Here is a 72089-nt window from a genome sequence, read left to right on the forward strand (position 1 = left end):
GCATGCTGGTTTCGTCTGCGAGTCATTACATAGACTTGCTGTAAAGAGGTCTACTCTTGGCAAAAAACAGTGCCTCATTTTGTTTAGGCGTTGATTATCATAATGAATGCGGCGGAGGTTGAGGGAGTACGCTTGAAGGTACGCTTTTACGCCGTTGATCTCCATAACACCGTAAGTACGCAAACCGATGTCACAGAAAACACCCGATGCATCGTTGTGTGTTCTCCGTCATCGCTTGTTTGCTGTACGCCTACTAATTCTTCATTTCTTCTTCAAGTGTTGTATCCTCCTTTGTCCTTGTTCTCTTGTGCTTCACTTACAGTATGTTGTTCCATCAGCTGTAATGCGCATTTGCAAAACCAATACGTTTGATAAGACGCAGTGGTTATCATAATTTCACTACACATGTATTAAGCTGGCACATATGGTTCAGATACAGATACCTGTATGCGGACTTGCACGATGTTGATGCGGAGATTAGGATAATTATGACACCCGTAAGGAAGAGGCAGCTGACGGCCGTAAGCTGTTGCGTTGTTGCCGCCAAACTACCCGGCCTGGTAGTGCTGTAAAGATGCTGTATAGAAGTGACACGCGGTTACAGGGAAATTATTATACTTAGCAGCCGACCGTACGTTTTGTAGCTTCGGTCTTCTTTCTTGTGCGTTTGTGCTGCCTTTATTAATGAGCCATTTCTTGACTATGTAACCGCGTTTGTGTGGATGCGTAGACGTGTGCTTTTTGTTGTACTTGTAAAATGCAAATAAAATATTTTCAGGCTTAGTGAATCTTTGGTGTCGTGTGCATTTATTCCAGTCGAGGCGATCGTGCCACCTGGAAACCGCATTCTGTCGGTAGCCCTACACGAAATGCAACAGCTGGAGCGCTGCGGCACACCTCGGGGTAACGGCGGCGTAATAAACGAAAAACCGCTCGGGATGCCCTTAAAAGTCAGTTCAGAGTGTGCCTTAACTCGATATGACTCAGCGCTACATGTATTCTGCTGCGCCTCGATCGTGCTCCCGCCAGTTTGGTTGCTGTGTGGCAAGCGTAGCGCCTACATATATATGCAGGCGCTACGTTTGCCACACAGCAACTAAACTGGCTGGAGCACGATCGAGGCGCAGCAGCCAGAACCCAGTAATGCCACAGTACACCTGGTAAAGCGGCCGTACTGTACAAAACCCCGTTTCCGTTTCCTGTTGTACAGCGCCACCTGTGATCGCATACTTTAGTTCACGACGCCACCGCTACGCTTATTTCCGTAGCACTGTGGAAGGTACAGTTTCCCCTTCTTTAATTTTGTATAGGTGTTCTGTGGTACGCACTTGTCGATGGGCGGCATTCAGCGGTGGCGCTGCAGCGCTCCCGGAGTGAACGGACGCATTTTATATGCGATTAGTGATTTCCCTCATTCCCTCATTTTACCGGCCACTTACTTTCACATTTTTTTGCCGCGAACTTGCTACCACCGCTTCGGACTCGGTGTTGCGCTTTCCATACCAAGGTCGCTATCTTGTACACGTTCGAAAAGCCGACGTTCGATTTCGCCTCGCGCGATTGTCTAGGCTGCGCCGATATCGTGGCCTCGGCCAAACTAGTCCAATCGCGTGAGGCGAAATCGAACGTTGGCTTTTCGAACGTGTACAAGATATCGGCCCAAGGCAAGCAGGTTTTCATGTTTCTTCGACCTTTTTCATTCGGCCAAGCCTGCTGCGGCAGCTAAGCCAAAGAGCTGCCGCGACCTCGACGCGTTCGCGCGCAGCTGCGGTGGCGACGCCGCACCCTGCCGCGCCCAACGCCGTATCGACGATGCCTTACACCGTAGAAGGCACCGATATCACCGCCCAGGAGTTATCCGACGGCACATGGACGGCGTTCGAGATGCAACGCCGCTACCGACGCCCATCTCCGCCTGAACAACAACCTGCAGGCGCCCAGACGCCGGCCACTACGCTGTCTGCCCCGAATGCGCGGCAACGCGGCCGCCCTCCACCGCCGACCAGGAAGCGTCCCCTTCCCCGCCTGCCCTCGGATGACATCAAGATAGTCCTTCGCCCGCAGGGCCCGCTCAACCTCCACCCGTCGGCCCCGCCCGATTGGCTGTTGCCATTTACGCAGCCGCCAACGTCGACCAATGCCTGGCAGTTACTGCCGACCAGGATAGAATACACCCTACTAACAACACAGTGACTGTGAGCACGCCTGACAGTGCTCGTGCAGTGTCTTACGCCAAGGTCCGCACCATCACCATCGACACCACAGAAATCCCGGTCGCCGCCTATGCCCCAGCCCCAGGCAACTCCGTGCGGGGGATTCTGTACCGGGCTTACAGCTATGAAAGCGACGCCGAAATCTTCACCGAGCTTCGGGCTCGCAACCCCGACATCCCTATCGTTGCTGCGCGGCGTATGGGCCAGACACGACACTTTGTCGTCACCTTCGCCAACACCAAGCTGCCCCGATACACGCGGTATTTGGGCTTCACTTTCGAGGTCTTCCCTTACAAGGGGCACCCGGCGACTTGTTTCAACTGTTGCAAGCTAAGTAACAGAGCCGATGTGTGCCCCAAACCGCGCCAGCCCACTTGCCGCCGCTACGGCGTGGCCCATCAACCTCAACTAGTCAGCCAAGCATGGGCACCAACCAGCCCAAGTGCAATAAGCACAAGGCACCTCCCCCCTCCTCTACCTCTGACCTTGATGCAAAATTCGAAGCCTTTGACGCCCGCTTATCTAAAATAGAGGACGTCCTGAAACGGCTGACCCCCACTATCGACGAGCTCATCGAAGGCTGCACCAACATGGCAGCCAATATTCACACCCTAGCCACACGTCTCGACCGCCTCACGGGCCCTCCGCAAACTGACGCCCTCACAACACCAAAGCCCACTGAGTCGCCTGGCCGGTCTCTCTCGACCGAGAGTGCAGCCGCATGCGCGTCTGCTGGCGGTATTATCAAAACCGACATAGCGTTTCCGCAGCGTCCCGAACCCTACAGGAAACGCGATGGCTAGCGCGCCCATCACAGTATGGCAGTGGAACTGAAGGGGCTTCAATGCAAAGCGGAGAGCCTTGGAGCATACCCTGCAGGCCCAGCCATTTTCACCCCACATTATAACACTCCAAGAAATACACCGACACCAAACTCGCCAGCTATACCGCTTACAACCAACCGGTGGCGCGGAATCTCCACCTGAGCCCCGCCATCCTTGTACACCGGAACCTCACCACCAATCAACTCGATCATGACTACCCCAAAGTCCCACACACTTTCTTGCAGGTCCTTTCAAACAGCCGAACCGAATCCTCGCTAAACATGCTGAACGTGTACAGCCTCCCAAGTGACAAGAGCACTAATGTCGCCGCTCTTCTCGGCGTGTGCGAACGCGCGGAATGAGATGCTACATCATGCGAACGCAGTACAAGCAATCACTCCGGCTTGGATGATTGTGATGCTCCTTTTGGTCATGAATTCTCTGCTGTTAATAGCAAGCTTGACCAACTGAGAGTTACGGTTGAAGCACTCACAACTAAAGTGGTGGAACTACTTCAATTTAAGGACACAGTTGAAAAGATGGCCGAAACTGTTACTGAATATCAAAAGTCCATTGAGTTCCTTTCTAATAAATATGAATCTGTAAAGTCTAGCCTGGAAGCTAACCAAACAGAGTTAACTCAGCTACATGCCCGAGTGGAATCACTTTCTGAGACTGTTGACGCTCCAAGCTGAGCTACTGGATAAATCAAGGTGCGCAGTTAATGATCTTGAACAGTACAGCATGCGACGCAACTTTGAAATACATGGCCTCCGAACCAACCCTAATGAGAATTTGGTTTCTTTCATGGGAGATCTAGCTCAAAAACGTGATTTTGCGGAATTGGAAGCGAATACTATTGCTTCAATACATCGAATGCCGAACAGAGACAGCTCGACTCCCCCTATCCTTGTGCAGATGCGTGACGTGGCGTCTAAAGAAAAATGGCTTGCGCTACGGACAAAGCTTCGCAATTTGCCTACGGATGAGTCTCATCCTCGGTTGTGTTTGAATGAAAATTTGACAAGGACAAACAAGGAGCTTTTCCGATTGGCCAGGTCCAAGGGAAAAGAAAAACAGTACAAATTTGTGTGGACACGTAACGGCAGAGTTCTGACCAAGAAATCGGACGAAGTGAAGTCTGTCATCCGCATTGAGAAGATGTCTGGCCTAGATAAGATCTGCTAAGCATGAGCAATCTTGAATTCCTTGCGTGTGCAACATTTTTTGAAGCAACAAAATATTTCACAAGTGACGCGCAACTTGCATTTCGCGGAACGCACGTTAATAACCGTAGTATCCGAAAGCCCTGGGATGAATTCATGGCCGTAACTTCACCTTTTCTTTCTACATTTGACGTATTTGTACTGACGGAAATTAACATTTCAGCTGATATTTTAACCAGTACGCAATACCGGGTTACCAAGCAATTTCATGTACACGACATGCAAAAAAAGGGGGCGGCGTCGCAGTTTTTGTGAGAGACAGTTGGACTATTACAGAGCTAAATTTTGACTTCCAGCAAGCAGAAGTTGTAGCTTTGCGTATAAGCACGCCAGCTCTCTCTTTGATACTCTTTGCAGTATACCGACCCCCCTGCTTTAATGGCAGGCTCTTTTTGGCCGAACTTAACACCGCCCTCTCAGCTCACTCGCATGAAGACTATATCTGTGTAATAGGCGATATTAACATAGATACCTTTCGCCCTTATATGGCTCTGGTCGCAGGTTATCTTGATCTGTTATCAAAATGGGGACTGCAAACAACTATCCAGAAAGCAACGCGAGAAGAATTTCTGGCGGGGCAACTGGTCGTCTCTTGCATCGACCATATAAATATAAGAGCTCCGAATTTCGCCCTACAATCTGCTATTGTTGAAGCAAAACTGTCAGACCATTACTTTGTTTGTTGCTCTTTAGCCCGGAAATCGAACCCTCCAACAGCGGATCGCGGCAAAAAAGAAATATCCATCTGTGATCCCAAAATCTTCTACAGACTGGCATCGGAATACGATTGGGAACTGTTCTTGGAAAAAGTGTCCCCGATAGACACTTATGATAAACTTGTTGAACTAGTACAAGCGTTTAAGAAAGTGGCTACTCGCGTGGTTGAAATCAGGCAGCGCAATAAAGAAATCTTGTGGATTACCTCCAAAATACTATCAGCTACAAAAGAAAAACATTTGCTCTGGGCCCAGTCGGAAAGGGCACCTGCTTCTATCCTGCTACGGTCAAAAATTAAGGTTGCGAGAAATAAAGTGAATGCAATGATTCGTCAGGCTAAACGAGTACATTTCCGTGACAAGTTTCAGAAAGCAGGCTCAGATACTAGAAAAACCTGGTCTTTGATTAATAAACTAAGAGTGTCAAAAGGCGTGGCAATGATGGAAAAGATTTCGTGTCGTATTTTGGCACTGATGAAGAAAACATAGCTAATGAATTCAACAAGTTTTTCTCGCAAGTTTCGGGTAGTGCGCAACAGCATCCCTTATTTTGTACTCTTAAGAACAGCACAGTCGAATCGGCACACCTACCTTTGCTAAGTCAGGATGATTTAAGTTCAATTATTTTCGGTCTTAAACGCAATAGATCTATGGGAATAGATGGCATTTCAGTAGATGATCTGCGAGCCTTGTTCGACATACTAAAAGGCGTGTTGCTATCGCGGTTCAACAGCATTATCTCAAGTGGCATGATCCCGGCGAACATGAAAGCGGCAATTATTACCCCAATTCATAAAGGTGGTGCACATAATAGGTATGAGAATTATAGTCCTATTTCAGGCTTGCCCTGTTTGACTGAAATATTAGAAAAAACATCTGCTGTTTACAATGACAAGTTTCTTAGATAAGCACAAAACCCTGTCACCGGGTCAGTATGGTTTCGTACAAGGTAAAGGGACGGAAATGCTTTTGGAGGACTTTTCTGACATGTTAAATCGTTCTTTTGAATGTAACCAAGTGGTGTGTGCACTGTTTCTGAATGTCAACAAGGCTTTTGACAGCGTTTGTAACACTGTGTTATTGTGTAAACTGTCCCGGTTAGGCTTCCGTGGAGTGTTTCTTTCGCTTTTGGAAAATTTTTTGCAGCAGTGAACGCAATACGTCTCGATTGGGCGGGCAAAGAGCGCTTCTTTGCTAATAAAAGCTGGCGATCCTCAAGGTTCGATAATTAGTCCCCTGTTATTCAGCATCAACGTGAACGACCTTGTAGACGCCGTGCCTGTAAGCCTGTATCAGTACGCTGACGATACTGTCCTCGCATCCCAGTCGCCGAACTACTCTGACTCCCTTTCTTCTCTTCAAGCTGCAGCAACTATTGCTATGGACTGGTTCTCGCACAACCTAATCAAAGTAAGCAGCTCTAAGACTCAACTTATATGCTTTCACAGCCCCATGAATAAAGGGGATTTAAACCAGCAGCTGCTCTTGCACGGATCTCATTGTTCTCAATGTCAATGTCTACCCCTGAGCTATAAAACTACGGTGAAACACCTAGGATTATACTTTGACAGTGCTCTTTCTTGGAATGACCACTTATCGCACGTTCGTAAAAAGCTCCCAACCGTCTCTTGTGTGCTTTACAACATTAGATACTGCATGCCGCTTTCAATACGCAAAGTTATTGTAAACGCTCTCGGTTATAGCGTACTGCCTTATGTCATAACGATCTATGGTCCCTGTGCAGTTCGTTGGAAGAACAGGATCAATTCTCTCCTACGATCTTTGTTAAAAAATATTGGCTATGATTTAGGCCTGCGCCCCAATTCTGATGTTTTTAAGGTATTTTCGCTACCTGATTTTGATCGCCTTTTGATGGAAACGATTCTCCTGAAACATTTTTGGTTTAGTGACTATAAGATTCCGTATGTTCCCACACGGTCTCTTTGACCGAAGGAAGCTTTTTGTATTGCCCGAAGGTTTACAAGATATGGAAAGCGAGTAAGAGATTTTTACGTTCCATTTTACTTCAATAGGTTGCCTCCAAGTGTTCGCCGGGCAAAAACTAAATACAAAATAAAAAAGATGCTGCGATACACTACTTAGTGAGTGTACGACGTTGTACACACATGCTTCACCACTTGTCAAATGAATCCTGTGAATTCACTGGTTACTGCAGTATTTGTTGCACTGATCTGAGTATTGTCATGCTATTTTGTTTTCCTTCCTCGCTCTTTATTCTGATGCGTTGTTATATGTAACTTGGGCTCTGTGTCTATTTTTATTTTGCCACTGTAGTAATTTGATGTTCCGTAATTTTTAATGTGCGTTCATGCCTGTGTGTATATCTGCATGGTTCCGCTGCCTGTCGGGCTCTGCCACTCAAACCCAATGAGGCTTTGGCAGACCGGATGTTTGTACTTTTTTAATACTTGGCGCAATAAAGTATTATTATTATTATTACTATTATTATTATTATTATTATTACTTACAGTGGGTGACTGTAACACAGCACAAGCCAAGTGGAGTTACCCCGGCAAAGCCTTAAGTAGCAAAGGAGCCAAGGTTTGGGACACTGGCTCTGAAGCTCCTCCTCGACCCCGAACGGCCAACCCGTTTCGGTAACAGCATCACGAAAGACAGCTGCCCCGAACTAACTTTCGCCCGCAACATCCCAGATGCGCGCTGGAAAAATCTCGGTATGAACATTGGTAGCGATCACTATGTTCTCAGCACTTATTTTACAGCCACACACATCAAGGGCCCACACCGCACATTCAAACACACCAACTGCGACGCTTTCCGGTACGTACGAGCTCAGCGTCCGCAAAGCTCCTTAGAAAACCTCGACACATGGACAGATACTCTGCTCCGCGACGCAGCCAACGCCACCTCCACAGTCACCCAGGAGGAGCGTGGCCCCATCCCAGATGCTAAACTCATGCATATGTGGGAGGCCCAGCGCAGCCTCCAAGCTCGTTGGCTTCGACGAAAGCACAACCGCTCTCTCAAGCTTCGCTTCGCTCACCTCGAACGAGAGATCGAAGCCTACACTACCAAACTTAGTCAGGAACAATGGCATCAGACTTGCGACCGGGGATGTCCGACAGTTGGGATGTAAGAACACATGGTTTCTGCTCAAGCACTTGCTTGAACCTACCCACGCCAAGTCTGCACCACACAAGAATCTCATACGTGTGATACTCGAGTTTCCAGGCACGAACCAGAAACTCCTCGTTACCTTGAAAGACAAATACATCAACAGCATCACCGACATTCCCACCCCCTTAAATTACAAAAGCTCCCAGAACCCAGACATGGACAGAGACATCATGGCGTCGGATGTCCGCGCCGCTCTCAACCACATCAAGACTACCGCGGCCACCGGCGATGACCGTATCACCAACAAAAGGCTACGCAACCTCGACGCTCAGTCGGTCGCACCACTGGCATGAAGCTCGCCTTCCAGACTCCTGTAAGCGTGCCAAGGTAATCCTCATACCCAAACCCGGCACACGACTCGATCTGGGCAACCTCCGGCCCATCTCGCTCAGGTCTTGCCTGGGGAAAGTTATGGAGCACGTAGTTCCAAACAGGCTCCACACAGACAAGGAGGATCTCCACCCCCCAACCATGTTTGGGTTCCGGGCTGGACTCTCTACCCAGGACATCATGTGGCAGATACAATACAACATACTCGACCCGGGTCCCATCCGGGCGACACGCACCATTCTCGGCCTCGACGTCAGTAAAGCGTTCGACAACGTGCCGCGTGCTTATATACTCACCAACCTCTCGCCGATGAATGTAGGCACTCTCACCTACAACTATATTGCCAACTTTCTCCAAACCGCACTGCTGAACTCCCCATTGGAGACCTCTGCAGTGACAAGTTCCTATGGGCATCCGGGGAACACAACAGGGAGCTGTTTTGTTCCAGTTCCTATTCAACATTACTATGCGAGACCTTCCCACACTTCTCGACACCATACCCGACATCAAGCACTCAGTATACGCCGACGATATCACCCTCTGGACAAACTCTGGCTCGGACGGGCAGGTACAAGATTCGCTTCAACAGACAATCGACACCGCCCACACTTACGTGCAGGCAAACGGTCTCGTTTGCTCGTTTACCAAATCTGAACTGTTAGTTATACGAGATAGACGTGTTTGCCGACCCGTCCCCGACCCTCAAGAGTCGATCACGCTCCGCATTGCCACCATACCCGTCGTACAGACCGTCCGCGTGTTAGGCATGCTGGTGCAGAGGCGTCGATTCTAGGAACGCTACAAAAGAGATGCTGGTAGAATTCGCAGCAAAGAATAACCTGAGAACAATGAACACCTTTTTCAAGAAGCGTAGCAACAGAAAGTGGACCCGGAAAGACCCTAATGGTGAAACAAGAAACGAAATTGATTTTATACTTTCTGCCGATCCCAGCATAGTGCAGGATGTAGAAGTGATAGGTAGGGTAAAGTGCAGTGATCATGGATTAGTGAGGGCTAGGATTCACCTCAATTTGAAGAAAGAGTAAAATTGGTCAAGAAGAAACAGATCAACCTAGAGGCAGTAAGGGTAAAAGCAGACAAATTCAGGCTGGTGCTTTCAAACAAGTATGCAGCCTTAGAACAGAGAGGTGAAGATGATATAGAGGCAATGAATGAAACCGTAACTAGGCTGGCTTCAGAGGCAGCAATTGAATTAGGAGGCAAGACCCCAAAGCCACCAGTAGGCAAGCCCTCCCAAGTAACAAAGGACCTGATGAAGAAACGACAAAGAATGAATGTGTCCAACTCAAGACATAAGATAGAATTTGCAGAGCTGTGAAAACTGATCAACAAGGCGAAAATAAGTGATATTTGAAGTTATAACGTGCGAAAGACTGAAGAAGCCGTAAGAAATGGACGATGCCTGAAATAAGTGAGAACTAAACTTGGCAAACCAAGATGTATGTACTGAAAGATAAGCAGGGTAATAGTAATATCATCAGAAAATAAGTTGGCAATTAAACGGAAGCGCTGACGTGGGGCCATTATCTAGGACATATCAGTGTCGGAACAGAGTTAAAGAACAGAACAAAGCAAGAACACAAACGAGAAAGTGACGTTAATAAGTTAATATTTTCAATTATTTGCTTGGATAATGTCATAGGTGGTGTAGGTAAGGTCCACCCTTACGGGTTACTAACGTGAACAGGCCGCATAGCGCTGCATATATATGTACCCTACAATAAAAAAAGTTTCTGTTACGCCTTCCCGGTGAATTCCGCTCATGTGCAAAGCCATGTACACGGCTATAAAGCTGAGTGCAAGGAGGCAGTCAGTCTCAGCTTGGCATTTACAACAAGAATTAAGAGCTCCCGTTCAGTGCTTAATGCAACGGGCAAACCGCGCACCTTTGAGATAGTAAAGATGAACAACGCGTGTCATGAGGGCGACATTTATTGCATAAATGAGCCGTTTGTATTCAGTGCATATAAATAAAGAAGCGATCAACACTCTGAAAATTGACGATGAAATATTGTGCCAGCTCAGAAGAGACACAAGCTCAGAAGTGTGTTGATGACGTCCACTGGAGGATCCCTTTTCGAATGAACGAGTCGAATCGTGCCAGCGAGTTCGACTAAGCGGCGTCGCCCTGAGAAATGCTGCCCTGTGTTCTTCTGTGTCAGGGTAGAACGACGCCCGTGCACCACTTGTGATCCCCAGGCAGCAGGACCCAGTCGACCACGTGGATGACGCCGTTGGAGGCTGGAATGTCAGCGCGGTACAGCGGAGAGTTGTTGGCCTCGTACAGCCTCCCTGGGAAACAGCGGGAGCTGGTTGAAGCGCGCTGCTCTTCGGCTCAACATAACGATCGTTGTACCGCTAGGGTACTAAATTATGGCCACGCCTGAGCCCCAAATAATAAGGGTGCTTTATGCCCTCCCTTAAGAAAGGGTGCATGCCGATATCGATAAAGGATCACATGCTTGATGCTTTCTGCGTTTTTTCTGCATTCATTGTTACACTAAAACATATACACACATTCCAACCAAAATACACGGGACATGAAAACACGGCACACACATGGGCACCCGAACAGACTAACAGAACCCTTACACAATAGTGAAAGCATGTAAGCGCCACTCAAATACAGGCATGTGTGTAAACGATTCGCCCAGGAACACAGCTGGACCTTTCACTTTCCGAACCTTTTCTTGGGCTCGTCAAACGCCAACTAGGAGACGCGCCTCAGCTTCGGGGCAAGTCGTGGTGGAGCCCCGGTGGAGCCGTCCTCCGTATCCTTCCACGATGGCGCTCGCGAGACAACACGCATGTCCAACCGGTCTGAACGACGCGCTACCCAACTATCGCCACAGTATACTACGCCATCATTCATTTAATAAAGCGAATGACTTTCTAGAAGCGTTCGGCGCTAACATTGACAATCACCGTCCATAGCATCCGCGCAATTTCTTCGGGCGCCCCATTTTATAAATATTTTGCAACAGAATAAATATTGTAATGCGTTCTCACGAAGCGGAGTCTGGCAAATAAGATCGCTCTTCGTCCCATTCGTCATGCAAACTGCGGTGCGCAACGCACTGCATGTAACGCAAAGGTCACGTGGACGCCACTTATTCCGGTTTATCCGTATAGAAATCGCTAAACCTAGCCAAAATCAAAAGTTCTCCCTCAACAAACGGTCGATTGACTAAAAAAGTGTACATGCTACCACGGCGAGCCCCAGTGCTCTAGCTGTGACCTTCAAACGTGTTGAAAGAAACTGCGGTTATTCCTTCGCGAACTTGCATAGGCCACAACTCCAGTGGCCGTGCGAGCTTCAAGCTGAGACGAGCCCCAATTAGCGACGACGGCTGACATGAGCTTCGATCGGCGACGCAAAGGGAGAAGCGACGCTGCCCATCCGCCAGGTGGCGACACTGCTGACAGTCGAATGCACCAGTTTGGGGTATGCATCGCCGACGTTGCAGCCACCGTGGCGCCCCTGCTCGTTTCGAGCGGCTTGTTGTTCCACACAACTTGGAAAAGCTCGGCGCATACGCCGCACGAGAAAGAAGGTCGACAGTTGAGGTGATTCTAGATGTGCAAGAAGAAGCACTGCAGTACGCAGAGGTCAGCACAAAGTGCGCAGGGTGCGGCACATCTGCAGCCGACGACCCTCAAGTGCACTTTGGACGCAGTGGAATTTTGTAATATTTTTAAATATATAAAGTAGCCTGAACAGTTTCAACAATGCTTCTCTGACCTTTAAAAAAGTAATAATTGGCCATGACGTTTCAACAATTAAAACTAATAGTTGTGTGACGGCGTTACTGCCTAATCATGTGCAGTTTAGATGGCGGAAGTTCGAAGAAGCCGCACGACAGCGGATCTTTATAGCGACTTCCCTGCTGCGTACAGATGAGTAATATTTCGCTCAGGTGTTGGCGGCAACATAGCCTCGCGTCTAGTATGGTACACTTACCAAGCTGAGAAACTGTTGCAGGGTTCCCTTAATGTTATGTCGCTCCGATGAATGTAAAATCATTCCGACACTACTGAAGGCGCATTGCCCAAATAGGATAATAGCATTAGCAATGAGAAAGTACACACGCTTGGCCGGCAACAGAGCAGCACGGCGAGGCGTAGCTCTTGCCGCGAGCGTGGTGTAAGAAAGCAGACTGCCGGAGGGAGTGCCTCGCTCAAAGTGGCGCGCCGTTCGGCTGTAGCGCGCGGCTCTCTGCTTCTGCGCAATTTATACTTTCTCGTGCGATATTTAGCGCGATCACCAAGATGATGAGTGGCAGCCGATTGCAAATGACTGCTTCTAGCAGGAGTCGGTCTGGGAGACCCGCGAAGCCAGCGTTCGGCGGCAAGTTTCGCTTTCTACCTGATTTCGTGTGCCGACTGGAATGTGGCAGAGATGTTGACAATATTATGTGTCTTATTTATGATGGTATAAAGCTGAAACTTGCGGCTGAGAGCTCGGTTGGGTGTGATGTTTTGCACACCATTTGTGTAACTTCCTAGAAACCTAAACTAAAAGACCACATTTTATCATATGCAACCACTTAGTTAAGTCTTCTTTTGCCTTTTCTCCCTTCCAAATGTACATTTGGTTAGGCGACACAAATAAAAGTTCATTTGGTTATGTCTAATTATCCATTCACTTTCATAATGGCGCTATAGTTCTGTAATTAGTGGAATGTAATAATAATTATTATACTGTTTTACTAGCACGTCAGTAGCTGATTTGTATTAGTGCTGCCAAACCTAAACCAATACTTCGTTCGCTACTTTTATTATGTTACACTATTTGTTGCAATTGTTTCTATTTTTACTTATACGCTGTACAGGAGGTCCCATTACACTCATCGGGACCTCCTATTCCCTTGCACTGCGTCTCGTCTATTGTTAATAGAACCTCGTTCAAAAAGGCAGCTTCCACTAACAGTAAGCATTATTTGTAGCCTACGTCGCCAATGAGCTAGAACATTGAAACTTTCGTATTTTGGTCATTCAACATACACATGAACGTTTCAATGTTCTATCTCATCGCCGACGTACGCTACAAACTAATGTTTACTGCTAGTGGAAACTGCATCTTTATAGCGAGTTACACGAATGCTCGGACAAAAACATGACACCCTGCCCCACATGAAAGTTTCACAAGAGGTCCTCATCAATACGGTCTATGGAAATTGAGTCTATGGCAATATGACGACATTGCGCACGGCACTACTGTGCAAAGCTCAATTGTCGAATATGTGCCGCGTTTGAAACCGGGACACACACGCATAACAATGCGCCAACTACCGCGAAGCCTTGCTCACGCAGCTTTCATTTGCACAATGTGCAATGGCCCAGGGCCGGTTGAGGGGGCACGTGTCCAAGTGCCTTGGCACAATGAACGCTCATGGAATCCATAAACCAATACGACATCATGGGATTCTGTGAACCCTCCCCCACAGAGGACTTGCGCCTCCCCATTTATTAATAAGAGACTTTCATTCATTCATTCGTTATGGACAACCGAAATGGAAACATTTTGCCCATTTCAGAATATTTTCCTTCCTGTATTATGTTAGGAGCATGCCATTATAAACACTTGCTGTTCAATAAAGAGATTAGGCAGAGCTTGAAAAGGGCGTACTTGCTGTAGCTTTTGTGCATGTGGGTCAGTAAACTTGGTTTTCACTAATTACGTGTTACGCCCTGACGTTTCCAAGCTTTACGAAATTTATAGTTGAAAGCACATTTTCTAGCTTTATTTTTATATACAGCGATGATTTATATTGTAATCATACTTTAGTCAAAATCAATGTCCTCAAAAAGAGGCAGTTTTTTTCATGTTAGAAAACACTCACTGTGCAACGTAATGCAGCTAGAAGCCGGCTGCGTGTGACTAAAAAAGACCGAAGTGACGACGCCACTTATGGAGTAAAATTTTCCATGTCTGGATTCCATCCTAGTGCATTCGTTATCTTTAAGAAATATTTTTAAGAAATGTCGCCGACGCGCACAGATGAGCGTTTCGTGCATTGCAGCAAATACGTTCAACACCCTTGAAAACAACGCCCTAAAGGATGCAATATATAACACATGTTTAAGGATTTCAACAATGTCATACACTGCTACAACTAACTTTTGGCGCCTAGCATATCAACTGCATTAGTAAAAACTCGGGAAAGGTGTGCGAGTCTAAATGTGAAACCAACACGATGAGTTAAATCGCCAATTACGCTGGACATCCGATTCAGATGGAGAGTGACGTCCGTATTGCTTCTATAATTGTTTAATACAATGCGCAACAATGTACGCCTTGGCGCGCGTAATACGCGCCTAACTATCATCCTCATCATAATAATCATCAATTATTCAACACTTGAGGACCCTTTCCGGACATAAGGGTGGATGTAAAGAAGAGGTACATTAAAACATTACTGCGTTACCTTGCGAAACGTGTCAACATTTCATACGACACAGAAGAACATACACATCATAACTAAGTATTACTTTAGGCTTTATTACGCTATTCAACTGTCGGTTTTATTAAACTCAGGCTAAAGGACAAAAGGAAAACGTTCTCGCGGGGCGGCAAATCCTGTTTCACACAAAAATAGTGGCACAGCGAGTACGCAAGAGGAAATATGGGATGCAGCTGGAATAGTACGAAAGCATCGTTGCCTCTACGCACTACTGCAGCCGTCTACGCTGACGCCAACACGGATGGGGAGGTCGTTGTGCATAGACTTGAGGTACTGGCCGTCTCGCAGGTCGTGGCTGTAGTAGATGCCATCCACGATGTGGTACGTGAGGAACTCTGCGGCAAGAAATTTACCACTCAGAGTCGCACTAGGAGACACACGAGGGGCCCACCTTTCAGGGCAGTGACGTTCCTCTGGTACAGCTTGAGTTCTTCCGGCGGCACCTTGGACAGGGCGTCGTTGCTGGGCAGGAACAGCGTGCGCTGGCCCCCTGCGCACAGAGCGAGCGTGAGCGGCGGCGGCGGGCATGCTGGGGACGGCTTACGTCGCAGCAGCTCGGAGACTCCCGTGCCCGTGGCGAGCGTTAGGAAGCCGTCGTACTTGGCGCAGTCCGACAGCGTGGCCAGCACATCCCGGTCGGCGGCGGGCGCCAGGGCCCCGCCTAGCACGTGCACCACGCCGCCCCGGGGCCCGGCCGCGTCGGCCGCCGCCACGCGGTGGCCGTTCACCGTCACCACCTGCGGCGTGTGGGGCACCGACTGTGTGCGGCACATATACACACCTGCCTCTGAGCCTAACGGCATCGCTGACAAGCCGCGACGCTTCCGTGTGCGAAACACAGGCTGCGTCCAGTCGGCAGACACTGCAGATCTCTCCTGCTTGCCTGCACGTTCCGGTCAACTCGAATTCTGACTCTCCCTGGTTTCCCTCTGCGCTTTCAGAACAGTGGCCAACTGCAGATATAGAGCCAATCAGCTTCAGTCATATAGGACTCGTTGCCCGACCTCCCCTGCTCTATCGGTATACAAACAAATCCGCGACCAGTGTGGCGGTTCAAACACTCTGTTTGAACCACAATGCCGGCGCTGCAGGTTTCGGGCCGAGCAAGTTTTGAGTACACACAGTACTCAAAATAGTACTTGAGGCTGGACGAATACGCGCTTCAGCAAATTTATGTATTACTTTACCGTCAGTACATCGCACAGGGAAGGAATTAACCTATTTGCGAGTTCGTAGTTTTCAGGTGTACCACCTTCTATTTCAACACCACCCGCCGCCGTGGGTGCTTAGCGGCTACGGTGTTGCGTTGTTAAGCACGAGGTCGTGAGATCACATCGCCGCGGCTGCATTTCAATGGGGGCGAAATGCGAGAGCGCCCTTGTCCCCTGCAATGATGATGAGTTAATGGCCTTGAAACTGGCCGGTGACCATTAGTCACCTAGCCTGTTTGATTTGACCAAGTATGCTATACGTGTTTTTATCCAGCATTTTTGTATACAACTCCTTAATCTTTTTTTCCCTTCAACATCTTTCTTATACCGCTAGCTATGACTATAAGAGATCCTGCCGCATCAATCTCTTCCCTGTTTTTTTTTCTCACCAATACTCTAAACGTGTCTTGCTTACCTCGACCGCTGGCCGACTGACACTTCCGTCCACTTTAAACTCAAGCGCTACTGGAAGGTGTGCGTTACTTACAGTTCTCCATAGGTGAATCCCTTCGAATTCCATTAGGATGTGCTGAGTAGTCTCCGGATTTTTGCTGCAGCATACACATGCCTCATCTAGTTCCAAATATTTGTCTGATATGTTTCTGTCCTAATGCAGCCGGCTCGAGCCTCAAATAGCAAGGTACTGTGTTATCATACAGGCTTCCCCTCCTAATTTCTTTCTTCGCATTCTTGCAAATAATTTTTTTGTTTTCATTCTCTGCATCCAATTCACTGTCTCTGTTTCTCTCACTTTCTTTCTTATTCCTCCTGGTTGTCTGTGTAGAGTTTCCATTACCTTTCATTTATATGCCAACTTTCTTGATCTCATCCTCCATTTTATATCCACGCTTTTGGAGTACAGATACTTTTGCACTTTAGCTGCTTCTTTATTTTGATCCATGTTCCTGAGTCTTTCTTCAACGCTAATTTTGCTCTGTGCTTCTGTGGCTTAAAAAGACGCGCAACCCATGTTAACCTGCACTGCTTCATTTGTAGCTTTACTGTGGGCTCCCTCACCCGCAGTGGTTGCTTAGTGGCTATGGTGTTGGGTTGCTAAGCACGACATCGCGGGATCGAATCCCGGCCACGGCGGCCGCATTTCGATGGGGGCGAACTGCGAAAACACCCAGGTACTTAGATTTAGGCGCACGTTATAGAACTCCACATAGTCCAAATTTCCGGAGTTCGCCACTACGTCGTGCCTCATAATCAGATCGTGATTTTGGCACGTAGGACCCCATGTTTTTAATTATTTTGTTTTTACCCGGGGCTCCCAAGGCCAACCGGCCTATTGATCTTTGGTTAACTTCCAACGCCAAGATATCCGATTTTAAACATATAATGACATTCGCAAACGTCAGTACTGGCATCGTCACTCCTTTCACATTCCACGCACCACCTCGTACTTATTGCAGCCCCTAAGTGCTCTGGGTTTCATTATTGCAGCACTCCACTGCCCCTTTATTTTCAGATTCTCTTGGTGCTTGAGTAACTCCTTCCTTCGTTTATCTATACGCCGAGGTAATTACATTGTTTGACTATGGGTATGATTTGCTGTTGAATTCACACCACATAATTACTCGTATCTTCATTAAAGATTAAAATCACCGATTCTTCTGCTAAACTTGAGGCCTACATTTGTCACTGCATTGCCACAGATATTCGCAAGTGTCTGTAAATCTCTTATTGCCCACTAGTAGCACTATGTCGTCCACATTCATCAGTCCAGGGAGCTTCAGCGGCACTATTTGTCCATTATGCATGTAGGATAAATCAAACCCTAATTCGCTGTTTTCCACTCATATTTCTACGGCTTTAACATAAAGCTTGAACAACAATAGAGACAGAGGACATCCTTGCTTCAGTGCTTGATCAATTTCCACCAATTCATTACCTTTTCGATCTTCGCATACAACTTGTACTCGGCTGTCTCTATATATCTCCCTCAGAAGCTCCAGGAAATCGCCCTCTATGCCTTCGTGCTTAAGAATATCCCATAACAATTCCCTGTCTACCTTGTCATAGGCTCCTTTAATATCTAGAAATGTTATCGATATTAATATCTAGAAATGCTATCGATAGAGGTTTATTCTGAGCTTTAATCTCTCAGGCTTCTCTGTTGCGGCTCGATCTCTTTGAGTCTGGATTACGCTTTCTTTCGTAATGAAGTTAACCCTAATAACGTCTGTAATGTACTTATAACGTCTGTAATGTACTTATAGCCGTTTGTGAATTTTTAGTTGTGGCTCCTAGTGCTCGTACATGATTTCGGAATCTTTGTGCGGCGCCTTTGTCTCTTTTGCGAATGTTATGCACCCAACGTTCACTCCCGCATTTAATTTTATCTTGCATGAGCTCACTCTCCACCCTTCTTTTTTCTCCTTCCGTCTAACGAGCACTTCCTGTTATCTCAACTTTTTGACTTCTCGATGATCTCTAGACGCCTGTTCACGCTCTTGTGAGCAGGCGTCATTTATGAGCATTTCCTTGTTCCACCACTTACGTGGTTTCCTTTTTCCAATACAACATTCCTTTTTTTTTGCCCGTGTCTGTCTTAGTTCCTTCTACATAACGTCTGTCAGTTCTTTATATTCCCAGACTGCTGTAGGAAAAAGCCTCAAGTTTATTCTCTATGCTTTTGGCGATCTCTGTTATTTCCTTATTCATTTTTAGGAATTCTGATGCCATTGGTGCCTGTTTTACATTACTATCTCTCTTTAATGTTAAACGTCTATGAGCGCGACCCAGACTATTTGTTCCATGTCCGTCTATTATCATTTGATCTAGTTGTTAGTATGCCATTTCTGAGACCAAATCGTAATCTATACATAACCGCCTCTAGCCGCACTGCCACGTTACTTGTCCATGACACTTATTCTCCCTGTTAACTGCTATAAGGTTCTCTTCGTCACACAGATCCAGCACTAGAGAACCGTTGTAATAAGTATATCCATCTAGATCATCCATATGCGCGTTCACATCTCCCACAAATTTCACCGGGTTTGATTTCTTGAACTCATTATTATCGGCTCTAATGCATTCAGTCAATTCCTTATTTTTATCTCCACAATCATTACATGTCCATATGTAAGCTAGTCCCAGCCACGTCTTTCTGCCTTGCCATGTGCTGCTAATCCATAAATTATCCTCACATGCCTATGTTACCCTTCATCACTTCAGACCTCGCCAAATTAGCTTGCCTCCACCTATCATTGGCCCAGTCATTCTGTTGCACCCTTCCCATACAAAACTGTCGATAACAGGCGGCTGCTCCAAGTCACTACTTATATTCAGCTTTGGTTGAATTTCGAGCCATTTTTCTTGCTTGCAATTTTTATGTAACACCCTGCAATTTTTATGTAACAAATTTTACCTTTTCTATTTTTATCCTTTGTGCATCTTTTCACACCTACTTGTGGTCCAATTCTCCCGTTTACTGGTGGGTCGCTACAGTAAATACCTTACCTTCCCGATTGCTTGGGGCCCGCCTAAGAAAGCTACAGCACGCGCCGCCAATCGACGTCCAACCGGTGTTGCTGTGCTTTCAATAAAATGTATCCCGTCGTGAAGCGCCTTCGCGGTCTGCTCAGTGCACTTCTCGGTTGATGTCAATGACCGTACAATTCATTGCCTTCATCATCATCATCATCATTATCATCAGCCTGGTTACGCCCACTGCAGGGCAAAGGCCTCTCCCATTTTTCTCTAACTACCCCGGTCATGTACTAATTGAGGCCATGTCGTCCCTGCAAACTTCTTAAACTCATCCGTCCACCTAACTTTCTGCCGCCCCCTGCTACGCTTCCTTTCCCTTGGAATCCATTCCGTAACCCTTAATGACCATCGGTTATCTTCCCTCCTCATTACATGTCCTGCCCATGCCCATTTGTTTTTCTTGATTTCAACTAAGATGTCATTAACGCGCCTTTGTTCCCTAACCCAATCTGCTCTTTTCTTATCCCTTAACGTTACACCCATCATTCTATTTAACATAGCCCGTTGCGTCATCCTCAATTTAAGTAGAAACCTTTTCGTAAGCCTCCAGGTTTCTGCCCCGTACGTGAATACTGGTAACGCACAGCTGTTATACACTTTTCTCCTGAGGGATAATGGTAACCTGCTGTTCATGATCTGAGAATACCTGCCAAAAGCACACCAGCCCATTCTTATTCTTCTGATTATTTCAGTCTCATAATCCGGATCTGCAGTCACTACCTGTCCTAAGTAGATGTATTCGTTTACCACTTCCAGTGCCTCGCTACCTATTGTAACCTGCTGTTCTCTTCCGAGAGTGTAAAACATTACTTTTGTTTTCTGCTATCCAGGTCTCTGAATACCACCTGTAAACACGCTGTGAATAGCATTGGAGAGATCGTATCTCCCTGCCTGACGCCTTTCTTTATTGGGATTTTGTTCCTTTCTTTATGGAGGATACGGTGGCTGTGGAGCCGCTATAGATCTATTTCAGTATTTTTACACATGGCTCGTCTACACCCTGATTCCGCAATGCCCCCATGACTGCTCAGGTTTCGACAGAATCAAACGCTTTCTCGTAATTAATGAAAGCTATATATAAGGGTTGGTTATATTCCGCACATTTTTTTACCGCCTGATTGATAGTGTGAATACGGTGTATTCTTGAGTAGCTTTTACGGAATCCTGCCTGGTCCTTTGGTTGACGGAAGTCTAAAGTATTCCTGATTCTATTTGCAATTACCTTAGTAAATACTTTGTAGGCAACGGACAGTCAGCTGATCGGTCTATAATTTTTTCAAGTCTTTGGCGTAACCTTTCTTATGGATTAGGAATATGTTAGCGTTCTTCCAAGATTCCGGTACGCTTGAAGTCATGAGGTATTGCGTATATAGGGTGGCCAGTTTTTCTATAACAATCTGCCCACCATCCTTCAACAAATCTGCTGTTACCTGATCCTCCCCAGCTGCCTTCCCCCTTTGCATAGCTCCCAATGCTTTCTTTACTTCTTCCGGCGTTACTTGAGGGATTTTAAATTCCTCTAGACTATTCTCTCTTCCATTATCGTCGTGGGTGCCACTGGTACTCTATAAATCTCTATAGAACTCCTCAGCCACTTGAACGATCTCATCCATATTAGTAATGATATAGCCAGTTTTGTCTCTTAACGCATACATCTGGTTCTTGCCTATTCCTAGATTCTTCTTTATTGCCTTTAGGCTTCCTCCGTTCCTGAGAGTATGTTCAATTCTATCCACATTATATTTCCTTATGTCGGCTGTCTTACGCTTGTTGATTAACTTTGAAGTTCTGTCAGTTCTATTCTAGCTGTAGGGTTAGAGGCTTTCATACATTGGCGTTTCTTGATCAGGTCTTTCGTCTCCTGCGATAGCTTACTGGCATCCTGTCTAACGGAGTTACCACCGACTTCTATTGTACACTCCTCCTTAATGATGCCCATAAGATTGTCGTTCATATCTTCAACACTAAGGTCCTCTTCCTGAGCTAAGGCCGAATACCTGTCCTGTAGCTTGATCTGGAATTCCTCTAGTTTCCCTCTTATCGCTAACTCATTGATCGGCTTCTTACGTGCCAGTTTCTTCCGTTCCCTCTTCAAGTCTAAGCTAATTCGAGTTCTTACCATCCTATGGTCAGTGCAGCGCACCTTGCCGAGCACGTCCACATCTTGTATGACGCCAGGGTTAGCGCAGAGTATAAAGTCTATTTCATTTCTAGTCTCGCTATTCTGGCTCCTCCACGTCCACTTTCGGCTATCCCGCTTGCGGAAGAACGTATTCATTATCCGCATATTATTCTGTTCTGCAAACTCTACTAATAATTCTCCCCTGCTATTCCTAGAGCCATTGCCATATTCCCGCTCTGACTTGTCTCCAGCCTGCTTCTTGCCTACCTCGGCATTGAAGTCGCCCATCAGTATAGTGTATTTTGTTTTGACTTTACACATCGCCGTGACGTTTGACGTATTTTGTTTGACTTTACACATCGCCAGTGACGGCTCGCCGCGACACTGGAAGATCCTCGGAACCATATATACCCATGATGTGGTTTAGTTAAGGTGGAAAATAAAATAATGCGGAACAACGTCCTTCGTCACACCCTGCAATAACTGTTAAACCCGTAAGCAATATGACTGTCACCCGTTACCTCGTCTGGCTTTCCCCTAATTGTACAGTACTTTTCGTGCAACATTGACAACTGGAAACAAGAGCCGCAAGGAGTTGAAAAATTAAGCGATCCGCTAAGGGAGAAAGCCAAGGCAAGAGCCAAACAGGAAGGGAAAGCGAAAATTACAAACTTAACCATTGTTTGTGAAAATATTTATCCATCAACATCTTTTCATTTAAATAGGAAGTAGAGGAAACGCCACCGGAAGTGGAGAATAATTCCGCGTGTTTTGAATGACGCTTCTACAGTTATCAGTTGAGCCGCCTGATGTAGCCACCTCTCTGCAGTGCTAATGTGGGTGTTCATCTAACCTTCCACGGTGGGCGCAGTATGTCTAGAACTGCATCGTCCTGCGCTCTACGTGGTTGTACGGGACTGCTGACCACGCATCATTACGCAACTTGCCAAATAACTCGAGTCGGTTTTGCCACTTGGTAGAGCAGTAAACGAGGTATCGAAAAGAACTGTGATTGTTCCACAAATATATATTTTTCTATAGTCCTTCCACAGCTAATTAAAAAACGGCTACTAGAAATCTTTATGGTACACTTTCGCTTGTTCACTTGTTCTTGGCAGTGTTCTTCCTTCGCTTCTTTCTTGCAGGAGTCCACTTTATGTGGTTCCTTGTTTGCCAAGCAAAAGAGAGGTATGTCTCACAGGTGTGCCTGTGAGATACACCTCATTTCAATTCTCTTTTGCAGGTTTACGGGTCTTTATGGTGAATGGGTGGGCATTACTCTCATTTGTGCTAGTAAAAGTACCTCCTCCTCCCCCTCATTTGCATGGAAAGTTACTTTGATTTGCCCCCCCCCCCAAAAAAAAAATAAAATCCTAGGTACGTGCCTGCTCTACATAGATATAGGCGCTGTAGAGAATTTCCTGTTGAGGTGATCACATTTCCATTGCTTTATGACAACGTAAAGAAATTAACCGTACGAAAGCAGGAACATAAAAGAAAATTAGTAAGACAGCGTATTGTACCTGCGTTCGTAGAGAGTTACAGCTGAGCGGATTTACTGGCCAGCGGTACAAGCGGAGACGTCAGCTAACGGCGCACGAAAGGGTTCTCACCGATACCTCGCTCGGTCGCGCGGAGCCGATCTACAAGTGACGACATCTCCTCTCTGCTCCTCCTATGCTCCTTCTCGCGGCTCCGGGTACAGCTAGCAGACGCTCCCAACGTTCGCCCTCCTGAAGGACTTGGTTGTTGCGTTTATGACAGGAGAGGTTCGTTAATGATTTGCTCCAGTAACAGCCGGTATCTACGTTGCACTGCTTTATCGAAACTCCTTCCACTGCGATCACATCGACTGCGGTGTCAAAGCGAGCTAACGGAGTCTTTTTTTTTTCTCGAACGGTGCCTTTTGATCAGATTGAACTTCAACGCCCACAAGAGAAATTGGAACAACATACGCTAGGTATGTGGATATTTACCGTTTACTTGTTTAAAACACAGGCGTGGGGTCTAGGCTTTATACAAACCGATGCTGGTGTAATACTTCCATTTTCTGTCAAAGCCCGTTTTCTCGTACTACGAAAAGGCTTGGTAATGCATCGGGCCTTAATTTCTTGATGCTGTAATCCCGAAGGATATGACTTTCAAATTTGTCGTCGGTGAAGTGATCCTAAGATGAATAAGCTAAGATTTGATATGGCAGAACTTTTTGATAAATGATACAAGCACGGAAGAAAATACACGCCGCGACATTTCACAAATAATTTCGAAAATAAGAACTATTGATATGTCAGCCCACCGTGTGCGTGGCCATAAGAACTTCATCAACGTCGAACGTTGAAAATGGTCTGGGTCATTGCGCGTCCCTTCGTTAGAGGTTTCTTTTACCCGACCTACCCGCGTTAAAAATGTTTCAACCAGCTTAGAGTTGCACGACATTTTCGAACCCAATATATTTTCGGCTGTGTTTAGCAGATATCTGCTTTCTGATTTATTATGCGTGCAGATATGGCGCACACAAGATATAACTGCCGTTACTGTGCCTAGGCACAGTAACTGCCGACTTTGGTAACAACCCCGCAAATACAAATACATGCACCAATGCGCGGGACATGAAAGCTAGGCCTGCACGGCGACTAGCATGAACAGCGGGGTCACAAACGGTGACAACCGCCGTTTTCGTCTTGAGTTCGTCAGCGGAGTCCAGCTTAAAAAAAATACGTCTAGCCATGCGCGTCACTTCACTATGCTATACGCGTCACTGAGCGGCTGGTCGAACTTACACATGAAGCGCAACTTTCGTGTCTAAGCCTGGCGTTTCAACTACAACGAAACGAGTGCCCCAAGCAATGTGCGCAACATCATAATGTATCCGGCCGAACCAGCAGCGTTAACGGCGAGGCTCAGAGAACGTGTAGCACGGCTTTGGTGAGTGAACGTTTACAACTACAACCGTGCCGAACGTTATTTAGCGCGAAGAAAGGCTGCAGACGCTCGCGCTTCTCCCCAAATCGTCCGAAAAAACACCACAGACCTCTGATGAACAGCCACTTTCCTCACAAAGGCGCGGATGCGGCGCATTTTCAAAGTTTGCCCTCTCTGCAGCCAAATCTTTCGGCGAGCCGCATTGCTTGTTGCGGATGGAATAACGAATATCTTCTCCCCTAGCCTCCTCGGTTGTTGCACCCATAAGCACAACATAGCCTAGGTAACGCCGCACTATATACGTAAACGGCACTAGCGAAACGCTTCCCGCCAGAACTCCGCCGCCCGAAACTAACCGAAGCGATGGCCGGGAAATGGCGCCGGCATCTGCGACGGACCAAGAAAGCGCGCGCAAGCACGTGGCCACGCCGCGTGTGGAAAACTTTGCGAGGGCGCGGCGAGCGAACTGGATTGGGGAGGGCATCGCGAGATATTCAACGTAATGTCGCTGCAAGCCCTCAGACCCATTGCGCACGTACGCTCTTGCAATAGTGCTTTATGTGTACTGCCAATTTATACTGAGACCTTTTTCCTACGCATGCAGATTTCAGGCATGGGTTATACAAGAGACGTCTTTGCTGCCGCTGTCACGCGCGTCGTCTGCTGGCGATCGCGCGTTCGTTGCGGAGACGCTTGCGGACGCCCAGTTTTTCTCGGAAGAAGTCTGTGAGCAAAATTTCTTTTTTTTTAATGATTTAACTCGTTATGGTGCGCCCGCGATTCCTGTGGGCCGGCATAGATTGTAGTTTTTGCCAGGTGAACTGCTATGCCTAACGCTCTTTTCTAAAAATAACACGTTATTTTTGCAACAGAAGCCGCCTATCTGCAAATGAAGCTACCTCAGAAAATTTTATTCATATCGTGTCATTTTACGCGGGCTTCTTGTTGGTGGAATATTGATCAGGGACAATGATCAAAAATAACAATATTATAGCGAAATTAACCAGGTTTATTAACTGCGTGGCCCGAAGAAATGATCAATGCACTTCTAGGTAAATCTAAGGGTATATAGACATATACATGCGCAAAATTGAAGCAATGAACGACAATCTTATGGGCATCATTAAGGAGTGTGCAATAGAAGTCGGTGGTAACTCCGTTATACATGATACCAGTAAGCTATCGCAGGAGACAAAAGATCTGATCAAGAAGCGCCAATGTAAGAAAGCATCCGACCCTACAGCTAGAATAGAACTGGCAGAACTTTCTAAGTTAATCAACAAGCGTAAGACAGCTGACATAAGGAACTATAATATGGATAGAATTGAACATGCTCTCAGGAACAGAGGAAGCCAAAAAGCAGTGAAGAAGAAACTAGGAATAGGCAAGAATCAGATGTGTGCGTTAAGAGACAAAGCCGGCAATATTATTACTAATGTGGACGAGATAGTTCAAGTGGCTGAGGGGTTCTATAGAGATTTATACAGTACCAGTAGCACCCACGACGGGAATGTGGGTGAGAATAGTCTAGAGGAATTTGAAATCCCACAAGTAAGGCTGGAAGAAGTAAAGAAAGCATTGGGAGCTATGCAAAGGGGGAAGGCAGCTGGGGAGGATCAGGTAACAGCAGATTTGTTGAAGGATGGTGGGCAGATTGTTCTAGCAAAACTGGCAACCCTGTATACACAATGCCTCATGACCTCGAGCGTACCGGAATCTTGGAAGAACGCTAACATAATCCTAATCCGTGAGAAAGGGGACGCCAAAGACTTTAAAAATTACACACCGATCACCTTACTGTACGTTGCCTACAAAGCATTTACTAAGGTAATCGCAAATAGAATCAGGAACACCTTAGACTTCTGTCAACCAAAGGACCAGGCAAGATTCCGTAAAGGCTACTCAACAACAGACCATATTCACACTATCAATGAGGTGATAGAGAAATGTGCTGAATAAACTAGCCCTTATATATAGCTTTCATTGATTACGAAAAAGCATTTGAGTCGGTTGAAACCTCAGTAGTCATGGAGGCACTACGGAATCAAGGTGTAGACGAGCCATGTGTAAAAATACTGAACGATATCTATAGCGGCTCCACAGCCACCGTAGTCCTCCATAAAGAAAGCAACAAAATCCCAATAAAGAAAGGCGGCACTCAGGGAGATACGATCTCTCCAATGCTTTTCACAGCGTGTTTACAGGAGGTATTCAGAGACCTGGAGTGGGAAGAATTGGGGATAAGGGTTAATGGAGAATACCTTAGTAACTTGAGATTCGCTGATGATATTGCTTTGCTTAGTAACTCAGGGACCAATTGCAATGCATGCTCACTGACCTGGAGAGGCAAAGCAGAAGGGTGGGTCTAAAAATTTATCTGCAGAAAACTAAAGTAATGTTTAACAGTCTCGGAGGAGAACAGCAGTTTACGATAGGTAGCGAGGCACTGGAAGTGGTAAGGGAATACATCTACTTAGGGCAGGTAGTGACTACGGATCCGGATCATGAGACTGAAATAATCAGAAGAATAAGAATGAGCTGGGGTGCGTTTGGCAGGCATTCTCAAATCATGAACAGCAGGTTGCCACTATCCCTCAAGAGGAAAGTATATAACAGCTGTGTCTTACCAGCACTCACGTATGGGGCAGAAACCTGTAGGCTTACGAAAAGGGTTCTGCTTGAATTGAGGACGACGCAACGAGCTATGGAAAGAATGATGGGTGTAACGTTAAAGGATAAGAAAAGAGCAGATTGGGTGAGGGAACAAACGCGAGTTAATGACATCTTAGTTGAAATCAAGAAAAATAAATGGGCATGGGCAGGACATGTAATGAGGAGGGAAGATAACCGATGGTCATTAAGGGTTACGGACTGGATTCCAAGGGAAGAGAAGCGTAGCAGGGGGCGGCAGAAAGTTAGGTGGGCGCATGAGATTAAGAAGTTTGCAGGGACAACATGGCCACAATTAGTACATGACCGGGTTAGTTGGAGAAGTATGGGAGAGGTCCTTGCCCTGCAGTGGGCGTAACCAGGCTGATGATGATAATGGTCCACGAAATATATGAAAGAAAAAAATTATCCAATATTCTAAATGCATTGATTGAAATAGTGAGAACTCCCGACCGGAATAAGCGTGTATCTTTTAAACGGTGCACTACGTGAACGCGTCGGCTTTCCGAGCAAAGGAATCAAGGCCGTTGATGTGAACAACACCGCAAGGGAGAAGACACAGCCCATGTGCTCATACTGAATCGGGGAGAACGGGAAGTCCTTAAGAAAGTAGTCTCCGTGGTTTGTCTGGCGATCTCCTTCAAGAAGCCAGCAAGCGATATCAAGTAGAAACATATGGCATTTGGCATTCAGGTCGTATTCGAATTCAGAGTGCACTATTAAAATTATTGAATAGCCGTTTGAGTTGCGAATGTAACGAAAAACAGCACTTTTCAAATCTCGACGGTGAGAGGCCGATGCAAGTGAGGACTCTTATTGCGAATGATTGTGCTGCTGGTGAGTCGTGGCTGCTGTGCACCAATTCCTGCGAGAATTAACGCACTGGTTCTATTCCGTTCCGCTGAAAAGTTCCTAGTGGTCATTCAATATAAACGCCCCGTTTTGGGACAACCTGTAAATCTGCAAACTTGATTCAAGCAAGGAAAACAACTGTTTTGACAGTCTCACGATGTCTGCAAGACTGCAACCAATTAAAACTGGGTGCCCAATGTGGTACCCCAATTATCTTCTTCAATGAACGCACCAGATCTACAAACATATCTACGTATGTGTGAGGCATGCCGCTCCTTTAATTGCTTAATTATTGTCCGTGTATAATAGTGCACAGGATAACTGAAAGCAGCCGTTTCTAATACAGAAGCTGCTTAGTTGAGCCGGCCTAGAGACGGGAACGGCATTATATTTAGGTATGAAATATAAGATAAGCATAACATGTTTTTCTCAGAAATCAAACTCGAAAATAATTTCTTGCGTTTACACTCCTAGAAAAAAGTCAAAGGGCGCAGCTACCTTCTTTTCTTTCTTGTTTTCTTTCATTAAACAAATTCTAGCGTTTTACGTCTGGCGATAAGATTATGCGGCACACTGTTCAGTTCTCACCACCTGGGGTTCTTTAACGCGCGCCTGAAGAGAAGTACACGAGTGTCCTTCCACTTGGTTCCCATCGAATTCGGCGGCATTGTTTGAGCCCGTGAGCTCGAGTATCGCAGCGGAACGCCATACCACCTATGCAGCCACTAATTAAACTAAAAGCCGTTTTTTTTTACAGCCAAGCTGTTAAGGGCTGCTTTCCCCACTATCGTGTCCGCGTGTAGAAAAAAATCCCGAATATAGTGCAATGCCGGGCCGACCCGTGGTGTAGGTGCAGTTCATCATTAAGGGGCCCCCATACACAGCTTCGCTGGCCATCCTTCTTCACGGAGTGGAAGGGCACTGGGTTTTGTTGTTGTTGTTAACCTTGGACTGGACAAAAAGCTGAAAACAGTTAGAAAAAAAAAACGACGTTCGACGACTACCACGGACGCTTCAACGGCACTGACACTCGTGAGCTAGCGAACGAGATTATGCATCACAACCGCTTCCTCCATTCACAACCGCCGCATATGCGCGGCCGACGGCAAACCAAACACCACTTATCGGACACCCCGTAGAAAAAATTTCGACCTCTCGAAAATAGCAAAACAGCAGCAAACGTAATGCGCGACGAATAGACCCAACGTCACCACGGAAAAATGCCGCAGTCTGTCCAAGACATCTTACACAAGAAAAGATCGCGGTCCGAGCATTGTTCATGAAAAAACGACAAGAAAAAAACCACAGAGGCGCGTAGAATTTTCCTCGCGGATGGCCGGGTGCAGTGACGAAAAGTCAGCCAGAGCAGCGCAAGTCTGCGGCGGACCGCCAACGCTTACGAGTGCTTGCATGCGAACCCACAAAAATGTCACAGGTGCTCCAGGCCCAGGAGACGATTATTACTGCCGGATTCCAGTGAGGCGCCCCTCTTGTGCCTACATCCTTCTGCAGTTAGGACACGAGCCATGCCTTGCGAAGTGTTCTCTTCATTCTTTGATTCATGCCGCAACGGAGATGCAGTGCACACGAGCAGCCATGTCAAGCACGGGATGTCAAGTTGCCAGACAACCATCCGCTCGGGTGGTCGCAGTCACCGAGCGCATCTCAATGGCGATGCCGCTCCTCAGAGCAAATACCACCGGCTTTCCCCTCGAGCCGTTGTCTGAATCGACATTTGAAAGGCTTCCGACGGCATGCCACACCGCACCAACGGGTTCCGCACAGCCCGACTTAAGGAAAGATTTAGACCTTCACCGCGGGGTTCCTTGAAGCCTTTCGAATACAGGTTGGTCAATGGAGCAGCTGGATTCAGCCAAATATGGTGGGTGTCCCGCAAAGATATATCATAACAACAACGCTATTTAGCCTTGCTAGGCACATGTTCCCTCAGTTATTGAACTGTGCAGGGACATACGCCGGCGGTGTGATAATTTCGGCGACTGAGGGCGCAGTAGGACAGCAGCAGGAAGGCATGCAAAACAACATCGACGTTTTGCAGCTCATATAAGCATTGCGCATGAAAAAGCAAAATTGAGCAGGAATGCAAAAGAACAGGAGAAGCAGCTTCACTGTATACCAACGACTCATAGACATAAAATAAAAGAATTTTTGGGATGTACAACTGTACTCCTAATACATGGCACAGCACAGGCGTATGTTGCCCCATACGAGGTGACAATAGTTAACATGAGATGAAAAAAGAGAATTATAAAGAAGGAGCTTCACTCTTCATGGTAAAAGGAAGCGTAATCTTATTAGTATTACAAGAACTCGTGCAAGTTTGTTAGCAATAATATTAACATGGTCATTCCACAGCATATTCTCTTGGAATATGACATCTAAGCTCTAAGAAGTACCTATTCTTAGATGTCCGTCAATGCTAGGCTTTTTGTTTTTTGGCTCAGAAAGCACGCCTTTTGTTTTGGTAGTATTAATAGTTAGTGAGTTGAATAAGCTTTATTTGTTTATTTGGGCTAGTGCACCATTAGAAACACATAGCAATCCTTTCACGTCCTTAGAAGTTATGAATAAACTAGTGTCGTCGGCATAGATAACAAATTGTGCGCCGGTATTGATTTTAGTTAAGTCATTTATGTACAGGTTAAACAATAGTGGTCCTAGTATGCTTCCTTGAGGAACTCCAGCGAATATAGGCAAATTTTTTGAACAGTTGTTACCTACGACAACGGTCTGATGCCTGTACTGCAAATAACTTCTACTTAAGTTCAGGAAAGTTCCCCTAAAGGTATAAATGTCAAATTTTGTTAGAGTATAGGGATTAAGGGTGTCAAAAGCCTTCGAAAAATCAATAAAGACACCGAGAGTAACTAAATTGTCTTCAAAGCCTCGCAAAATTATCTCGTTTTGCATCAGCAAAGCTATTTCTGTTGAACGACCTTTTCTAAACCCATACTGGTAGTCTGTAATTATATTGTGCTTTATACAAAAAGAGGTTAATCTTGTATTATTCAATTTCTCGAGACATTTAGAAAAATATAGACAAGATCGATATTCGCCTATAATTTGAGAGCGCGTTTCTGTCGCCAGATTTGAAAAGTGCTGTTACCTTCGCAAATTGCATGCGCCGAGGAAATGTACCTTTCGCCAGTGAAAGATTGTACACGTGCTCTAAGACAGAACAGATTAGGTCTATAACATGCTTAGCTGGGCGAATCTGCAAATCATCGATATTCGAACTTTTACTATTTCTAAGGCTAAGAAACGAACTGTGGATTTCATGAGTGTTAGTGGGGCTTAGGAATGCACTTTCGACGACTTTTGATTTTACGTATTCTGTGCAACTAGGATTATAGGAACTACTCACCAGCGATATAAAATGATTGTTAAAAGCGTCAGCCAATGCCGCGCCTGATGTCGGCTGATTACTTATTTCTAACTCTGCTGCATTCTCTGGCTCATTGTTTACACGAAGTAAACTGTTAACTTTTTTCCAGGTGATATGGGTTCGCATTATCGTTTCTTCATTAAATAATTTCTCGAAATATTGCACTTCTGCTACCCTTAGTGTACCATTAACTTTATTCCGGAGTTTTTTAACTCTGCTAAATCTGTTGCATCCCTTATGCTTAGGAATTGCTTGAAAAGAGCATCTTTTTGTTTTATCAACTTCAACGTACTGTCAGTAATCCAAGGATTCCTTGCTTTTGTGGCTTTTTTTTTTTTGTTTTGCGTTAAAGTGACTTTCTGTAAGCGCTCTGAAAGAAGGATAAAAACAACTCGTACGCTTTGTCACAGTCTTTTCGTTATACAGGTCTTGCCAGTTTATGCGCAATATTTCGTTGCGAAATTTCTCAAGTGCAAATGGGTTAATATCTTGAAATGTGAAGTGTCGATCTTTAGAAAGACGCAAGGGCAACACAGGTGAATTAACAAGTAGAAAGTTAGGCAAGTGGTCACTGACGTGAGCAGTGATGACGCCTGATTCAATGTTTTGTGTGTCAAAATTTGTAATCAAAACATCGAGTAAACTTTGGCAGTTACCTTGAATGCGAGTAGGAGCAGTTATTGTATTAATGCAAGCCTTTGATTCAAGTACCCGCAATGTGTCTCTGCGAAGTGGGCTATCATGTAACATGTTAATATTAATATTGCCACCCAAAACTAAACTGTAGTCGTTATCGTTAATCCAGGATAGCAGATTGTAGATGTATTTAAGAAAATTAACCACAATCCCTGCCGGTGGGCGATATACCAAAGAAAAAATGCTGCGACCATGAAGTACAGTCAAAATTTCAGTCAGCAGTAATTTGAGTAAAGTCTTTCAACAATTCGCAATGCAAGTTAGTCCTAGTAAGCAAAAGAAAACTGCCGCCTCTTTTATTGCACCGATTCAGATAATGAGAGACATACTCTGATATTTGCAGTACTTCTTTGCGATACGATGTTTCGCACAGCATGACAATGTCAAATGAAAAATCAAATAACCACAGCAATGCATTGAGATCATCGTCCTTATTGCATGCAGATTGCGTCTTTAAATGTAAAAAGGACATGCACTTATTTCTCTTAGAAAATATTTTACCACCGTCGGTTGGTGTGAACCGACTTTCAGCCATGTTTAACTGGTGCAGTAAGGACGACGTCCGATGAATACTTGCAAGCGCTTACTCCATTTTATCAAGGTCTTGAACTGCAGATATGCGTAGTGCCCGTGATGTGTCAGTTTTCCGCGCAAAAATTTTACCATCCCGAGTCAACGCGTGCTTCCACTGTTTGTCTTTACTTCGCGCAATAACTTGCCCAAGAAGCTTCTTTAGTCTTGGGCACAGGTGCTCATTTACGAAAATAGAAGCAGGACCAGATTGACCGAGATCAGTGGCGGATATGCGCTTTTTTAGCGCCTTTTCAATAAGCCCATCAGGCTTTCAACGCGAACGAAACTGAATGACCATATTCGGACTGCCACCCTCTTTCCGCGGCACACGGTGACAAACATCGACGTCTGCGTCACAGATAGGCTCATTGACCAGGCTGCCGAGCTTCGCTACTACTGCAAAAAGATTTTCATTTCCAGTGAATAGCACACCTTTAATTTCAACGTTTCTTTTTCTTGAGTACTGTTCCTCGGTCGTAACCCTCTCCTCAAGGCCAGACACTTGCTCTCCAAGTTGCTGGCATTTGGCTGTCAAAGCAGTGTTTTCCTTTTTTAAAGAAGCGTTTTCTTTTTCAATTGATACACACCGTGTCCACATTGCATTAAACTGGGTGCTGAAGAAATCCATAGAATGCTTCATATCTTTGAATTCCTTTCGGAGTTCTTTTTCAATAGCGTTTCGCATGTCACATATTTCTTGCCGAATGTCTTTTAGGAACTTGGTCAGTTGAGGCATTTGTGTTCAGGATTTGTGGAGCCCCTTTTTCTGTATGTGTGGCACCATTGATTTTGTACCTCACTCCTTCGATAACCCTCTTATGGTTGCAGTATGTATAAATTGTAGTGGGTAACATGCATGTGGCGCTGTGCGAACTGCCACCGCTGCGGCGCGAGACCCGAGCTCGGGCTGCTGATGCGAACGGCTAGGACTCGCGATCAAGAGCGACTTGCGATCCCTCGTACGAGCTGCAATAAACCCCCTTTCATTTGGTGGAGGTGCGGGGTAGACCTCGGAAACTGGAACTCCGAAGCCGGACGCTACCGACTGCTACGACCATGCCTGACGAAACCACCCAGGAAGATGCACCACAGCCTCCGGCGGTCATCGTTTCCGGTGTGTTGCGCCAGCGTGATCCTGCCATCTTTAGCGGCACCGATGATCATGACGTGGAGGATTGGTTGTCATCTTACGAACGGGTGAGCCAGCATAACAAGTGGGACGACGTCACCAAGTTGCACAACGTGTTGTTTTACTTAACCGGCGCGCCCTCACGAAGGCAGAAACCAATTATTCTGTCACAGAAAAAGAATGTTTGGCTATAGTTTGGGCGTTACACAAATTTCGCCCTTACTTGTATGGCCATCCGTTCGATGTTGTGACAGACCACCACGCGCTCTGCTGGCTTGCGTCACTGAAGGACCCGTCAGGCCGTCTTGGACGTTGGGCTCTTCGGCTCCAAGAATTTGACATTCGCGTCATCTATCGATCCGGGCGCCAACATTCTGATGCCGATGCACTCTCCCGATCGCCCTTGAGATCCGACGAAACGCCACCCTCCCCCGTAGAGTGCCCGGTGGCTACACTTGCTGTTACTGACATGCCGTCTGAACAGAGGAAAGATCCGTGGATTGTGTCTCTCATTGACATACTTCACAGTTCTTCGACGGCTACATGCCCTCGAGCCCTTCGTCGCCAAGCCACCCATTTCGTGCTACGGGACGCCATCTTGTACCGCCGAAACTATCAGCCGGATGGTCGCAAATGGCTGCTAGTCATCCCTCGCCATTTGCGCTCCGACATATGCACGTATTTCCACGCCGACCCCCAACAAGCTCATGCTGGCGTCCTGAAAACCTACGAGCGGCTCCGTCAGCGCTACTACTGGCGCGGCATGTATTCTTATGTCCGCAAATACATTCGGTCATGTGTAGCCTGTCAGCGACGCAAGACATCTCCTCATACGACTGGCCCTCTGCAACCTTTGCCGTGTCCTGCACGTCCTTTTGATCGGATTGGCATTGACCTCTATGGGCCTCTTCCATCCACTGCTAAAGGAAATCGTTGGATAATTGTTGCAGTAGACCACCTCACAAGATATGCCGAAACTGCTGCACTTGCTTCGGCTGCTGCTCGCGACGTCGCCGCATTCATGTTACGGCATTTCATCTTACGGCATGGCGCACCGCGAGAACTGCTCAGCGACCGAGGCCGTGTCTTCTTATCCGAAGTTATTAATGAGCTACTCGCCGCTTGCCGCACTATTCACCGCACCTCTACGGCGTATCACCCACAGACTAACGGTCTCACGGAACGGTTCAACCGCACTCTGGGTGACATGCTCACCATGTATGTTGCGTCTGATCATTCCAATTGGGACGATGTCCTCCCTTTTGTGACGTACGCGTATAACACCGCCGTTCAGGCTACCACAGGCTTCTCCCCATTTTTCCTTCTTTATGGACGTGAACCATCCACTACCCTCGACACCGTGCTACCATATCATCCGGATGCCTCTGAATTCACCCCTCTTTCCGAAGTTGCTCGCCATGCTGAAGAGTGCCGCCATCTGGCTCGCTCGTTTACGTCGGATACCCAAGGTATCCACAAAGATCGACGCGACAACGGGCAGCCCACACAGTCCTTCGCCGTGGACTCTCGCGTCTGGCTTCAGCTGCCCTTCCAATCCCCTGGCCTCAGCCCAAAGCTTGCTCCGAAATATCAGGGTCCGTACCGGATCGTCGCGTGTACATCGCCGGTGAATTATGTGGTCGAACCGGTGACGCCATCTTCGGACAAACGCCGCCGTGGCCGCGAGACGGTTCACGTCAGTCGCCTGAAGCCGTACCACGACCCCCTTATCGTGTCATCACCTTAGGTCGCCAGGATGGCTCCTCTTCGCCGTGGGGGCAATTGTAGTGGGTAACATGCATGTGGCGCTGTGCGAACTGCCACCGCTGCGGCGCGAGACCCGAGCTCGGGCTGCTGATGCGAACGGCTAGGACTCGCGATCAAGAGCGACTTGCGATCCCTCGTACGAGCTGCAATAAACCCCCTTTCAAAATAAATAAATAGGCTAGCCTTATATAGAAATAATAGGAAGTCATACTATGGTATGCCAGAATGCATATACTGACAAAGCTAGGGCACAGCGCTCTGCACAGATCTTCCATCCTCAATGTCGTGGGGTTGTACCGCAATAGTCGACGAGAAAGCGCTACTCCTTCAACCAAAAGGCACGTGGCTGCTTTACATAAAGCATCATTTCCGCGGAACATGCAGCAACCTGTTCCACCCGAGCGTGCTACATACAAACATGCTGCCTTACCATCTGAAAAAATCGGTCAGCATACCTATGCTACAGTTAGGCTAGATACAGCTCCACCACTGGTGCACATGGCCGAAAAGTGCATCAGCTCTCGAATATACTTGACAATACCTAGGCAGAGGTGCCCGCAATGTATGACTACGTGCGCAGGGCACTGCAGGATATGCGACACCTTTCATTCGCAGTCAACATTTAAAATGTGTGCCAACATTCTCCTTCCGAACGAACTATTCCAAAATCTCTGACACGAGGTCAACCACCTCTGAAGTTTTCGACAGCAAGTAATAAACATTATTCCCGCACGTTCCCCGCAAAGAAGGCGCGCGCAGCTCCTCTCCTAACAGCCTCCAGTGAAGCCTGTCTTGAAGACAAGCTGTTCGAGAGGCCGCTTTCCATAACTTCTACGAGAGGGCTGGTCATTATAATATAGCCGTCGGGGGCAGTCAGTGGGACCACCTGTTCTGGCCAGGGTTCGGATCGAAGCGCTCTCTAGTATGCAGCATCACGCATGCCGACATCATCCCTGTCGCAATTCGGCGGACACCGAATGCGTGGCGTGGCGGCCCCCGTACCCGTGATCCTCGTGAAAGATGTTTTCACGCACATACGCCACTCGCCTAATTCACCTAGCGCGGTCACTTGGGGGCGCGGCCCCAGTGGTGGCTGCTTCATTCCTTTCTTGCCACTAGGGCGCGTGTGAGCGTAAATAGACCGAATGAACCAGCCAATCCACGTGTGCCTTCCTCTCGTGTAGCACACATGTTCTCCACCTGCACACGGCGACAACGATCGCTGCACTTTCGCTGTCGGCGGCCACACTTTCTGGCATCAGAAAATCACGCATCGGCGGCGTTTGCTTAAAAGTCTAGCTACGGTGTGTCTGCTGAGGGGCAGTGGCGTACCAACCATTTCTCGAAGAGGGCAAAGCGCAAAAGATCTGATCCTCTCTCTCTCTCTCTCTCTATATATATATATATATATATATATATATATATATATCGTAATTACTATTACAATAAGTTAAAGAGCCTGGAAATGCGTCTGTCAGTTAAGTTTATTTTTAACAGACATAGTCATATTGATCAATCACACGTGGTGAACCATGGGGGCACGTAAAATCATTTGAATTTGCTTTTATTTCTTGCAACTATATAAAATCCAAAGATGATGCAGGGGCAAAAGGCAATTAATGCCTCACAGAGGTCGCGAGTCCCGCCCAGTATAGCAGCAGTACAGCGCACATAAAAATGCGCATTTGCTACAAACAATTTCAATAACTAAATAAAGACGTGTACTTCATGTTTAAGTCTACAGCATAAATGCGTCGCTATTTTACGTAATAGTATTCACGTGGTTATACGCAACGAAATACAATTAACATAAAATACTTGCAATATTCACAAAAAAGAAAAAAAGGCCGCATATGTGTGCGACCTTGGGAGAATTACAACCCGATTTCTAGAGAACTTGTGGCTTTCGAACAGTCGAAATGAATGTTTACGTTTCTATTGACTATATCGCATACTTGAAAAAGTTGCCTGTATATATATGTATATATATATATATATATATATATATATATATATATATATATATATATATATATATATATATATATGACTATTGCGTTTGTAACCATGCCCACAATTCTTTGGACAACATCTTGCTAGGAATTTCTAAAAATAAGCCAGTAATTCATAAGCACACATAATACTTCGCCATAACTGACCATAATGTCCTACCTTCCTTCCTGCCCCCTTCACCCCTCCCAATCTCAATTTTTCCTAGATTTGATATCGGTTGAGTTCACAGTTCTCCCAGAGAAGCGGGATAAATTCCCTGTTCACAAAACACATTCATAAAACTCCGGATCGCGTGCATGCGTAATATACTGCAATTGCCATAATTAGTTCCCTGTCTTTGAAGTTTACCTACATATTGCTTATAATGCGCCCTTGAGTTCCGCCAATTATAAACAAACTGCTTTATTTAGTTCACCGAGTAGATCGCTAAAACCCAGTCGAAACATGTTATCAGGCCTGAAAATAGGGAAAGAAATTTCCTATTTCTTCCTATCAGTAAATATATGCAGCGCTTCTAACTGGACCAGGAGGATAAAAATTTCGTCGCATGTTGCAATTACGATGCCCCGTCCGCTTCCGCAAAACATAAACCTGTTGTAAAGTATAGCTATGTCGAGACACTGGGAAGCATAGCTGATAGCAGCCATATCACACGCTCTAACACTTGGATAAGAATTTTTTTTACAGGGGCTGTGTTTGATCCAGCCTTAATTCGCACAAATAGGTTACAGCATACCACCATTTTTCGCTAAATTTGGTCTTGGTGGCTTTTATAGTTGAGCCAGGGCAGCGGGCTCAGTTCTGTGCCGCTCATTCGGCACGCTATACTCTAGAGTGCTTGCACACGTGATTTATTGCGAAAGCCAAAGTATTTTGAACTTCACCTACACTTGACCCACTAACGTATCCTTACAATCACCAAACAAAGCGAATCTGTCTCTTTTATTTTAGTGAGGGTAACAGCTAGCGAAACCAATATATCACGCATGAAATGTAAACAAATTAGATGAGGGTTCAATAATTATTTTTGACGCTTCTAAATAAGCCAGAAACGTTAACACTTAAAATGCTCCAGCGTGATACTTTTGAACACTTGCTTACAATTTTTTAACGCTGTATTTGATCAAAACCCAGTTACCATCGCACATAAACTTGGCGTATTGTTCCCCTTATGTTCGCAAAGTTTGAACTCAGTTGTAGTGGTAATTATGTCAGTGCGGCCGTGTAAGTCTTACAGCGCTCGTGAAACAGATTAATAACGCTTTGGGCCACTTGCACATGTATTATACTGTAAAATGCGCATTTAACCTACCCATTTGGAACATTGCCTACACATTAGCCATACCGTGCCCTTCTTTTCGCCCCATGTATAAACAAGATGCCTTGTTTAGCTCACCGTGGACACCGGAGAAACAAACTACAAATCTCGTATGATGTACGAAAACACATGGAAAAATTGGGATTTAGTAATTATCGGCAATACTTTCATTGAAGGCAGAAAAGTGAAAGTTTCGCAACGCATTACGTTTAAGATTCTCTCCATTTTAATGAAATGTCAACCGTATCGTGCGCTTTTGCTTTAGGAGACTGGGAAACAGATGAGCACCGTTATGACACTCTGGAACGCTCCAATGCGTAACTTTCTAGAAAGGCTGTAATGAACCTACGCACAATAAACATATATCGCTCGTCACTCAGAATATTGGCTCGTACTTGAAATAAATATAAACACCGTGCCTCACATATTTATCGAGGATACCGGGGGAAAACTAAATGCCGTGTATAACGCATAAAAATTGGGAGAAAGCGGCCATTTAGTAACTGTTTTCAGAGCACACAAGCAACCTGCACAGTGCAAGTTTTCGGAACACGTCTCCAGAAAGTGGTCCTCATTTTTCAAAATACCAAATGTCTGCTGTTGTTTCTCCTTTCAGCAAACAGGTAATAGTGCAGCCCTTGTTTATAAACAGGCTGAAAATGAAATCGTCCAAGGCAGAAGTGACACGTGCCTTTAGAAAAATTCAATTCAATGTTCTACTGGCATTGAAATGGCTCTGCACGTTCTACCAAGGTCATTTTTAACGAGCGTCTACGATAAGTCATGATTACACAATAAAATTCGACAATTAGACCTGTAAGAAGTTTGATTATCTTTTCACAATGATAAAATACTCAGACTCCAACGCTATGTAGGCTACCTCTGGACAGAGATTAAATAGATCCAGCATTTGATAATTTAACAATCTCATGCTACAAGGCACACCAGTCGTTGGGCCCGCCTGATGATTCTCTATCGGAACTTCCACCTCGCCCGAAGGTGAAATGTAGCAAGCTGATCGTGTTTTCGAATACGGAAACAGCGGTGCCAAAAACCTGGCCATGATGCAAGTTGCGCAAGCGGACGTCGCTTCCGGGGTCAACGCGGGTGGCGAATACCACGCGTCGCCCGCTGACACAAAAGACGAGCTTCGCCGCCCGAGCTGGCCAGTAAAGAAAAGGATTACTTATGTGCTCACTCTTAAGAAAGACAATTTAGTTTCAGTTGTAGTTCTGCTCGACTTTCCAGCGTGCAGCCGAAAGTGGCCGCTTTCAAAAGTGCGCGTGGGGGGGGGGGGGGCAAACGACACACTTTGCCCCCCCCCACATATGAAAGTGGGGGAACGAAGTGCCTCCCTTGCCTCCCTGGTAGATACGCCTATGCTAAGGGAGACAAATAAACCAATCTCAACACTTTAGAAAAACTTGGCAGTGGCTTAGCTCGGTTAAAGGGAAGCTGAAACGGTTTTCAATTTCCATGAATTGCTGGGATTGGGAAGAACAGACCTAATAATTTACGGTACCGAATTTTTTTCTTCGTTTTGTTAATATAAGGGGCGGAAATCGCTTTCTAAATCACACCCGCGGACACGCCCCCATCGTTTTCCGGAGCGCCGGGTGAGGTGGTTGCCAGAAGAGAGAACCGGCGAGAGTGACGTCATTCGTGGCGACCGAGATGCCGGACCGGCGTGCTGGCATGTACTGGCATGCCTCTTTCCGTCCTGCGCTTTACTGAACGACGCTACGAGAGATCTGCCGCCGCCGCCGCTCACGTTTGTTTTCTTTTGCGATTTTCGTAAAATGTTCTTTCGTGAAGCTGCCCGTCGCGGCAGGTTCACGTGCTTGCTCTCGCGAGCAAACGCCGCTGGCACGCTGCAAAGCATAGACGGAAACGCGCGCAGTAATAAATTTTGGTGACCGGACTTCGTGCGTAGCTTCCACAGCGTTGCACCTGAGGTATGAAATGGCGTATAGGCTTGCCTAGTGACATTCGACGTACGGTTGCAGTTATCGTGTTTACCACACGGCGGTGCTAAAACTGCCTAATATCTTTATGTCAACACTAGCATGGAGCACGCATACCAATTCTTGATCGAGCCACAATCGCAAAGTCGTCGAACCACAGTATGAATATTGCACATATAATACCTCTGGCCATCTCTGGATGTGTATGATAAGCAACTTCCGTGACTGTACCTCGCAGCACTGCATGTGCGTGGTTTGAAACGCGGCACTTATGTTCGCGATCGTGTATCAACACTCAAAAAACCACGGGTCTTTAGACAAGAAGCGGCAAGGTGCTTGACATCGCGGAATTGCACCCGTGTTTACAATCTAATGAGAATTTAGTGCTTCGGCATTCTTCCAGCAGCCAGTTCCGAGTAACACTATTGGCGCATTTTTTCTCCCGTCATTGGAACGTGAAGCTACATGAAAAAAAAACATACGTACCAGCTAACATTTCCAACGCGCGAGAAGGTGCACAAATAGCTCTCGCTGTTGGCACACTCAATATGGTCGTTGCCGCCGTTACCGCCATTGCCGCCATCGTTTTCCGTATCGGCTGTCGGTTCGAACATGTACGGCGAAAATACAAGCTGTCCGAGACAGCGAGAACGTTCCATAATGCTTACAACTCAGCTATGAAGCCAGAACAGAACAGCGTGCTACGCTCTGAAACGGCGGCATGCGGCGGCGCCGACCGGCGGCTGCCGCGATTGACGTCACAGCGGCCCCGACCAATCACGGGCAACAGCGGCGTTCGCGCGATGCCCTGAGGCGCTGGTGCGCGTTTTCTTGAAAAACAAACAGCCGCTTGCGTTTGTTTCCGCCCTTTTTGAACCAGATATTCTTGTTCAGGGGACTCAAAACTGTAGAATGCCGCAGAGAACTCATTTTTTTCGAAAAGTGTTTCAGCTTCCCTTTAAGCCACTGCCATGGTTAGCCTTGGTTAATCTTGATTGCAAGTGTAGGTTAGTCTGGTTGTCTAGCTATGCTGCGGCGTTTAGCCAGTCGTTCGGCACGCTGTTCGTCTGTTTCCTGGGCGATTCGTTTCCTCTTTATCTCGTTCCGATGTCGATTCCAGGCCTCCTCCTGCTTATCGGAATTGTCGCCGTCCATACTGCCGCCTCAACTGTGGTTGCAGCGCACGCGAGCTCTCCTTTTCAATCCTCCGATATGTTATCCGGCATGCGATGCAGCTGGCGAAGCGAGCGGAGGCGAGCGCAACGAGGAACGCGGTGTGACGTCATACCAAACGGTAGCGGCAGAAAGGCGCGGCGCTGCGCAGAGGCGCAACACATGTGGCTCGGTACTACCAGTGGCGCATGCACAGTAGTGACTAAGGAACGAGAGAGAGAGAGAGAAATATCCGCGGCGAGGCGCGCGTTGCGATGTCATGTGCCTCCTCGGAGCACCACCACAGCGAAATCGCAAGTTCGCGCTCAGTAAAGCTCTCGCTTTAAAATTGCCAGTCAGTTTGAGAATTCCAACGCATGTCGAAAATTGGTTTGTGTGCAAACAGTGAACATTTCAATTAAAACGCCGAGTAGTTACTCGCGCAGGTAATGTGATGTGACTCCATTGAAACTTTTAGCCGCAATTCTTAGCAGATTACATGACAAGCTGTCTTGATTCGTACGACAGACTAAAATAGTGCCGTTACACATCGCACTTTGAAGGAAAAACACGTTTGTTAAGGCACGCAGCAAAAACACATAGAAGTTTTTTATGCGAGAATGTGTGACAAACATAGAAAAATGAGAATACAGAAGCTATAGCTATTAAAAAAGTAAAAAAGGAAGAGCGAGTTAAGGAATTTGATGCATTGATAGGAAAACAAACGTTCCCATATAAGGAAATAACGTGGATGTGCCTTTTTTTTTACTTTCTTGCCCTTTTGATCTTGGATACCCGGCGCAGGTGCACCGCCGTTCACAACGCGAGCGAATCCTGGTCGCCGTGTAAACAGTGCTAGGCCCGTCTTGCTCGCCCGATTCCCAACAGCTGATCAGGTGTCAGCAGACAGTGCTAGATTGTGTAGCCAGAAGCATTTTTTCCTTTTATTCCTTCTTATGTATTCATTTATTTGTTTATTAAATAAATAAACAACCATATACAACATATAGAAGGTATAGAATGGATCCCGTTAGAGGTTCAGGCCATTTGCTTTATTTTCCAAGGTATTCCGTTTAATAGATTGTCCCGTGGGGAGTCATAGTGTGAGACAGGGCTATAGTTTACAGAGCACTCGGTGAACGCCAGCTCATTATTGGGCAACCAGCGAACAGCGAAAATAACAACTCGTGATGCAACCTATTTCGCAAGCCCGTCTAGCGAAGATGTTCTGGCTAGACGTGTTATTAGCAGGCGAGAATCAAAAGCAATGGCACTGATGGCATGCATGATAACAGTGCAACACAATACGCGCGAGGCAGTGTAATGCAGAATGCGTCACTCTTCCTGCGGATATCATCACTCGAAAGTCTACTCCAGTAGCAATGCAAGACTACGCTATTTCATCATCATCATCATCATTATCATTATCATCATCATCATCCTATTTTTACGACTACTGTGAGACGACGCCCTCTCCCGGCGATCTCTAATTACCCGTCTTGTGCTAGCTGATTCCAATTTGTGCCTGCATGTTTGCTAATTTCATCACTCCACCTGATTTTGTGCCCTTCTGGACTGCACTTGGCATTGATTCTGTAACCTTAATGGTCGACCGGTTATCTGCCCTACGCATTACGTGGCCTGCCCAGCTCCATCTTTTTTGACTCCTAATGTCGACTGCGGTATCGCCTATCCCCGTTTGCTCGCTGATCCACACCGCTCGCTTCCTGTCTCTTAACGCTACGCCTAACATTCTTCGTTCCATTACTCTTTGCGCGGTCCTTAACTTGTTTTCAAGCTTCTTTGTTAACCTGCTAGGTTCTGCCCCATGTGTTAGCACTGCTAGAATGCACTTTTCAACGAAAGTGGTCAGCTCCCAGTCAGGATTTTGTCATTTCTGCCATATGCATTCTAACCCATCTTTATCCTACAGTAAATTTCCTTCTGATGGTCAAGGTCCCCTGTGAGTAATTGACCAACACACACGTACTCCTGCACAGACTCTAAAGGCTGACTAGCGATCATGAATTCTTTTATCCCTTGACAGGCTATTGAACATTACCTTTCTCGTCTGCATAATAATCTTCAACCACACTGCTGCACTTTCTCGGTTAACGTCCTCAATCAGTTGTTGCAATTCATCCCCAGTGTTGCTGAACAGGACAGTATCACCTGTAAACCGAAGCTTGTTGAGATATTAACCGTTGATACTAACTCATAAGCCTTCCTGAGTATCTGAACCTAAATAAATATTTATTTTTCCTATTTCTTCTTTATTTTCTTAAAGTCCCCAAGAACAGCTTTACGCCTTACTATTGGTGCACTTGTGTTACATAAAGAACATAAAACCGAAAAACAAAACAGAATATCTCAAACAACAGTGGCACAAAGTGCAACAAAACATTGAATTATTCAGAGAGAGAAGTCAGATAATGAGCAAATAGTAGAACTGAACATATCAAGATCATCGCGCAAGTTATCTTGTTGTGTAGAAAGACCTGTTATAGCGTTAGAGGTGCAAGAGGAATTCACGTAGAACATGCTAGGATTACCCAGGTTAGGGCGAGGCAAGCAGAACATTGCAGCTGACCGCGGATAGGAGAAGTGGTTGCGAATTTGTTTATAGAAAAATAAGTAATCACTGTATTTCCGCCTTATTTCCAGGGGTCTAATATTAAACATGCGCAGTACCCGCTCATAGGCATAAAATACACGGCGTCCCAGAAATCGATCGTACAGGATACGAATGAAACGTTGCTGAACACGTTCAATATGGTCCCGGAGTTTTTTTGAGAATAAAAGCATTTTGTTCCAAGATTAACGTCTCGCATGGGTCCATCACGGAAATTTGAAATTTGAAACAATCACTATGTAAAATCAAAACAATTAAGATTACCCATTGAAACGGCGCAAGCATTCTACAAAACCTCGCGAATAAAGCACAGCGACAACCTTATATAAAGCAGCTTCAGTTAATGTGTTATAGTGCAAACCTGCAGGCAAACATTGCTGACCACCTTAGGTAGCTTTTCTGTATGCTGACACACGCGAATACAATTGGCTAAGGCACGAAATCACTGTATACTAAAATAAAACACGCAGTGGGTTTAATGTTTAGCACTAAAAATCAGTTCTCGCACGTAACTTTTGCGTCATCAATCTCTCACCATGTCACTCGCACGAGAGCGTCCTTTCGTCTGCCTGTCGCCATTCGCGTGCCAAACTAGCAACACCTATTCTCGGCGCAAATACGGGTGTTATGACAGCGGCCCTGCAAAGGTACTTTGCGCAAAAATTCAGTTGTAAGAGATTCTGTGAATAAAGTCGAACGCCTCTAAATACAGTTGCGTTCACAACGAAACGAATTGTACAGCGAAGCATTTGTGTGTCCCCGACAAATTTGTTTCACACGTACGCATTGCGGACGCCTGTACACCTAGGTTGCTTTACGGGGCTGAGCTGCATTGTTCACTCAAACAAGGACACATAGAGTGAGCGACTTGTTTCATCTTGCGAATTTGTGTTCAATAATGGTTTATTTTCGCTGAATGTGCTTATCTTTTGCAAGCGCTACCCTGCCTCGTGGTGACCTGTATAACCGACAAGTTTGGAGGCCCCAGGTACTTGTTGATAGCGCTTTTACAGCCACACATTCTGCACATACCTGCTGCCAAGTGACAGTGGAGGCACGACTTTTTTGTTATTCATCTTAAACGGCAGAGTGCTCTGTGTCTCAGGCAGCGCTGCATTTTCTTTGTTTTGATAGCTTTTTCATGAAATGAGGCACTGTAATATTGTTCGTCGCGCTTTGTAAAAATATTGCCAGCTTTGCATTCTCCAGAATGAAAATGCTCCACTGAACCGGACTTTGCGTGCCGGCGCATGCATAACATGCGCACCCAAAGACAAAAGGGACCGTTGCAGTGGCGCACTGCAACCCATCGAGGAGCTAAAACTGCCCCAGGTGCAACAAGCCGAGGGGTACTCACGCCACCGGTCGCGCTTCGGCGCACGTTGAGCCGCGCACCAGCCCTGGTCGTGAAGCTGGCCCCACGCGTCAGCTCCGCGAGTGTCACGCGTGACGCCAGCACGTGGTTCAGCAGCGCCGCCTGGCGCGCCGCGCGCCCCGCGCTCCACGAACCGAGCAGCTCGGGCGACGTCAGCTCCAGGCTCTCGTCCGCCGGCAGGAACAGCGTGTACGCGCCTGCGCCATGTGATGTGTTGGGCGAGGGACGTCCGATAGATCGCTTCACAATGCGCAGTGCTTAAAGCGCTGGGCTATATGGACATTTCATGCATTTCCAGCATTTAAATGAAATAGGGTTAAAAACAGAAGCGGCAGTCCTACCTCTTCTTGCATCTTTCCTCTTATTTCTTTTCCAATTTCTTTTAAGCGGTGTAAATCCATGAAATTTAGAATAGCGTATGTGACCCCTAAGTATGCACATAAAGAAATGGCATTGTGTCCGCATTCTCCAAACTTTATCGCGTGTTTGTGGCCTACGGACGCTATATTAACGTACTTGGCGCTATTAACGCGTGTATAGGCTAAGAAACAACACAGTCAAATGCAAATGCATGCACGCACACTGATGCATTCGAAGTGAGCGCTTGGAATGAACACACTCATGGCGGTCAAACATGACAGCACCGGCCGCTCCCGCATCCAGCACAGGAATCGTCACTGCTCTGTCGTCGATGGCGACTAGAACGCTTCCACATCCTGCCGTCTCAAAACAAAAACGATGATCAGTTTCTGCGATCGCTTGGCGATTGTGGCGTTCGTAGGCCTCACGAGAGGCGTTGGGAAAGAAACTACGGAGTACATGACAAAGAAATGACACGTTTGAGCTTATAGTTTGCTTTCCTTGGATCACTTGACGAACCACAAGTGTCCGCTTACGTTCCCGTACATTAAACCAACAAGTATTAAAAGACTCTGTTTAAACGAAAAGTCTTCCATTCAAGCACACCGTTAAATCATACATACTGCTTGCGCTGAAAGTACGTAAGGGCTTGTCCGGCTCTCACCGGTACGCGTACACCATATTATGAAACATGTTGAAGCGGGATTCGAGCGGCAGGCGTCACTTTTTAGGCAAAAATAATTATCCCAAAGCTGCCCGTATGGACGGCATACTGGTGGGCGAAAAATATGTTTGCCATCCACCACCATTAGAATGCGGTCGCCATGGCCACAACTGAATATGGCAACCTCATGTACCTGAGACCATATTCACAGCCACCACGGGAGGCCAGCACCGTGTCTGCCTTCATTTCTTGGGGTCCCGTCCGTTCGGGCAGCTTTCCGAAGAGTAATCACAAACGTGCCAAATTGAAGACCTTTTTGGAAGCCCAGAATGGCTACTTCAACAAGGCGGGAGGGAAAATAAGAAAAAAAAAACGTAAGGTTTACGCGACGTGGCTTGAAATTATTCACATGTAGACATTTAATAAAGTTTATCTAATTAATGGCCAAATAGGGTTCAACGGCCCACTGCTTCGCTTGCGGCGCTACTTCGTGCTCCGACAAAAAGTGGACAAGGGAAATGCACTTAACCTGGAACCACAGTCGGTCACACACCGAAAAACCAGACATAAATTCGAGAATTTTGTTTTTAAAGTTAGAATTTTAACCATTGAAACGATTGATTGCATTGTACCTTCGTAGCTTGGCCGCGTTTTCGGCTCCACGAAATTCATCATCATCGTGCCGCGCTTGCGCTGAGCTTCCTGGGCACAATTCTCATCCGTGGCACGAGCACAGCGCCCTTGCTCACACTGCTGTCTCTGTTCGTCGCTCCTCGCATGCACGCTGCCCTTCGGGAGTCCTCACTGTCCCTACCACTGTCACAACACAAATGCAGTGCCTTGCTAGGCGGGCCCTCTCTCTCTCTCTCTCTCTCTCTCTCTCTCTCTCTCTCTCTCTCTCTATATATATATATATATATATATATATATATATATATATATATATATATATATATATATATATATATGTGTGTGTGTGTGTGTGTGTGTGTGTGTGTGTGTGTGTAATGTACTCGCGTCAGGTCCGATATTGCAAACTGTGCTGTCACAAACCTGGGCCGCTACAACGTAAAGTTATTCCCAACCTTTCTATTCCTATTGTTCAATCATCCTTCCGCGCTTGGTCAAAAACGTTTTTGGACCACTCCCTCCTCGTCTGTCTGTCATGCGGCGTAAAGAATACCGCGCTAGCTCCCAATCTGACATGACGTGTGCGTAGTGATTATGCATGAACTGAGCAAACAAAAGAAAAATAATTATTTCTGATTTGACGCCGTTTCGTCATTAACCCTCTGCGATTGGTCAATAGGTTTCAGGCTGCACGCACTTCACCTGTCTGTTATTAGACGTCACAGAACCACGTAAACTCATTGCGTCAAAGTGACGTGTACGCGATCATCATCATCATCACCATCATCATCATCAGCCTGGTTACGCCCACTGCAGGGCAAAGGCCTCTGCCATACTTCTCCAACTACCCCGGTCATGTACTAATTGTGGCCATTTAGTCCCTGCAAACTTCTTAACCTCATCCGCCCACCTAACTTTCTGCCGCCCCCTGCTACGCTTCCCTTCCCTTGGAATCCCGACCGTAACCCGTAATGACAATCGGTTATCTTCCCTCCACATTTCATGTCCTGCCAAACGCTTCCTCGTAATCAAACGCTTTCTCGTAATCAATGAAAGCTCTGTATAAGGGTTGGTTATATTGCGCAGATTTCTCTATCACCTGATTGATAGTGTGAATATGGTTTTTTTTTTAGTAGCTTTTAAGGAATCCTGCCTGGTCCTTTGGTTGACAGAAGTCTGAGGTGTTCCTGATTCCATTTGCAATTACCTTAGTAAATACTTTGCCGACAACGGACAGTATACATAAGCTGATCGGTCTATAATTTTTCAAGTTTTTGACGTCCCCTTTCTTATGAATTAGGATTCTGTTATTGTTCTTCCAAGATTCTGGTACTCTCGAAGTCATGAGGCATTGCGTATACAGGGTGGATAGTTTTTCTAGAAGAATCTGCCGACCATCCTTCAACAAATCTGCTGTTACCTGATCCTCCCCAGCTGCCTTCCCCCTTTGCATAGCTCCCAAGGGTTTCTTTACTTCTTCCGGCGTTACTAGTGGGATTTCAAATTCGTCTAGACTATTCTCTCTTTCATTATCGTCGTGGGTGCCACTGGTACTATATAAATCTCTATAGAACTCCTCAGCCACTTGAACTACCTCAACCATATTAATAATGATATTGCCGGCTTGGTCTCTTAACGCATACATCTCATTCTTGCCTAGTCCTAGTTTTTTTCTTCACTGCTTTTAGGCTTCCTCCATTCCTGATAGCATGTTCAAGTCTATCCATATTATACTTCCTTATGTCAGCTGTCGTACGCTTGTTGATTAACTTGGGAAGTTCTCCCAGTTCTATTCTAGCTGTAGGGTTAGAGGCTTTCATACACTGCGTTTCTTGATCGGATCTTTTGTCTCCTGCGATAGCTTACTGGCATCCTGTCTAACGGAGTTACCACCGATTTCTATTGCACACTCCTTAATGATGCCCATAAGATGGTCGTTCATATCTTCAACACTAAAATCATGTTCCTGAGTTAAAGCAGAATAACTGTTCTGCAGCTTGATCCGGAATTCCTGTATTTTCCCGCTTACCGCTAACTCATTGATCGCGTGTACGCGATAAAGATGGATTAAAATGCCTAGCAAAACTGGATTTTTCCGGGGGCGCTATAACGTAAAACTGTTCCAAGCTTTTCTAGTCCAATGCTGGAATCAGCCTACCGCGATTGGTCAAGAACTGTTTTAAACCACCCCCACCCCCCTCACCTGTCTGTCACGCGACGTCAGGAAAACCGCGATAGCTCCCCATCTGATATGACGTGTAGATACTGATTATGCATAATTTGAACGAACGAAACAAAAATAGTTGTTTCTGATTTGACGCCTTTTTGCCATTAGCCCTCGGATATTGGTCAAAAGTTTTCGGTTTGCACCCAATTCCCCTGCCTCTCACACGACGTCACAAAACCGCAAAAACCTACCGCGTCAAAGTGACGCGTACGCGTTAAAGATGCATTAGTATGCCGAACAAAACTTTATTTTCTTCTGAAAAGCCGCAGGCTGCCCCGTTCCGAAAGGAATAAAAGATGGCTGCCACCGATCGCTCCGGCACTGGCTGTTCGCCCCTGCCGGAGAGCATGGGCTTATATAATAAAACCTTTTGCGTGGCCGTGTAACGTTGTCGAGAACTTTTGGCACGTTTACAACCTCGTTCTGCCAACTCTTCTTTGCTGGGGATCCGTTTTAGCGTCATTCTTAAGCTTCCCTGGCATACCGGCGCGATTTTCGACGTGCCACCGCAAGCTAAGGAAGGGAAAGCGGATCAATCGCAGACGCCGGCACCACCCTTTTCGTCCGGTTATCTATATTTAGCGCGTTGGCTCGGCCCCATCGAAACCCTTTCCACTTGAGCGAGCTCCTCGCCTGTTGTCAGCCAATTAGATAAGAGAAACCGCTCAATGTAAGCAATGTTATTCGTTTTGAAAGCAACGAAAACTTAACTCCTATAAACGAGGAGAGTGTCGTTTGATTGGGCTGTTCAGGCAACGCTGCGGGTCACCGCCCGATGTTGCGTCGGCGCTTACGTAAATTTGACGTCAGGATATTGGAATAAAAACATATCGGAATAGTTTTAGGTTATAGGGCCCCTGCACTTTAGTTAAAACTTTATAGGGGTATTGACGTCACACCCCCTGTTACAAGCGGAAGTCGTTATGAATCATCTGTGCTTCCCATTGTGAACGAGCGCCTCAGCATCCATCATATTGACACGACACGTACTGTATGCTTTTCCTTATTGAAACGACCTATGTGGTTTGCACTGTATATGGGATTTGAAAGGATATGCACACTTTTAGCTTCAATTTCAGCCTACAATTGCACTAGCTCCAGGATGGGCCCACGAAGACGTTATTTTTGCCCACGCACACGACAAATGCCTTGCGGGGGGGGGGGGGGGGCAGATGCATACAGTGCTGTAAAAAAGTTATTAAGACCAAAGTAGCGCAAAAGAGACAGGTAGCGAACAAGGGACTCGGCCAGAGAGGCCTTGTTCACTTTAAAATAACTGTTGATTCACAAACGCAACAATGAAAACCCTCTCGGACTGTGCCACTAGGAGCCAAACGTTCGCCCGGTCGCCCACCATACAGATACAACCAAAATAAACCTTACCGTCATGACCAGTGAGACTGATGAGCTCGATTTCGGTGATGCCCAGGTGATCGAGGAACCGACCTGCTCCCAGGCTGTCGGCCACCTGGCGCAGCGATCGATTACCGAGGCTGGTCACTGCAGCCGAGCTGACCGGGCTGCATCCATCCATATGGTGGTGGTGTGTCGAAGGCCCTTTGTGAATCTTTCTTTTTCCCGTCTTGGCAAGCTGGTCGAGCGACCCGTAGACTGGCCGCTTGCCCCCACTGTCGTCGGACACGTCCGCCTCTTCCTCGGACTGCAGCGGCCCGAAGGCTGCGGACCTCGGCGGCTGCAGTGCCATGTCCAGCGCTTCGTCAATAGCCTGTGCAGGGAGGTAGCGATTTCTGGGAAAGCCAGTCGGAGGCTGGATTTGGGCGAAGTTGGGGCCGTTCGGGTGAATGTGGTCCAGCAGCTCGGTGGGCAGCCAGACGTAGAACGCCGGTATTTCATCCGCGGCGCGGCCTTTCTTGGCCTTTGCGCGTGCAGCTAGCACAGGCTGCCAACCACCGTCCTCGACGCGCGGCTTGCTCAGCTGGGCCGATGCCGCAATCGCCGTTGCTGCGAGCATCCACAGTGCGTTCATCGCGGCGGCCGGTTCGGGGGTGCCGCCGCCGTCGGAGCCGCCGCTTCTTAAGCTGCGTGGGGCGAGGAGGACGCCCACGTGACCCACACGCATTCGAGGGGCTTCTGGATTGCCGGTGTTTCCGGCACACGAACGTTGGCCACATTCTAGCTAGGGCCCCGCAAAATTCCGGTCCCCCCAATTTTTCTCCCTTGTGCGTGTGGGTGGAGCCAGATAAAACACATGCATAGAATGGAAAACAATTTCATCAGTCAATGCTACTCTCTCGCTAGGTGCTGTGCAGAGAGGTGGCAGACACTCCCCTCTGAAAAAAAAAAAAGAAACTCGGCGAGAACCAGTGCCGGTTGCGGTGTTTATCACCGGTATTTATTTTGCTCAGGTTGTGTGGTTTCGTTATTTTGAGGCGTAAAACTCCAATAACACACTATGTATTTATGTGAGCCGTAGACGAAACAGTACCGAAAACGAATGAACATCAGGTATGTGGACGGCGAGGCCACTTCAGTGGCTCTCAGTTTCTCCGCGGAGGATCACAAGAGTAGATGCTTAGCGGCACAATGGCGAAACAGGCATCTTTGCGGTCAAATAGATGCAGCCCCGTCAAGCAGATCGCGTGAGGGTGAAAACTTTGTTTGAATTGTGGTAATGAATTCTTATTCCGGAGATTAACGGCTGTCGAGATTGGCGCCCAGCCTTTCTGTGTACGTATTCCCTACAACAGGCTTACCAGATTTTTAGCAATTAACACGATTGCTAAATACTACGATGCTCGTGGTCTCAAGGAGGCGCGTGAACACATCTTTTGCGACTGTCCTCAACACAATGTGCAGAGGCAAACGCTTTCGTCTGCGCTAGCTTGTGACAACGAGACACCATAATCAGAACTAAATATTTTATAATACTCACCTCACGAGCAGCAGTGGTCTACAAAGGCATTGTTGCAGTTCTTAAGGACAACAAACCTGCACACGCCACTCTAGGAGTGCCAACTGTTATCCTAGGCGGTGAACGGCATGTAATGATTGTGTTTCCTGCAACCGCCCCCAGTGGAGGGTAGCAAGCCATTTTTTTTCTCCGGTTAACCTTTCCTGTATTTCATTTCGCTCTCGGGTTTTTATCAGAAATCAGTGTTCGCTTTCAGCCTTCAACCAATCTTGAAAAATCTGGCACGTCACAGGAAAACGCGGAAGAACTGTAAGTTTCCCGTATAGCCTATTCTCATGTTTTCAATATTGTGCAGTTTGTTACAAAGAACAAGTTGGACACAGTTTCATTGCTCCTGTCAGCTTTCTTATGCGCTAAACGTCGCATACACTCCTTTTTCTGGACCGTTCGCGGCTAACAGCACAGTAACAAAAAAAGTTTGAACGCATTCTATCTGCGCGGGACACTGACACGAGCCGTATTGTGCATAAAAAACGCCTGCTTCGGCGGGATCTACATAAGTTGTACAAGGCAACTGCCGTGCTAGTTCTTTCACTGGTGGCATTTAGTTGCTGATTTTGAGGTCGCGGGTTCGATGCCGGTCACCATTTTCGATGGGGGCGAAATACGAGAGCGCTGGTAGATCCCCAGGTAGTCAACATTAACCCGTATTCCGATGTGCCTAACGCGGAGTAGCTATGGCCGTGGTTTTGACACGTAAACCCCGGAATTTAGTGAAATTTAAATTACTTCTGCTGGCACATGGCCACAGAAACCGGCTCACCTATTTCTTACGATAACACTTCACCTTCAGATTGTTTTCTTCCTTGTGGATTGTTGGTAAGAACGGTGCGGCTCTAGTATTGCTTAGGTTAATAAATCTCCGCTCCCTTGCTTCCAATTTTACACGCAAAACATTCGTAGTGGCATGAGTCAGTCATAGCGTTGAAAAAGAAATCTGAAGCGCAAAAGACACCTTTTTTGTTGTTGTTGTTATTGTTGTTGTTTCTCTTTTTATTGTTGTTGTTGTTTTGAGCCCATTTCACCGCCTTTTTCCTCTGTGGGTGTGCAGCGTCGAGCAACTATGAATGGACAGCTACTGAGACAGCACCAAGAGATGGCGTGATGACACAATTGAGGCAGAATGATCGATTCTAGGTGAAATAGGTGCGTCGCTTATAATAAAGCTCTGTGTATCTGCGAAGACAGAAACTTGCGTAAAGAATATATTCTGCACCTAATTGTGGCCACCATGCAGCCTCCCTAACAGCAAAAATCTTTAGATCTCGGGATTAAAAAAAACGAAATTTGGTCGACAAGAGCGCTGGGGAAGTGATAGTTGAAGTGAATATTCTTCCATATAGCGACGCCCATATTGCGTCCCTGTATTCTTGGCATAGTTGGAACGGCGCAAGCAAATTTACATTACCCGCGCATTCTTTGCTTGGGAAACTCGGGTGCCCTTTCAGCGTTACGGGTTGTCATGGCATCCGGGCACATACAGGCATCGTGGCACACACGAGGACCGCATGAGATGCATGCGCCCTTTACCCTCAATCGGTCCAGCAGATGGTTGGTGACAGCCAATGCTGAGAAATGCACAAACAGAGATTCCAGCTCTGCTACGCTACAAGTTACGCGCCTGAAATGGTGTTGATTGTCCGCATGCGCAATGGCATGCACGACGTCACGATGGTTTCCTAACTATTTTACCATCTCACTCTTGAACTTCCTTACTTTGTGCAAGCATGTTTGTAGACATAGCAACTTTTCTTGCGACGCCTGTTTCTCGAACCTCGACCGGCGTTACTACAGGGTAGCGTGGCGTTGTCGGCGGGCTGTAGCCGTCCGGTAGACCATGGTGACAAGGCAGGGACGAGACGATTTATAGTGCGAAACTTGCACTGTTTATTCATTGGTTACCCGCCGTGGTTGCTCAGTAGCTACGGTGTTAGGCTGCTGAGCACGAGGTCGCGGAATCGAATCCCAGCCACGGCGGCAGCATTTCGATGGGGGCGATATTCGAAAACACCCGTGTACTTGGATTGAGGTGCACGTTAAAGAACCCCAGGTGGACGAAATTTCCGGAGTCCTCCACTACGGCGTGCCTCATAATCCGAAAGTGGTTTTGGGACGTAAAACCCCATAATTTAATTTTTTTATCCATTGGTTGGTGAATGATATAGAAGAAGAGAATGAATGAAGTTAAAAAGGTACATTGCGGGGCCCCTTAAACAGGCCCACTAAAATCGTAGGGGGGATCCTGCTCACGTCAACGTCCCGTGACATGCACTGAGTCTGGTAGGCGGTAGGCGGCTGATCCCTTCTCCCAGGTGACGTTGCACGTGCCTGCATCCTCTGTCGGCAACCCACGGAGTCTGGTCGGGGATGGGCTGCCAATCCTTTCTCCCAGGTGACGTTTTCAAATGCTTGCCTCCTCTGGTGGTTACCCGCGGGTGCTGTTTGGTTCACGGAAAGCGTTCTCCCCTAGAGATGGGCAGTTCGCGGAAAGGGTTCTCCCCTTGGTCGCACACACACAAAGGGGTCTGTCATCACCGCGGGGCGCCTGCCAGACCGGCAACCACTCGAAACAACCATAGCAAATGAGAAATCCATCCTCCCTTTCTATTAGGCATGGTCTTTGAGCATCCTTTTTGTCCGGGGTGTTACACGCCAAGCGTAACAGCATCTCCGGCGAGGGAGGAAGATCGCGACGCGTAGGGGCCAGCAGCCACTGGGGGAGGCATGGCGTTTCAGCAGCAGCATTTCCCTCCGGGGTGACGAACCCTTGGTTCGTAGCTGGTAGATTCCTGGGAGTCGTTCATCAGTCCTCGTTGAGCTCTTGTGTGCCTTTCTCCCTGGTCCAGTCCGGTGAAACTGGATTTGCAAACCGGTCTCGCAACGTTTCGTCTACTGTTTGGCCAAGCAATCACTCCAGAACCGAGCCGGACCCACAACCACAAAGTAAGCGAGCACAAGGCCAGCCTCCCCCAAGACACACCAGGCTTTACAAAAGAAAAGAAAACCCGCTACTGCTTTCCCATCCCTCTCGCGCGTCCTCCCCCCTGAACACTAAAAGCAGCCATTTCATGAAAGCCTTAAGACGTGGTCACTAAAATCATCTAACAATCAACTACAACTTCGCGATTATAAAAAATGTATGAAATAATATCAACGTAAAAATGCCACGGAAACCAGAGTGAGCATGAACTTTCGCTGCTCTAAGGGCAACGACTCAGACCATCGGCATTGCCGTTAAGTTTACCCTTCTTGTAGCGAATATCGAAGATATACTGTTGAAGAGCCAAGCTGCCACGCAAAAGACGGCCGTTTTTCGTGGACATGGACTGTAGCCATGTGAAGGGACAGTGGTCAGTCTCTATGGTGAAGCTTGAACCAGCGATATAGCAAGCTAGGTTCTGCACCGCACATACGACGCAGGCGGCTTCCTTTTCTGATGCACAGTATGTTTTCTCGCGAACTGAAAGCTGTCTACTGACGTACAGTACAGGGTCTTCATTTTCGTCATCTCTCTTTGGACAAAGCACCACCACCATACCCCTCTCGCTGGCATCACACTGAAGAATGAATGGCTTAGAGTAGTCGGGCGCGTTCAACACTGCCTTACTCGTTAGCGTTTTCTTCAGCACACTTAAAGCCTTTTTTTTGCGTCATCCCACTTTACCGTTTGCGGTTCTGTTTTTCTGAGAGCATCTGTTAAAGAACTTGCAATCTCGGAATATATCTTTGGTAATAACCTGATAAACCAAGGGATTACCTGCTGCCCCGCTTGGTGCACGGTTGTGGGAAGTTGTCTATAGCGGCCAGTTTAATCTCTGAAGGCCGACGATGGCCTGGCCTCTTATAGATAAGCTACCTCCGCGCGCCCCGATTGGCATTTGGCAGCCTTGGCAGCTAAGTTGGCCTCTCGTAAACGACACAACACGGTTCGCAGGTGTTGCATATGTTCCGCCCATAATGAAAAAAAGATTGCTATGTCATCGAGATATCGAAGCGCAGTCCCGCATTCATCGTAGCACCTGGTTAGAGAAATGATAGGGAGCATTCTTCAATCGAAAGCTCAGGACTTGCGGCCGAAAGGTTCCCATCGGGGGAATAAACGACGCAAGCCTGCTTGCCCTCTCGGTCAACGGAACTTGCCAGTATCCTCTGACTAAATCGAGCGCAGCGATGAAATTAGCACTGCTCCCTCTCTTAAGCCTTTTCTCGATATGTGGTATTGGGTAGGTCTGGTCCTTCGTGATTCAGTTGAACCGGCGGCAGTCGATACACGGTCGCGGCTCCTTTCCTGGGACCTAACCAAGAGGCGAGGTATAATCACTCTCTCCTGACTCGATTACATCTAGCTCTAACATCTTGTTTATTTCAGCGGCCATGACTTGACGTTGACGAGGTGAAATGCGATAAGCGTTCGAGCGAACTGGGTCCGATGAGGTTAACTCGATATCTTAAACGATCGCAGTGGTCTTGCCAGGGGTGTCTGAAAATGTCTTTAAATTCAAACGCGACTTCACTCCCTTCGGCCCTTTGATTGGGATTCAACTCTGCCTGCTCTACTAGCTTGTCAATGGTCTCGTGAATGTCTTTTGCCTCCGTTATTCATGGTAACTCCGGAAAGTCGACAGGCATCTCCTCAGGTTGGTTAAGGGGCATGTTCACAATGGCCTCCTTCTGCCGATAGGGTTTAAGCAGCTTGCTGTGGTACACTTGTGGTGTCCTTTATTTTCCCGGAACCATGAATACGTAGTTCTTTTTTCAGATAATTTCTGAATTATGCCAACCGGTCCTTCCCATTGAACCTGTAGTTTGTTTTTCAATGAGGGTGTCGGGATCATTACTTTTTCGCCAACTTCAAAGCGTCGCGTTCGAGATGTCCTGTCATAGTATCGCTTAGCATTGCTTTGGACCCTGAGAATGTCTTGCCCTGCTAATTCTTGAGATGTGTGCAATCGGTCTAACAGCTCTAGCACGTATGCCACAACTGAAGGGTCGTCCGCCCGGCCTTCCCAGGCTTCTCGAACAATGCGAAGAGGGGACCGGAGGCAGCGACCGTAAGCGAGCTCTGAAGGTGAAAATCCTGTTGACTCATGTGGTGCAGTTCGAAGCACGAACATCGCTGCAGGCAAGCAAACCTCCCAATCGGATTTGTGCTCATAACAAAGGGCTCGCAAAAGCCGTTTCATGAATGAACGGACTTTCTCTACCACGTTTGACTGCGGGTGGTATACTAAGCTATGAATTATTTTAATACCGCACGTTTCCAGAAACTTCGGGGTCACTGCGCTCGTAAAGACGAATCCTCGATCTGACTGGTTTTTTGCGGGAAACCCCACTCGCGCGAAGATAGACAAAAGCGCGTTGACGATCTCCGCCGAGCTTAGTTCTTTGAGGGGCACAGCCTCTGCGAATTTCGTTGCAGGGCATAGTACAGTGGCAGTATGCGGATAGCCAGACTGCGTTGCAGGAAGAGTGTCCCACTGTGTCTATTATGAGCCTGCGAAACGGCTCCGTGATAATGGGAACAAGTTTCATTGGCGCTTTAGCCTTATCTCCGCGCTTGCCTATGCGTTCACATGTGTCACAGCTTCTCAGGAATGCTTCCACTTCCCGAAAGCAGCCGGGCCAGTAAAATTCCAGCAGTAAGCGGTCCTTTGTTTTACGAATGCCCAGATGCCCTGTCCAAAAGCCCCCGTGTACCAGGTGCAGGAGCTGTTCATGATAGGGATGCGGCACCACGAGTTGGTCGAATTGCACTCCCTTTGGACTGGCGTACTTTCTATAGAGTACGGCTGCCCTCTTGACGAACTTTACCTTTTGTTTGGCGACACCTTCTTTTGCGCCTGGCCTTAGGTTACGCAGGGTGGAATCTTTTTCCTGTTCAGCAATCAATTTGGCAGGGCTTACATACAATAACTTTGTTCTGCATTCTGTCTCACGAGAGATTTCAGGCTTCGGTGCTTTCCTGACCTCTTCATTAGCTAGTGCACTTTCCGCAATATCCCCTACTATGGGCTGTCCTGTTTGGTGCCGGTTGATGAATGCTCCGTCAAACCTGTTTCCTCCTCTACTGGACCCTCATACACTGGCTTGGCCGCGAGCTCCCTTGCCTTGAAACGAGTTAGGGCTCGCACTGTTCCCTCACTAAATCTGATTCACCTGCGTCACAATTAGAGAAGAAATATGGATACTGTGGCGGGAGTTGTGCCAAGACGGCGGCTTGAGTGTCCAGTACTCCAAAGAGGACTTCGATACGAATCTTTGGCACAGGGAGACGAACAGTGGAGGCCTCTAAGGCTTGCCTTATCCAAGCACATTCTCCCGTGAACTGGCCTTCCTCCACGTAGGACGGGTGCACCACGTCCATTGTGGCTACCGAGTCGCGAAGCACCCGACACGGTTTGCCGTTTACCACGAGGTCTCGAATTTACGGTTCTAGCAATTTCAGATTTTTCTCGTTACTTGTTAGTAACAACAATAGTTTGGGATTTTTGCACCCCACGGATATATGCCCCGTTTGCTGGCAGTTGTAGCAAACTACTTGTTTCTTTGCCTCGAAAGCTTTTTCCTTTTGCCTTTCTGCAGTCTGTTCGGGTGAGTCCTCCTTTTTCTTGCTGTTCTCGTCACTAATTTTTACCGAATCTGACCTTTCCTTGGATTTATACTGACTCTACTTTGGCCATCGCTCTGGCTTGCCGGGTCTGTATTTATTCATCTCCTTCTTAGGAGCTTCGTTGCCTTCGAACGCACGACGAGTTACGTACTCCTCAGCGAGATCGGCCACTCTCGTGATAGTATCCACGCCTGGCCTATCCTGAACCCAATACTTGATGTTTTCTGGCAGCCGGTGGTAGAACTGTTCTAAAGCAACGCACTGCAGTGTCATTTTCGCCTGAATGCTTCTGCTGATAATCAATACTTTTTAAGCAGATTCGCTTTGACATTATCGAAGTCCTGTGCTTCTTCTTTCCCCATGCGGGCAATGATATCAGCTACCTCACGTGGCAGTAACCTAAGCAAGCGTTGCGGCCACGTGTTACTTGCGAATTCTGCGCTCGCTTTCTAGTGCCTTTAGTATTCCTTCAGTATTTTCAGCCTTCAGAAACTCAATATCTAGGCGCCTCATTTCGAGGTCGCGCTCTTCTTTGTCCTCACGTGCTGCCCGCTCGCGGTATTCTTTTTCCTATAAGCGCTTACGCTATTCTTTTTCTTCTAGGCGCTTAAGCTCTTCCTCCTTATCCGCATGATCTCTAGGCAGTCCTTCAGTTCATCGTCGTCTGCCCCGCTCGCTTCGATCGCCTCAATGATCTCCGGCTTTCTCTTTGATTCGGCAATTTGGGGCCCAACTCTCTGGCCAAGCTAAACAATTCCTGCTTCGTTAGTGCCTTCAAGTTCATGGCTGCCCTTAGTGCTGCTAACTCTTTGCTCTATAACAACGTCGAAGTACTCAAAACTTCCCTCACCGGTTAAAGAAAAATCACTGCTTTGTACTTCCCAAAAAATACGTGAAGCCAAGTGATGTTAGTGAAGAAAAGCCTTGCACTCACCATGTGCTGTCATAAATCCTGACACCTTCCTTCCGAACGTTGTCACCAGGACGAAGAGGAGACGATCTCTTAGATCTCATCCAAAGTTGGGGTCTCCAGGGCAGCGTATTCCATCGCTGCTAACCAGTTGTTGCGACGCCTGTTTCTGGTACCTCGACCGGCGTCACTATTGGGTAGCGTGGCGTTGTCGGCGGGCTGCAGGCGTCCGGTAGAACATGGCGACCAGACAGGGAGGAGACGATTTCTAGCGCGAAACTTGCACTGTTTATTCAATGGTTTGAGAAGGATATAGCAGAAGAGAATAAATGAAGTTTAAAAGGTACATTGCAGGGCCCCTTAAATGGACCCACTAAAATCGTAGACGGGATCTTGCTCACGTCAACGTCACGTGTCATGCACTGAGTCTGGTCGGAGATAGGCGGCTCATCCCTTCTCCCAGGGATCAGCCGCCCATCAGACAGAGGATCCTCTGTCGGCAACCCACGGAGTCTGGTCGGGGATGGGCGGCTGATCATTTCTCACAGGTGACGTTTTCACGTGGTTGTCTCCTCTCGCGGCAACCCACGGAGTCTGGTCGGGGATGGGCAGCTGATCCTTTCTTCCAGGTTACGTTTTCAGGTGTCATCCTCCTCTCGCGGCAACGCACGGAGTGTGGTCGGGGATAGGCCACTGATCCTTTCTCCCAGGTGACATTTTCACGTGCTTGCCTCTTCTTGCGGCAGCCCACGGAGTCTGGTCGGGGATGGGTGGCTGATCCTTTCTTCCAGGTTACGTTTTCAGGTGTCATCCTCCTCTCGCGGCAACGCACGGAGTGTGGTCGGGGATAGGCCGCTGATCCTTTCTCCGGGGTGACATTTTCACGTGCTTGCCTCTTCTTGCGGCAGCCCACGGAGTCTGGTCGGGGATGGGTGGCTGATCCTTTCTTCCAGGTTACGTTTTCAGGTGTCATCCTCCTCTCGCGGCAACGCACGGAGTGTGGTCGGGGATAGGCCGCTTATCCTTTCTCCCAGGTGACATTTTCACGTGCTTGCCTCTTCTTGCGGCAGCCCACGGAGTCTGGTCGGGGATGGGTGGCTGATCCTTTCTTCCAGGTTACGTTTTCAGGTGTCATCTTCCTCTCGCGGCAACGCACGGAGTGTGGTCGGGGATAGGCCGCTGATCCTTTCTCCCAGGTGACATTTTCACGTGCTTGCCTCTTCTTGCGGCAGCCCACGGAGTCTGGTCGGGGATGGGTGGCTGATCCTTTCTTCCAGGTTACGTTTTCAGGTGTCATCCTCCTCTCGCGGCAACGCACGGAGTGTGGTCGGGGATAGGCCGCTGATCCTTTCTCCCAGGTGACATTTTCACGTGCTTGCCTCTTCTTGCGGCAACCCACGGAGTCTGGTCGGGGATGGGTGGCTGATCCTTTCTCCCAGGTGATGTTTTCACATGCTCGCCTCCTATGTCGGCAAACCGCGTGTCCTGTTTGGTTCGCGGAAAGTGTTCTCCCCTCGGTCGCAAACACACAAAGGGGCCTCTCATCACTGCGGGGTGCCTGCCAGCCCAGCAACCACTCGAGACAACCGTAACAAATTAGGAATCAATCCTCCGTTTCGATTAGGCATGATCTTTGAACATCCTTTTTGCCCGGGGTGTTACACGCCGATCGTAACACTGTTCATTTGCGTTGCCATTTACGGCATACTCGCCACGGTGGCTTTGGGCACGATTACCGCATTTCGAGAGGGGCTGAATACGTGGCGTTAAACACACGTGTTGGTCATCCGATCCTACTGCGTAACTCATTTTGCAACCGCACGCTTTAATTTACTGCAGACTTTGTTTAGTTTTCCCTTCTTTAGCGCAACTGTGATGTTAGTCCCTAATACGAGGTGTTTTCTATTATACCCCCTTCACCGTGAAAAACATGAACTGTATTTTCTCCATGTGTCCTAAAAGCACCCATAATGGTGACAAAAGTACCAGCAATTATTCACGAGAATAGCAGCAAAACGAGAGATCAGGTTCCTGCGTGTAAACATTTTGCAGAACATGAACGTAATTCGTCACACTCGAGCCAACGTAAGCTCGGTTCACTCGCGCAGTCATTCACAGCATTGACATCTTCATTTCACGCGCCTACGTGGCGTAATGTACGTGACGTGACGCATGTGACGTAATCAGATGGAAAGATCGAGCACCCGCCGCAGCGCAAACCTGCCATTTCGTAGCAGCCAGCTCCAGTGTCTCCAGCGCTTAATGGAACAGAAAATTGGGCTAGTTTGTTTACACTAAGCGTGACGGCAAGTATGAAATTACACGCAAGGACGAAGGAGTGACACACACAAAGCGCTACACTTTAAGCTGAGCTTTACTGCAAGAACACCAAGCTTAAGCATAGACCAGAACAGGGGACTAAACAAAATTTAATTTATTGTTTTTTTTTCACCTGTTGCTTGAGCTTTTCCTGTAGAGCTTATCGCAAAATGTGGCGCTTTGTGTGTCCCTCATTCGTTCCTGCGCACGATTCCGAGGCGCTGCAGACCATCGTGCTTTCAGCACTTATAGCTGACATTAAACAACATTTATTGCAAATAGCCCTGAAATCTTTATTCAAAAAACACTCGATGAGTTCAACGTATCAATACATATGGTCGCTGTAAATTTTCCAGTTGAGCAAATATTATTCCAGCGTTGTTTATAATTCTTGTTGTTTCTTTTTTTATCTTATATTATCCAGCCTTTCAAACGCTGGGTAAATGAAACCGCGATTTTCGAATAAATTGAATAGAAATGAACATAATGAACTCCGAAATGTTTCAAGTTCCTAGAAAAATATAGAGACAAAAAGTCCACCGATTTGCATGACAATAAAGACAGGAAGCGGAAATGACATTTCAACAGCGGAGTGTAGTTGTCTGCCTTACATTCGCCTGTCGCGTTGAGGCTCTGCTCGCTGCCAGGCAACGGCCACCGTGCGGGGGCACACTGCTGGAGGTGCGAACCACTTAGCGTGTGCCGCTTCTGCCCTGCGTTTCCAGTCACCACGACTAACCGAGCGTAATCGCCTGGATAGTGTGGCAACTTGCTCAAGTGCCGCTTATTCATCACCTACGTGCTCTACAATCCACAATGCTCAGGCCATTGCACACTGCGCAGTCCCTCTCACGTTTCTTTAATTTCATACTGTTGGAGTGCACTGTGGGCACTGCAGGAATGCCAAAACGCAGTACTCAAACCAGCTGCTATTCTTTACACCTGTGAGAAAACGTAACAGTGACGTCACCGCAATGTCTACTTATTATTGCTCCTATACTAGAATGGAAACTCTGGCGATTTATTGGTAATTCGTGGTGGTAATTTATGTTCCCGCACCCATAGTCCCGTATGTATGCTATTGTGTGAAATGCTTAGTGATGTCACACTTTCCATGCGATTCTTAGTGCGTATCGGCGGTGATGATCCGAATCCGGGTCCTACGAAGGTGGAGCAACTGAGGCTCATAGCTGAAGATATTCCGGAAATTAAGAATTGTAAAACCGAAATCAGCGTTAAGCTGAATGGAACAGACAAGAAGCCAGCCAGATTAACAAGCTTGAAAAACAAGTCTCTGATTGCACGAATAGAATAGTATAGCTGGAGTGCGGGCTTGCGGCTAGGACGAAGAAAGTGGAGTAGGAGAATTTTCTCCAGCCTATTCGTAATATTGGGAGGAAGTTATGGCAAAAAAGAAAAAGAAACCCTGATCACCAAGAAAAACTTGCAATTAAGTTCTCATGAATGGCAGCATCTTCCTCTGAGACAGCCGGAATAACATCGTAGAGGTGAAAAAAAGAAAAAAATGTCGCAGTTTCGCCCGCGAGGTGAAGCATTGATTGCGATAGCGAATTAGTGCACAACTATACGAACTAAGGATAGTAGTTTTATTGGCCGTATACACTTGGAAACATTCGCTTGCTAACTGAGTTAACAAGCAGAGTGTCAGCGCTCACGAGCAAACACGAACACATCGAACTCGATGAGCGCGGACATTCGCTGTCACAACGCTGGTGTTAGCAAGCGCGGCAGCAGCAGCGAGCGAAGTGCGTGGCTTCAACGCAAGAGCAGCGAGAACACAGCGCGCACAAAGACATGAACCGCCTGCAGATCACTTTCACTATGTCGCGCGCGGCCGTGCAAAGGCCACACTTGGCGGTGTGGAAGCCGCCCCACCTTCATCCCTTGCCGCCTCCCCGCTTGTTGACCCTTTTCGCCGTGCAACGTTTTTAGATTCAGTTTGCAAGCTCTCCCGAGCCGCGCGCGAGAAGGTGACCCGTTTCCCCTCACGGCGCTGCTGTCGGCCCGAAGCGCTCGGCGGCTGCTGCGAGAGGCTTCTCCGCCGGCCTTTTCTGAGCTGCCACGTTGAAACTTGACCATCGTGGCTAAAGAACTGTTTGGCCTGAGTGTTAAGCTCAAGCCTAATGCAAGGTCGCGAAGAACTGATCGTTTAATTTCCTCGCGCCTTGTTTATCCCACGCACTTCCGATGTTTTCCCCGAACATTTTAGGGTTTGTTGGAGTAACGCTTATTTGGAAGAATTCACAAAACAATAAGGAAAAGCTATAATTAGCTATGTTCCTTTCCGTTTCTAGACAACAGTCACGAACTTCCGCGCTCTGTTGCCGACGCATGGAGCACCGCACAGACAAGAGCAGGGTTTTGCGTGTTAATTTTTAGAATGGTAATTTCAGTCAACGCAAACAAGCATTAAATGAAGACCAACTTAGTCGAAAGCATGGAGGGAATAGCCACAGAAGAAGAGCTTTTTTATTTGCAGTGGCCGTCTTTTCTCTGTTTTCGAGCCGGCGATTCACGTGTCTCGCACAAAAATGCACGCGAGTCACAATGACGAAATGCCGCGCCTAGCATGCAAAAGTGGCCCTGCACATCCAGGGCGAGCAAGGATTAACAATTCCAGCTCGTCTAGCACGTCTCAAAATATATCCCCCCAAAAGGGACCTTCTCCTAAGGAAATAGAAACTGCTTTGTTTGCAATATTTGCAAACTGCAGCATGATTTTGGTGGGATGCTTTATGCACCCTTGCTTGAAGCTCTTTTACACCGTAAGGTATGAGTCACTGCACACAACTGGCACTGGAGATATCTTCCATACAGGAAGGGCAAGTTGTGCTCTTGGAGAATTTGTGCACCACATATTTCTTATTGAAATGAATATTAGGAGAGGTATTATGGCGGCACCAGCTACTCCTTGTCACTTAGCAAAGGAAACAAATATGCGCAACAATGGAGAATAATGACACAAAATGTGGCACTCAGTAGAACACCAGATGAATAAAAACTATACAGTCAACAGTGCATGAATCGCAAAGTTTTGTGCATGAGTTCAGTACACATTTGCATATATAATGAGATATTTTGAATAGCCATACACACAACACATGTAATTACACGGCAAGCACAGAACACAGTCACACACTGCGTAGAAATCACGATAACCACATAAATCAATCTAATAACCCAGAACAACATCCATATCACTCATTGAAACTTAACATTTCCCCAAAATGTTGATGTCCTCGAAAAACTTCTTCAGCAACAAATGCTGTTTTCTGAAGGCCCGCAGTTGGCCATGGACCAAGTATCTTTTTTAGAGTGAATAGTCTTCTGCCTAAAAGCAACAAATTTGCTTACAGTACCCTTTGTTGTGGATCGTAGTTAGTGCAATCGAGAAGGAGATGATACACATCGTCTGGATGGCCACAAGAACACTGCGGACTAGAGGCACGTTATATCCTGTATAATGTGGGTCTCTTAAATGCAGTTCCAAGCAGCAGGCAATGCACCTACGTTTCAAATTTTCTCTTTTCTCTTAGATTTTCCGGAATTGATAGGTTTATACATGGGTCTATAAAGTATAAGTGCGAGTTCTTAGATTGCTGATCAAACCAGGTAGTTTCGCTGAGACGACAGGAAATCTGTCTCAGGAGGAAGCGGACTTCACTACGCAAAAGGTGAAGATTGATTGTCTCTGCGTTGCCCTGCGCCTCATTCGCAGCTGCATCCGCTGCAGTATTACCAGGAATATTGCAGTGCCCGGGTATCCACTGAAATGCAATTTCGTGATTCATTGCGTTTGCTTGCTTTTGTATGTCCTTTGAGCGCCTCATACAACTGCAAAGTGTTCAAATAATTTTTCTTAATGCTTTTTAGTAATATGAGAGTGGTTTGCGAATCGCTAAATATAACCAATTTTTGCGAATTCTTTTCTGGTGTTATGAAACGCAAAGCTCATAGGATTGCGAACAGTTCTGCCACGGTGGAAGATGCCTTTCGTGATAATTTAAATGTTTTCTATAGCGCCAAATGTGGAATGACGAATGCTGAAGTCGAGGAATTTTTATGACTCGAACCGTCTGTATATACGTGCATGTACTGGGGATATAATGAGTAAATTTGGAAGGAATTTTTCTGACACGAACCATCTGTATATACGTGGACATATTGGGGATATAATGGATAAATTTGGAAGCACGCCGTCGCAAGCAAGCTCGCCTGCATGAACTCATCGGGTCCAGAATTCTCGCGTTAAGTTCTGAAGCTGACTCGCCCAATGACAGTGACAGTGACCACATTTATTCCAAGAGAGAAAGAAGTGTACTCGATGAACTCGATGAACTCGATGAGTTCATGCAGGCAAGCTTGCTTGCGACGGTGTGCTTCTCTCGATTTCTTCAGCGCCCACAAGCACAGCACTCGGTGCACCCTCCACAGTTGCACGCAGACCTCTCTTTAGAGGCACGCAGGGACTAAGCAGTCGGAATATTCGAGGGAAGTTCCCACTCGAAAAAGTACAGCTCGCCGCTTCCACCAGGTGGCAGCGACAAAGGCAAGGGCAAACAGCGTGACGAGCGCCACCGCGCGGCAGGAACCAGAAGAGCGACACTCCGCGCGCCGCAGCTTTCACACTGAGAGAAATCTTAAAAACGTTCATCTCGGGGCGCTGCCATGTTTGATCCCGTGGTGACGCGTCGACTGCTTGACTCAACTGCATTCGTTGCCTCCGCGTTTACGATGGGTTTGTATGACGCCAGTGCGGGCTATCAAACCTCTGTTTCGGCAGATATCGCAGACGGTGACTGGGTGGACGACACGAAGCTTTGGCCACAGTTTCAGAGAACATGCAAAAACGCTTAGGAAGCTGACTAAGCTATGGTCACATGGCGCGAGCAGCATATATGGTGCTTGCTTTAAAAGCGAGGCTAACCATGTATCCCAAGCTATCCAAACGTTCTGTTCATGTATTGAATCAGGATTAGTGTGTTTTGCCCTTAGTTCTTTGTTTGGTAAATATTTTGAAGCAGGGGCTTGTCACATTTCTGTCTCAGTAAATTTCCTTGGTGCGGTCCACTATCTGATTATTTCTGCCTAAGCGCTCGCGGGTGTGCTCAGTTCCGATAGATTTGTTCTGGCTGCGCGCAAATCTTGAAACGCAGCCATTTTTTACTTTGTAATACCTTGTAAAAAATATGTATTATCGCTAATAACTCGCTCACTCTTTTACACCGTCACGAAGCAGTCTGATATAAGCGCGTATATGGTGCGCTTATATTAAAGTGTGCGCCCATTCACTCATTGACACGTTGGCTATAGAGTGGGCGTAAGATTTCGTGACAGTTGCGATAGATGCGCGTAGATACTTAGCGCGAAACGTACTATGACAGGAAGTGGCGCTACTCACTTTGCCATTGTTGAACGAACGGTACCCACTCTTGCCGCCGTTCTGTGGCTGAAGTACTTTTTTTGACGGTTAGCGACAGAACGCTGGCGGATGAACAAATTTCTATATCCTCGAAGAAAGCCGTACATATCGAAGTGCCCGTAACAGATACGGGCAGTTGCAGCAACAGTCCGCGAACTTCCCAACACATATTAATTCTATTCCTTAATAAGCCAAGCACTATTTTGACAGTCAACTACTACACACGCCTTCAATCCCCTCGATTCAATCCGGCATGACTGGATCACAGTGCGTAAGCGAAAACTCAGTTGTATTTCCGACAGCTGATAGCACAAGGTGGAAGCGATGATGGTTTCGTATTCTTACGCTGTCGCTGAGGCGACGTGCGGCGCAACGCCAGAAGCGCCAGCTCGCTTCTCTCGAACAAACTGCTCTGCGAAAAGGGTCAATACGGCCCGCGAGCCACGATAGTCAGTTCCGCCTGGCCGAGAAACGCGTAGTGGCTGCTGGAGCACACCGCCCCTCCGTCCCATCCTCCCACTGCCTTTCGAGATCGCCCGTCGCGTGCTCTCACCCGCGCGGCGCCCTCGGACTCTACGCGGAACACCGCGGTGGCGGCAAACGTGCCCCTGGAGTGTAGATACAACTGCTCTCGCAATAAAAATCCCAGGACACCTAAGCACTTCTTGCGAGTTGTGAATGCGAAATCACTAGTGTCTAATTGTACACCGCTGACCGGTCCTTCGAGTTATCCTCGCGGGTAAGCGAGAGCGTTGAGGCGCTTGGCCAACGCTTTCCAGATAACACAAGGCCGGTGCACTTGGATTTGTGACGTCGCGCCACCTTACCCGACTGCAGAATCTAATGGGGACGCTCCCGAGTAATCCGCCTCCCATTGCAACATGTCTTGCTCATGAATGTCCCAACTTCTCAGACCTCGCGTCGGACGAACACTCATCAGAGAATTACTGTACGGACAAAGTTTAGAAATGTACTTCATGAAAACTTCTTTCTGGGCGAGTTGGTGCATACTTGATTGTGTCTCGTCTTGTGTCTCGTCCTTGTTCTTTAGTGGTTGCATGTGTTAGCGCTGTTATAATTTTCAAATCAACGTTTAAAAATATCGTTAGCCAGTGCATACAGGCGTTTCTGTCAATGGTTAAAAAACTGCGCGATAGCACAACCAATGGATATTGCGTGAAATAATTCGAAATGTAACGGTCTAAATGATGTCCCAACTGCCTCTCGAAAGCGGTACGCTGAACCCGCAAGTAAAGTTTTCACCTCATGTATTTAACACGTAGGTCGTCTTCCACCTGAGTGGAAAGTTGCAAAAGTTGTTGACAGCGTACCTCTACAGGCCAATCTCACTTGTAAAATACTCGGGCACACTCTTCCAAACTACTTAACAATATACGTTGAATCTAACAGTATAGTTTACCCTAATGAGCATGGTTTTCGTGGTCGCCTATCGGCTGCTACGTAATTAGAAGCGCTACACAACTTTTTCAAGCACATCTGCTACCAACTACAAATTGACGCAATCCTCATGTATTCTTCTAACACTTCCGACCGTACTTCTCACGCGAAACTTTTTCATAAATAAAGATGCTTATTAGGAGATGGACCAAGACGAACCGCTCACGCCCTGGATTGGAGATTATCTGTCAGGCCGCTACCAATGCGTAAGCAGTGAGCAAAAGCATACGAACCACAGGTTCGATTAAAAAAAAAGCAATTTCTTCGTAATTCACACGCGCGAAGTGAAATATACGAGTGCACTGGAAAGTTCGCAATTCCAAGTTTGGACTGCTGTTCTCTACTTCTGGTTGCATTCGTATGTCGAAAGAAAAATCGGCTTGACCACGCAAGTCCTGGTTCGCACAGCTTTGCTCAGGCTCAGTACAGTACAATGCATCAGACACCGTTCCCGCTTTATCGAATGTATCACCGCCTTACGTTCTGGACCCACTGCTCTTCTCGCTGTGCATAAGTGATATAAACAATCAGACTAACGTCAATATCCGACTGTTTGCAGATGACGGCGTGATGCACCATACAATTGAAACTCATGACGACCAAATAAAACTTAATCTGAACTAGGTAGCTCAGTGGTGCACAGGTTGGCAAATGGTATGAAACGCGGAGAAAACAGTTTAAATGAACAAATAAGAAATCATCACTTTTCGCATAGACTGAACACTACGGAACCTGGGTGTAACAATAAGCTGCAATCTCCGCTCATGGGCAACAAATAGCTAAAAAGGCATTGGATACTTTGTTTCTAAACGGCCGCTTATCAACTGTACCTATGAAAGACGGCGTCTTGTTTACATCGTTCTTATCCGACCAATGCTGGAATAGGGCTACGTTGCATGGTTTCCGTACGCTAAAAGCAATATTCTTACACTTAAAAGGCTACGAACTGTTACGAGCATACGGACTCCCCAACCGAACTTGGGCAACGTGCTGGCCTCGCAACCTTGTCTAGCTGAGCTAAAGTGCAGAGATAAACGTAGTTGTACGTAGTTGTTAGATGATAGCTTCAAGTTGAATCTCACATATTCATAAATAACAACTGTGGCAGAATAACGCGCGATAAACAAGAATTCACCTTAAAATATCCTTCTCTACTAATACCAAGTTTCGTTTTTCCTTTTTCCTACAAGTAGTACGAGAGTGGAATTCTTTAGGCGAATTTATGGCTTCTTAGCCCACGTTAAAAATGTCTACTGCACAAATGGAAAAGCTATTTAACACCAGAATATATGTTGTGTTTTTATTTGTGTGAGTTCTTGTATACGTATATCTGTAATTGTTTTTCTGGATTTTTCCTTTGTTCAAGCGAAAGCATCAAATGGTCAATTGAGTGAGAAAGCCGACGGCGTCTGTATAGCGAAGCGGCACCTGAATTCCCATTGGCTGCCACGTCAAGAGCGCGCCTGCGTGAGAGGGCACCACAGTCTCGCTGTGTCGCCCTTGTAATCGCCATGAATAACTTCATATATTAACAAAATACTTTGGAAAGAAAAAAAACGTTGGCGGTAGTCAAGTTCACGACCTCACGCTGAGAATCCGAGTGTCTTACCCACTGGAGTAAACCAGCCCCTCCTAGAAAGCAGGCCTGTGCACTCTACTTTATCACACCCTGCTCCTTGGACCTAAATTTCCATTCCTACGCCCGGCGTGACGAAAGTGAGGAATTATCGCCGCCTAATCAGATTATGTGGCAATGGTGAAGGTTGCACGATGACACAGATTGAAGTGCACCGGCCATATGCTATCTAGGAGGCGTTCACCAAGAATATCAACGCACTGACTCACCCGCGAGTTCATAACTCGATGGACCGCCCAGCGGCGTTCAATTGTACAATAATGCATTCGCATTCACAACTTACAAGAAGTGCTTACGCGTCCTCGGGTTTTCTTTCTGTGCGTAGTCTATGGCTAGCATCTGTGTGCATTGATTTTTATTTCTATGCTCCCACCCCTGGTAATAATCCCATTGTGGAATTTACAGTATCTTCAAATAAATGCGCCTTGTTAGCATGTCATCGCATCTCGGTGCCTACGTGGCCTGGATAAACGTACTACGTTTCAGCAAGCTGATCACCAGTTCTTCTTCGCTCGCCCAGAGTCTAACTAAAATTTCTTGATTTTCTATAAATTAATCTTCAAGCTTACCTTCGGCGGCAATAGTTCGGCCTAATTCATTGCCCCTCTTACTGAACGCCACAATGTAATCTGCAGGCCGCAGGTGGCCTG

At 46.9% G+C, this 72089-nt stretch overlaps 1 protein-coding gene across 1 annotated transcript; it reads right to left on the reverse strand.

Annotated features, from left to right (window-relative positions):
• Window positions 1-10418: 10418 nt before the first annotated feature.
• On the reverse strand, window positions 10419-52121 carry LOC142565831 (periostin-like). The gene is made up of 6 exons (XM_075676377.1): window positions 51515-52121; window positions 46233-46447; window positions 15498-15690; window positions 15345-15443; window positions 15163-15288; window positions 10419-10781 (listed from the first exon to the last, which is right to left on the reverse strand). The coding sequence occupies exons 1-6, from the start codon at window positions 52116-52118 to the stop codon at window positions 10648-10650; spliced, it is 1371 nt and encodes a 456-aa protein (XP_075532492.1). The 5' UTR covers window positions 52119-52121; the 3' UTR covers window positions 10419-10647.
• Between the last annotated feature and the right edge of the window lie 19968 nt (window positions 52122-72089).

Source organism: Dermacentor variabilis, unplaced genomic scaffold, assembly GCF_050947875.1.
Source record: "Dermacentor variabilis isolate Ectoservices unplaced genomic scaffold, ASM5094787v1 scaffold_12, whole genome shotgun sequence".
In the NCBI taxonomy this organism is placed as follows: Eukaryota; Metazoa; Arthropoda; class Arachnida; order Ixodida; family Ixodidae; genus Dermacentor; species Dermacentor variabilis.

Coding starts and splice junctions, on each gene's coding strand:
- LOC142565831 (XM_075676377.1), bottom strand. CDS start 52,118: ATGAACGCACTGTGGATGCTCGCAGCAACGGCGATTGCGGCATCGGCC. Junction 46,448..51,514: donor CAGTCTCACTGGTCATGACG/GTAAGGTTTATT, acceptor CACATGGCGCAG/GCGCGTACACGCTGTTCCTG. Junction 10,782..15,162: donor CAGCGTAGACGGCTGCAGTA/GTGCGTAGAGGC, acceptor GCTGTTTCCCAG/GGAGGCTGTACGAGGCCAAC.